Source organism: Glycine soja, chromosome 14 (genome assembly GCF_004193775.1).
Source record: "Glycine soja cultivar W05 chromosome 14, ASM419377v2, whole genome shotgun sequence".
Taxonomy (NCBI): domain Eukaryota; kingdom Viridiplantae; phylum Streptophyta; class Magnoliopsida; order Fabales; family Fabaceae; genus Glycine; species Glycine soja.
In genome coordinates, this window is record NC_041015.1 from 27446688 (window position 1) to 27514405 (window position 67718).

Below are 67718 nucleotides of genomic sequence, written 5' to 3' on the forward strand. Positions count from 1 at the left end.
AAGAAGAGTAGAGGATAAGATATTTCCTAGAAGAAACCAAAAACATTTAAAACGCATAAGTCATATTAGACAAGAAGACAAATTAACTCAAACCTAGACAATCTCTCTGAATATCTACAATTGAGAGCCATATAAAATAGCCGTTAACCAAGAAGAGCACTATATTCCTTCAAAGAACAAACTATTCAAACAACAAAGCATGGGCATTGATCTGCTCCAACCATATGCACTAAATTGCAGCATGCATATGTCAAATGTTAGCTTATCTTTAACTTTGAAGTGAAATTGTTGATATTTTAAGGTGGTGTCTATTGAACGGTAGTCAAACTTGTAATAAGTTTCAACCATTTATTATATTATGCTCGTTGAGCATTAGAGCTCTAAACCTAGAGGACCAACTTAAGAATGAGTTGTACTTAAGAAATATTAGGTGATTGTTCTATTAACTTTCATGATGATTTTGGCAACTTAAGAAATAATGTTTTTTTTTCTTTGCTAGTTTCCTGATACAGTATTTGTGAAAAAAAAAAGTGATTATTTTCTACCAAAATAATCTGAGACAAACACTATAGTCAGAATAGTATGAAAAAGTCTAGAATCTAGATAGGGAGGCTTGCAACAAAAAGTTCAAATGTGAAATGTTCTGTTATGACCTATGAATAATATGTTATAATTGGCCTTGATAATTGATGTAAACAGATAAAACTGAAACTTTTCTGTGGGTCAGCATTTTTCCTTTTTAAAATTCAATGTATCTTTTTTGCGTAGAATGGCCTTCTAAAGGATATATTACTTGATTCGCGCTTTTGAGTGTTCAACTAAAGGAAATATTACTGGCTTTTACTCAAGTGCTTTTTCTTTTTTGATTTTTGCGTTTCCTTTATTATTTATTCTGTGATTTATAATTTATGGTCATATAGTGCTCCAATCGGTCAAGGATATGGTCTCACAGAGACTTGTGCTGGTGGGACATTCTCTGATGTTGATGATACATCTGTTGGCCGTGTTGGACCACCTCTTCCGTGCTCATTTATTAAGGTAATTATAGATCTGATCAATTTTACCTTCATACAACTTGAATGACTCGTTTTTTATGTTGGCTTGGGGGGAGGGAAGTTATGTGGTAGCATGGTAGTTTTATCCTATGAATTCTTGCAAACTACTCAAACCTCACCACTAGCCCACTCCTAATGGCTTAATTTCAAGGGCTCTCACACAATACTAATTTTTGTTCTCTATTGTGAAATTATATAGGCTTCCTATCATACTGCTGTTTAATGGAATCATACTTCTAAATTAGATTTGGAGAATTTACTCTTTGCAACTTGTATCATGAAAGATACAATTAATCAACATTTCTGACATGAGATATTCCGTTTTCAACAATATATAAGATGGACGATTGTCTAGGACATACAGGAAAATATATAAGATTGGGAGGAATGAATAAATACCAATTGAAGCTCTAGGGAGAAGAATGCTAATTAGATGAAGAATATCCCAATAGTTAGAGGTAGAGGAATACCATGAAAATTTGTAAACGAAACTATTAAAATGGTCTGTAGATTTAAATGGCTTTTCTGAAGACTTTTTGACAGAACATAATTCGTTGTTTTATCCATGTAACATTTCCTCACCTATTAGGAAAAGGCTTTTGTTGTTATAGTTGTAGAACCATAATAACAAAAAATATAGCATGTATAATCTTCCTTGTATAATGGTGCAATGTAAAGGAGGCTTCAAGATTGTCTCATGTATTTTTCTACCATGGTTATCTAATCATGGGAGTTTACTATTCTGTGGTATCCTTAACATACGAACATTTGATTTTCTTACCTCAGCTAATAGACTGGCCTGAAGGTGGATATTTAACAAATGACTCACCAATGTCCCGTGGTGAAATTGTAATTGGTGGTCCAAATGTCACTCGGGTATTTCAAAAATGAAGAAAAACAAAAGAATCATACATGGTAAGTTTCAACAGTCTTTTCTCTATTTTTCAGGGGTAAAAAGACAAACTAGGATAATGTATCACTTCTGATTTTCCACTTTTATCGTAAAAATTTTGCTTAGTCGATTTGAAAGTTATATCTGCTAATGTCAGTTTTTGTTTGTTTTATTTTATTTATTTTATTTTATGTGGAGGGAGGAGAGAAGGTAAAAAGGTACAAATTACATGTTTTTACTTTTTACTTTTTTCCGTGAAGGTTGATGAAAGGGGAATGAGGTGGTTTTACACCGGTGACATTGGGAGAGTGCATCCAGATGGATGCCTTGAAATCATTGATAGTAAAAAGGACATTGTTAAACTGCAGCATGGAGAATATGTCTCCTTGGGAAAGTTATGGATATTACTTTTGTTTTTCTTTAGAATTTAAAAGAAGATATGTGTTACTTAGAGGACTACTTAAACTTTTATTTTTGGGCTCTTAATAGAGTTAAAATGTAAAGGAAAATTCAAATATTGATAGACTTGAAACATAATTAAATTTTTAAAAATTAAATTATTCAATTATGTAGAGTTTCAAGTCAAAAGATAAGGTGTATTTAATGGATAGTGAGAATTAAATTTTTATCATTAAGGTTTTGATAGTTTAAATGTAAAATGGAAGATTGCATTTTACTAGATAAAAACTTATTTAAATATATGCATTGAAAGTTGTTTTTGTTTCAACTTCCAAGAAAACTTATTTATTATAGTTGGTGACAATCTTCACTATAGATAGAGAAGAGAATTAGTAGAGAAGTTACACATGAAGAGAGAATGTGTGAGAAGAGAGATTGTGAAACAAATTATTTTATTGAGAGAAAATTATCTTTTTGTGAGAGTGTTATCATTTATTGTAAACATTGAGTAGGATACTCAAGTTTGTAAAGTGATACACAATTTAGTGTAGGTTACAGTTTTGTAATCATTTTGGTGATAGTGAAATACTTTTGAGATGATTCCATGCACATAGACAAGAGGTGTTGAATGACGCTAAATTCTTGTGTTCATCATTATTTTTCGTATAATGTAATCTTTGTTGTGTTCTCACGATCCTTTGATTGTGAGTAATTTTATTTGTGAGAGCGTTGATTTCCCAACAGTGGTATCAGAGCTATGGCTGGGAGCACACAAAGGTTCAAGATACCACTGTTTGATGGAAAAATAAATTTTATGATTTGGCAGAATACTATTCAAGACTTTTTGGTATTGCAAGGTCTTGATCAGGCGTTAGAAGATGAAAGGTCGACTTCTGTAAATGGAACCGAGTGGACTAAGATTCAAATGAAGATTGTGAACACGATTCGGTTAGTCCTTTCTTTTGAAATAAAACACGTGTAGCAGAAGACAGTACCAAAAGCCTTGTGTTGTAGGAGAAGGTCAAGAATATCTATGTGTCGAAGTCACTAACCAATCACCTTTGTTTGAAGATGCAGTTGTATGAATTCAAAATGGAGATCGGAGAAGATCTCCATGACCACATCAACAAGTTCAATCAGCTAGTAAGTCAATTGTTGAATGCAGATGATAAACTCTCTCATGAGGAGTAAGCGTTGTTGTTGTTGGTCTCTCTACCAAGGTCCTTTAAAACTTTGGTTCAAACGTTGGTTGTGGGAAGATCAACTTTAAAGTTGGATGAGGTGACCACCTATCTTAGAAAATGTGACACCCTCTATCTCAACATACATATTTATATAATATCATACATGAAAATACGAAATTAATTAAAGAGATTTTATTCAATGAACACAAATAAGTTCATGTGGGTAAAAGGTTCACATTCATGTTAATCATCAAGTTAAAAACTTATCAAATAAGAGTATGAAAACATTTCTGAACAAAAACATGATCGTCCAATTTTTACAAAGGAATAACATAAAGTAACATGTTCAGAACATTATGCAAATAATATAAAAACCCATGTTTCAATGTCACATCCTATCAGAGCATTGTGTCCTAGCGTTCTCTAGCACGAGATTCTTTAAATTCATCAACTTAGCCATCTGCTCCCACGAACACAAGGTTCGAAATCATCACAGGATCCAAACACAAACAACACACAAAGAGTGAGTTATTACATTCATAAACAAGTAGAAATAAACGAAAGCATATATATATATATATATATATATATATATATATATATATATATAAGTATAACAAACTCAACTTAGCACAATTCGCTTCATGTTACCACTCATTGCGTAACATCACTTGTCCCAATGATTTAATCACAAAATCACATTCTACGCCTTCACATTAATCACGTGTTTAGAACAACACAACTCAAGTACAATACAACATCTCACACTATAGGAGTACATGACAAGACAAACCACACACTAGTAAGTCAGGTCACTTTTACTAGGTAAAATCATAAGGAGGCTAGTCAGGGCCACGTTGTTTTACGAGAATGCTCCAACCATATGGGATCAATACATGCTTAAAGGAGTACTCAAACCAGGTGTATTTACCCCCAAGGCCTAGACTCTGAAAAGTTTGTCAGGGTCTCTCCCTCCTTATTCAGGTCCAACCCAAAAAACATTTTAGCACACAAACTCTATCTTTGAACTATACAAAAAATACAACTTCTCAATTGTTCTTAAAATAATTTTAACTAAACATGCCTCAAAGTGATTAAACTCGTTGGGTTCCCATAATAGATACCATCACTATACTCATCATGCATTAACTCGTCACTCAATGCATATAACATCTTAATACACATGTATCTTACAATTCAACACATACTCAACTTATCGCATACACTCAATCTCAATCACAATGTTATAATCCCAAAGCAACATGTTATCACATCTCATGAATCATATACACATGACACAAACACAGACTTTACCCATGAATTATGTAATACACACAACTACTCAATTGTTTTCAAAATCATTTTAACTCGTCACACCTCAAAGTGATTTAACTCATTGGGTTCCCACAGTAGATCCCATCACAATACTCGTCGTGATTAACTCATTGCCCTTAAAGGGTCTTATTGTTGTGTGATTCCATAGTTCATAGCTCACAACTCAATACATACAATATCTCAATACACATCTATTTCACAATTCATCACATATTCAATTTATCACTTACACATAATTTCAATCAAAATTTTATGGTCCCAATATAACAATTTATCACGCTAATCTAATAAATCTTGTCAAAAACACAAACAAATTATACAAAAATGCTTCTCACAACATGGGGAATAAAACCCCTCATACAATTTCACATAATCATATCAAAATCAAAGGAATAAAAAACATAAGTTCAAAAACACAAAAAAACAAACATCAAGAGTACTCAATTTTATTAACCAATTTGCATTAGGACATTGATTGACACATCAAACATAACAATCTCGTGATTATAATCATAAAGGAAAAATTATAATCATAAACATCCCAAAATAAATCACAATTTGATCATCTAAGAATCCCTACACATGTTCATTCTAACTCTAATTGCGATAAACTCATTCCTTACCTTTAAGTGGGCTCACACGTATAATCTGAAAGTGATAACCGCGTGCGTCTCTAGTGGTTCCCTAAGATTTCTCAAACTTTTCTTCTGGTTCCTCTGCTAGGGTTTCTAAGCATTAGAGAGAAGGAGAAGAGATTTGAGCCTTAATTTCACTGTCTCGGTGAGGGGCATTTCTCTCTCAACAACCATAATTTTGCAAATCCCAACGGTGAGAATATGAGAAAATGAGTTTTGAAGGTGGTGTCCAAATTTTACGATGATCCAATGGTTAACAAGTCCAGGATCATAATTTTACTGGAATAGGTTTGAATGTATGTAAGAAAAAAAAGGGTTTTGGGAGAAGAAAAGTGAAAAAATGAATTTAAGAGGAAGAAAGTGTAGAAACGTATCATAAATGCAAAATTTGACCTAATATGTCTTTATTTATAGTTAGGATACTCTTAGTCTATTATTTACTCTATTTTATTTTATTATTTTATAAAAAAGAACTTTATTTTACTCTTTCATTGAATAAATAACCAATTAAAATATATCTTTATTTTCTAAAACATCATTTTACTCTATTTATTTTTTAATATTATGAAACCCTTATTTTAATTAACAAAAATCATTTTCTATTATTTATTTAACTTCTAAAAACTCTATTAATTTTTAAATAAAACTTTTTCTATTTATTTGACGAAAAACTGGGTGTTACAGAGAAAATGAGAGAATAATGAGAACTGCAAATGTTGATGGTGTACACCAAGAACTAGTTGTGGTGGAGTTTGAGTGAGGGAGAAATCGTTCAAGGAGACATGATGGTCTAAGAGGAAGATTAAAATCGCAATCGCGTTTGCAAACGAGATATGAGTAACATGCAATGTTACTATTGCGGTGAGAATGATCATGTGCAAGCGAGGTGTAAACAAATGAAGGAGAACTTGAATAAATTAAGAGATATGAACAAAGATGACGTCAACTCCCAAACTAATGTAGTAAAAAGTGTTGAAGGTAAAGATAACTTGTTTTTTGCAACAAACAATGAGGTTGATAAAACAAAATGGGTGATGGATTCTACTGCCTCAAAGCACATTTGTAGAGATCGAGAGATGTTTGACACTTTGAAAATCGATGAAGAATTTGTCCATTTCAAGTTAGGTAATGGTGGAAAAATGAAGGTTGAAGGCATAGGGAGCGTGAGGATGAAGTTACATGATGGTGCTATTTAAACTTTCTCAAATGTGAGGTTTGTACCTTCACTTGGTGTTGCAAGAACAGAAAAATAAAGGTAACATTTACTATTTGGATGGACAAGCCTTGAAGAGGAACCATGATAGCAAAGTGAAGAAGAAAGTGAAGTTTTCTAATATCGTAGAAGTGTTGGGAGATACTTTCGTTGGAGGGAGAGTTTGTTCACTTTCAAATTGATCGAAGAATATTTCTTTTTTTGCTTGAGAGGGAGAATTGTAGAGTTCCAAACCAAAAGATAAGGTGCATTTAATACATAGTAGGAATTGAATTTTTACCACTAAGGTTTAGGTGCTTTAAATACAAAGTAGAAAATTTCATTTTACTAGATGAAGCCTATTTGAATGGATGCATTGAAAGTTGTTTTTGTTTCAACTTCGAAGAGAATTTATTTATTATAGTTGGTGACAATTTTCACTATAAATAGAGAAAATAATTAGTGGAGAAGATACACATGAAGAGAGAATGTGTGAGAAGAAAGATTATGAAACAAAATCATTTTGTTGAGAGACAAGTATCTTTGTATGAGAGTGTTATCATTTCTTGTAATCATTGAGTGGAGTATTCGGGTTTGTAGAGTGATATATACACAATTCATGGTAGGTTACAATCTTGTAATCATTTTTGTGATAATGAAATACTTTTGAGACGATTCTGTGAACGTAGGCAAGATGTATCAAACCACGTTAAATTCTTGTGTTCATTATTATTTTTCCTACGATGTAATCTTTGTTGTGTACTCACAATCTTTTATGAGTGTGAATAACTTTGTTAGTGGGATTGTTGGTTTTCCAACAATTTTTAGTAGCAAGCATACACCATTCTAAAACATTTCCTATATGATTGATTTATTAAATGCAGGTTGAGGCAGCTCTTGTTAGCCCCTTCGTGGACAATATTATGGTTCATGCTGATCCTTTCCCTAGTTGTTGTGTGGCACTTGTGGTGGGCTCTCAGTCCACATTGGAAGAATGGGCTTCAGAAAAAGGAATTTCTTCTTCCAATTTTTCTGAACTTTGCACGAAAGAAGAATCTGTGAAGGAGGTGCATGGATCACTTGTAAAGGTACGCCTTATTGTCAAAGTCCTCTTAAAAACTGACTACTAATTATTATGAATTAATTTCTGTTTTTAGAAGGTACACATATCTTAAGAGGACATGATAGAGTTAAAATTTTACTAAGGCAACTTTTGAGATTAACTGATTAACTTTAGAGTTACATCCAAAATTATCCTATGGTTGTGTGAATAAGAGGCAAATTTAGAATAAAATTCACTTCACACTTGTTTTGTACAACGAAAAATGTGAAATGATTAAAAGCTGCAACTTGGAACTCATTTACACTCCACCCCACAAATTTTGGCCACTTCTGTTGCATGAAACCATGTTTAAAGTTATTTTTTACTCTCTACCAAGCATGAAATAAATTAAAATCAGAAACTTTTCATCCCACGTAATTTTTGCTTCCCTCCTTTTTTTTTTCTTCCTATCTTCCTTCTACTACTCAAACAAGCATAACCTTGATGGATACAAAAGTGATGTTAGTGAGGCAAGAGAGGAAGTAATTCAACTTTTTTTGGATATGAATATGATATATCATACATCTCGTTCAATGTCTTGCATAGCTTTAATCATCGGGAAAATAGTGATCCTTTTCATAGAAGGGTTAAAATTGTGTTATTGTGACGATGAGATTGATATATTTCATTTCGTTATCCTCTATCCTGTATTTAGATTTAAACCTAGGCATTGCATTTAATCATGACAATGAAAAGGATCAACTGAGTGGGCACTTTCTAAATTATGCATAATTAAAGAAAACAATCAACAATTATGATAAATAATGAAATGAATTTCTAATAAATTGTTGGTGTGAGTGATATTAAGTTCAATCCCTTTAAGTAAGGTTTTAAATTTGAACCTTATAAATGAAAAAAAAATATGATTGAAAAGAAAGATTTATCAAAGATAGTCATTCATGATTTTCAATGAAAATTAGTCTTTAGTAAAATCGATGGACAATACTCAGTAATAACATATTAATAAAAAAAATTAGATTTTGTTAACCAGTATCTTTGGGACATTGGTTAAGAAACTAAAAGAATTATTTATTGTGAAGATCATACAATAATAGCATAAAAAAAAGTTATGGACCACAAATTTTGGGCATTCCAATGAAAAACTTTCTCCTTTTAATGAAATGAATTGGAGTGTTGCCATAATGAAATATAAATGATTACATTATTAAAGAAGCATGGAAAAAAATTAAGATAGTTGATAAATGACTTGAAGAGAGGAAGTGATTATCGTCATAAATTGCTAATAACATTGGCATGTCATGAGGTAAAAGTGAGAGTAATTAAAAAGGCAAGGAAGGAGAAGTTACGAAGATTTTGCTTGTGGTCTAAAAGTGGGAGATGAAGAAATTGGCATGACTACTCCATAGCTGTCGTCTCATCTTTTTATACATTTATGTAGATTTAGTAATGTTTACTTGTATGATTTTTTTTTTCACTCCACATGACATGTTAGTAAGGTTATAGAGATAAGCATGTTAGCAAAAGCCCCTAAAAGACAAAGGGACCTATATTAGGTTGTAAAGCTCATTTCTAACTTGACATCGGTACTTCATTTAATGTCTTGTAACGCACGTTACACGAAATATGTCCCACTTAGTTCCCTATTATTAGTTACTTCTGTTCGGCGTAAGTCCCAAATTTCACAATTAAAAGAATAGGGTCTACATGTTTTCTAATATGCATATATTCTTTGAATCAACATGCCATGTGTCGCCTCTATTGTTGCAAATGATGCACCATTGTTGCTCTTTTATTATCATGTTTTATGAAAATTCTTAAAACTCAATTCTTCTCTCTTTCTATTATCATACTCATCTTATTTCACACTTCTCTCTTACTTTTATATCTCTCACTTAATTGTATAATATGTTGTAAAAAATAATAATTAGGAATAAAACTTTTCTTTATGAAATCTTTTGCAGGAAGGAAAGAAGTCTCGTTTGGAAAAATTTGAGATTCCTGCAAAAATTAAATTGCTTTCTGATCCATGGACTCCTGAATCTGGCCTAGTTACTGCTGCTCTCAAACTCAAGAGAGAGGCCATAAAAAAGACTTTTGATGAAGAACTACTTTCTGAGTTGTATGCTTCATAGGCTTAGGACACTTGATATTTTTACACCTTTTTCCTATTTGCGTATGGCAGGGGTTTGAGGTGAGGAGAGGTTTTGTATTTCTTTTGTTGCTAATTAATGAGCCAGGATATGTAAAATATGAAAACGGAACCTATTAAACATGTAATGCATTTTTGTTAGAGAAATGAACCATCACACCACACTAAAAATAAGAATCTCATCCATTTAAAAAAAAATTAAAAATGAAAATCCCATTCATTTGAAGTTTATCATGCATAGTGAGACTTATTTCGTGCGAAGGCCAATTAATATGTTGAATTTACTTTAGTAGTAACAATATAAAATGAACTTTATTAGACATTATTGTCGTATCAATATTCCAATTATAGAGTTTCTTCCTGACTAATGAGAATTCAAAAGTAAGCATATTTGCCACTTTTCCCTTTTACAAAAGTTTCGTATCAAAACCATCGTTGCACCCTGATTCCCCTAAATCAGATGGAAGAAAACCAAAAAAGAAATGTTAACTTGGTTATCATTGGTTCCTTCATAAAATTAAGACTTTGCTTGAGACATTGAATTACTTTTAATTTGGTTATCATTGGTTCCTTCATAAAAGAATGTTGACGATTCAATCCTTAATGTTTGCCCTAATTAGAAGATCGTTACTCTGTCAAATGTTTGCTGTTTTAAAAATAACTTTGTCAAAGTTTTGAACCGTCCAGGTCTTATGACTCAAAATTCGTGTGGGAAAGATGTTTGGCAAGTAAAAAATATAAACAATATTCTAACAATAAGTACTGATTCGTTAACAACTTTTTATTGATGAATATATTTGGTGTAAGAATCCAATTAAAAAAAATTATACCACAATAAGAACTAAATTTTAATCTAATTTAGTTTTTCCGACATGCGTATAAAATTTAAGTTAGGATGGTTTGAATTGTATTTATACCTTGTGTTTCAAACTAGATAATGCAAATCCAGCCTACAACATATATATTGATGACTTAATTACCATAATGCCCCTACATTAAATATATTAAAACAGAAAAGGTGACTGATTTTTTTTCCAAAAATTTTTAAGCACCTTACTAATGCACACCAATTGAAAAAGTGGTGTGTGGGTATTAGTAAATCTCATTTTTATAAAAAAGCAATAGAAAAGGTGAGATGTGTACAAAGATAAAATCACTCAACCAGATCTGTACAAAATATGATGAACTCATATTGACAATAATATCTAAAACATAGTGACTCATCAAATTACCATGTGAGATGTGCTGGGATTTTATGATTTCAAAATCCTCCTGCAACATTGTACAAATTGACATTTGTAAGAAAATGACTTAAATAGTAGTAGTCTATACATAGAGTTCTCTATATAACAAACGTTTCAATTATATGAAAAGTTTTTATATTTTCTGTTTATGAGTATAAGTTAAAAGTTAAAAAATTATTGATGAAAAATGTATTTATTATATAAAAAACATAAAACTCCTTCAACGTTTGCTTCTTAAAATAATTTAGCCTATCATTGTATATTTAATAATGTTTTTACATAATTATTGAGAGTGTGAATAAACTCGTGAGAGATTATCCAACTTAACTCATGATCAAGTTCTAAATATGCAACTAATGAATATTAAAGGAAGAACTTTATTGGCTTTTTCATAATTTGTGCAATAATTATTAGTAATTTTTGGTGGAATTTTGAAGATAAATAATAATTAGTAATGTTAATTAATTTAATCATTGTAAAAAAGTATTTAATAATTGAATTGTTTCTTAATTTTTGTTTATAAAAAATTATTGGTGCACGTGATTCAACACTTGCATTCCTTAACTCAAGGTTTAAAGTTCGATATCCAACTTGGACATAAAATTGTAATGAAAGGTAATATTTTATTTCAAAATAGACTGAGGGATTAGTTGATTGTTAAATAAGAAATCCTAAATATTTTTTTGGTTACATAAATTTTTTTCGTAACTTGTCCTAAAATTTAAAATTTAATTCAAATAAATATTATTTTTTAAATTAAATAGTTAAGATCTTTTGGGAGTAGCTATCTACGTACAGTATCACGGTTGTGGTTATTAACTAATTTTCCTATGAATACTTTATCAAATTAAATTATTATTTTGATATGTTGAATGGAAATAATTTTATGATTAACTTCAAACATTCTACTCCCTCCGATCCTTATCCTTATTATAAGACCTAATTTAGAAGGAAATGATGATTCTTTTTATTTTTACAAGACACATTTTATGTAAAATTCTTATGAAGTATTTAATCTTTTTTCCCATTAATTATCTTTATTAAATACTCTAAATATTTATGTTTTTAATAGAGGTGCATAATATTTTTGGATTTTAATGTTTTCACATCACCCATGACAACCCAATGGTTATTAATAAGGACAACATTAATATATTAGTAATATTTTTTAGAATTTTTTAACAAAATCAACTTAATTAATTACTTTTATTGGTCTACTTGATTTATGTCCAAGTATCTTATAATAAGGACCAAATCGAGTATAAAATATAAAAAATTTATAAAAACCATGAAAGGTATTATTTGTTAGACATGAATACTATAGTTTTTATTGTTTTATCTAAAAAATATATTCATTTATTAGCTAGATCCAAAAATGTAGCTAATTAAAAAATAATTACAGTTTTATAATTTGTTGGTCTGCTAACAAGTATTATAAGATAATTGTTAAAAATAATTAACATAGATTTTATTAAAACTCATGATAGGATGCATTAGAAATCAAGCTAGCTAGATGGAATTGCATTAATAACACTTTCTGTTTTATTTTTTATTTCTTAGTAATAACATTAATTAAACTACTTTGCCTCAGACTAAATATATGAAGGTAGAAGTAATCGGCCTTGATTAAATAAAAGAAAAGGAAGAAGAAGAATTATTTAGGTGGATCTCATAATAGTCTCGATATGTTATTGAGATGTCTTAATTTGTAATATTATTTTTTCTTCCTGTTATATATATATATATATATATATATATATATATATATATATATATATATATATATATATATATATATATATTCTCTTTTGAATGAAAATGTTTCAAATATTATCAGATATTAAACATGAATGGTAAATACCTCTTCATACTACTACTTTTTCAAAAAAAAAAAAGAAAAAAAAGTAGAGGATGAAAGAGTGTAGTATAAACGAAGGAGACCTTAATCCAACTTTGGACCATTGAGTGTGACCTGTAGCCAACCAGATCTGAAACAGTCCCTACATCTTCTTAGCCATGTGATCTGTTTCATGTACCTTTGAGATTTTTCTTATGTTTGTTTCATGGACACTCCATTCTTCTATCCCTATGCTACATCTGTTTATTTTTTACTATCCTTTTTCCATTCCCTCTCTCTCCATAGGCCCAATTAATGCACTGATACAAAATGTATGATGTAGAGGATGTGAGTACATGTACTGGTCAATGGTCAAAACCTTCTGTCTGGGACATGTTGGCAAAAGGAGCAAGAGATGAAAATTCATACCAATTCTTAATAACTACTGTCAATGACACGTGTTTGACACGCCATGCACACAATTTAATCTTGCCGTAGGATTTAGATTTGTTAGAATTAAAAATTAATAAATAAATTGAAACTTGTTGACAAAGATCAAACAGTTTAGATTTCAACAAAATTGGATTAAAAATACTAATTATGTGTTTGAATTGCGGTTAAAAACATCTTAAACAGAAAAACACACATTCTAACGTACCAAACTATCATAACTTTTATTTAAACACATCCTAACAATTTGATTCATGGATCCATACTCTCTCTGTCTCAAATTCATTGATGTTTAATGTTTTTTACACATATTAAAAAAACAAATATTTAAGATAATAACATTTATTAGGAGTAATTTTACTAAATTATTTTTATTCTTTTTGTTAATTTCAATAGATGTATTACTCCATCCCAAAATAAGTGTGATTTTAACATTTTAAAAATTCAAATTGATCGATGTTCTCTCGTTTAAGTGAGATATTTAAATATTTATTTCAATTTCACTCTTTGATAAATATTATTCTCTTGAAAAACTTAATAATACCTTGGTTTCCTAAGGACACTGTTAAAAAATTAAAAGGAGTAAGAGTTTATTGTAGAAATTATAAGAAAACACAAAACAATTCATAGGCAAGATAATTTTGCATATCTCAATAAAAATATTTATTCTTTTAATTTTTTAATCAATGTCCTAAGGACATTTGTTAAGGTTTGTCATAATATGTATATTTATTGAAATTATGAAAGAGAACAATAATATTTTAGTAAAATTATTCCCCAATAAATACTAAGTTTTTTAGAACATTTGTTTTCTTAATATGTGCAAAAAAAAACCCTTAAAATATTAGTCAATTTGGATGGAGAGAATATCATGTACTCCCTCTAATTCTCTTTTATGAGAATTAAAATTGATTTCACATTTATTTAGAATATTCATGTGGTATTTTTTTTTTCCTGATTTTACATGTGTGATACATGTTCCCTCTATTTCTTCAAGTAAAACTCTTCGCATTGCAATGCCTATTATATCGACTTGACCTTTTATAAGTGGAGACAGAATAAAGCGTCCATAATAAAGACGTTTACTGTCTATTCTTGATTCAACACATTTCCATTGTAGTGTTCGAGTAGATACTCTTATTTTCTCTCGAATAGTAATATATTATTTTGATCAAACCCTTGACTTGTTTATTTCTCTTGAAATCTTTTCAATATTTCTTTTTAATTTTACACACATTTTTTTTTAAGAGATCTACATCTATTATGTGGCATAGGAGTTACAACTCGTATAAAATTTAATAGTATACCACTTCTACGAATAGCTCTTAATGTCGCATCTCTTTTGAGACTAGGACCTTTTATCATGACTTTTGCTCGTTGCATGCCTTGATCTGATATTGTTCGAATAGCATTTTTTGCTGCAGTTTGAACGACAAAAAAGGTGTACCCCTTCGTGTACCTTTGAATCCGCAAGTATCGGCGGAGGATCAAGAAATCACCTAACCTCGTACATTCTCAATTAAAAACACAAACCTTTATCCTAAATTATTCTTCGTTGAAATTTGATATTAAACAAAAACTTCCTATTAAATGAGGGAGCATTTTAAAGATAATATCATTAAATAAGATAAAAATAGTTAAATTTTACTTGCATTTAAGAAAAACAAATTAGTTGACTTTTTGCTTATAAAGAGAAAGGAGGGAGTACTACTATGTTCCTATTTATAAAATCCAACTTTAAAGTGGTTTTTGTTCCTTTTATTTATAAGACCCAATCCATTAATTATGTCCCTTGCATTAATTTATATTGAGATACATGTAGAAGAGAGAGGGAAACATTGATGATAATCATCTTTATGGAAAATTAAAGCATACAAATTTAGGATGAACTTATTGTTATTATTTAAATTAATCACTATTTTTTTTTATCTTAATGAATTAAGTAATTCAATCTGAAAATAGAAACCAAGATATTATTTTGAGACAACAATATTTGTTAAAAAGAAAATGTTTTAATATTTGAGTTTTGCTAAGCAATGCTTAAAAATCATTGGTTGTAGAACTAAAAAAAAAATATTTATGATATAAATTATAGGAGAGTGTAAAAATGATTATGGATAACACGGTTTTCAATCTCCCAAAAAAAATATTTTTACTTTAAATTTCTTAATTAATATTCTTACAACATTAATTAACCTTTGTCTTAATATTTTATTAAAAATCGATAATATCACTTAATATGAAATATTTTTTCTTGTTAAAATTTCAATCAATTTGGACAGATAAAAGAGTACAAAGATTCAGATTTAATGACCTCACTGATTGTTTTACCACCATACTTAGTGTCCACAATTGTACCTGGGTAAGACTTTGTTCCTAGAGATATGACTACGGGCAAGTATTTATTCTCTGTTTGAAAGTCTGTGCGGTGGTCAAACTTGTGAGTTAGTGTTTGAAAAGGAAAAGATAGTAAAGGTCAAAGAACACCATTTAATTTTCCTCCCCAAAAGCTTTGCTCATTGTGTTCCTAGATTCAAGTTATTAGTTTAATTATCATGTCATAATTTAGCTTATACCAAAGACGACGTTATGATGTGCTGCAGATAAGGATCTTAATTTTCTTATAAAAATAAATAAGGATTTTAATTTGGAAAGTATCATGATTCGAGAATGATTTGTTATTATGAATTTTATAGTATATCGATTTTTTTAGATACTACATCTATTCTGTATTAAAGACAATTTATTAAAGATAAATGGGTAATATATCTTATTTATCATTGTTTATTACAAATGGACGATAAAGTTTTTCCAATGAGTATATTAGTAATTGTATGTTCTAAGATTTAAATTTAAGATCATTGATTAAATAAGTTAGAACAACCTCAACCTAGTTAATCTTAAGTCAGCAGTGAATTCTATTTTACATAAATTACAATAATTATAACTAAGAATATAATTAAAATAAGAAATAGAGTAATTTATAACAGTGAGCTATTGACTTAATTTTTTTCTTAAATTCTGAGCATCCGAAATTTTTTACTAATTCGAGTTGGGCTGGGTCAGCCAGATGTACTAATTAAATTAACAAAGTTCTCCTAAGGATTATTTTTCAACTTATGAAGTCAATGTTTTTCTTACAAAAATTAAATTTCTTAGTTAATTAGACCAATAAATATTGGTAAATAAGATATTACTCATTTGATGGTTAAACTTTCACTTATTCATTTCTACGTTATAATTACACTGGTATGTATTTCTTTCTTTCTATTTTTTAGAGTTTAAATACAATTATTAATTTTAATTCATCATCATATGGTGCAAACAATCTTGAAAAAGAAAAGGACACCGGTCCATTGAATTAAGAAACCCAAGCAAATAAAAGAAAAAAACTACTAATAATTTAACGTAGAATTTTCATGCATAGATTAATAAATACTCTACCAGTATTAATCGGTTAGAATATCCTTTTCATGTTGCTTGTTTGGTATGGTTAATAAATGGGGAAGCCGGGCCAATCTTGCTGCATGACTTGTTCAAAATTTGTAAGTTTCTTTGTAGTTTCTATATCATTTGGTGCATAAAGACAACGGCGTTGCGGATTGTGGAGACTAATGGTAGTATTTTATTAGTGAAAAACTGAAAATCTTCGATCTTATTATAACCAACGACATTGCCGGATCCGTTTTGCCAGAATCATTGTCGTGCTCCAACGGCGGAAACATAGGAGAACGTAGAGAAAAATAAGAAAGATAGAGCCATATAAATGAAAGAGAAAAATATCCTTTATGATATGTCAAAAAGAGAAGATAAAAAAGAGAGAGAAAGGATGTAAACACTTGAGAACACTAGAAAAAGGAAAATTATCAATGCTAGGTAGGTCCCATAAATGACAAGCTTAGTCTTAGCATCAAAGTAAATCTTTGTTCCTTTCTTTTGACATTTCTGCAGAAGAGGGATTACATTTCCTCAAATTATAGACAACTCAAAATTTTCTAAGAAACATTTTTTATTTAGAAAGTCAGAGAAAAGTATTGCATGCGATGATATTGATAAGAGTAAACAATATATGTCTTGCTAATATAAATATATTTATTAGGATTTATAATTGATTGCCATTATAAACTTGTTTAGATTGACAATATATACATATTAAAATTTATTGATTTCCATAAAAAATAATAAAATTGGCATTGACCATTTACAACAAACCAAGAAATTTCAAACTATTAATATAGAAAACTAAAGGATCGTTTGATGTTCAATATATATGATCATAAAATATAAGAGTAAGATAACAAAATGATAAAGTAGGAGTTGAATAAACTTTAATTTTATTTCATGTTTAGTACATATTAGATAACACTATTGTGTTATCATTCTTCTATTTGACACCAACTATATAGTGATAAGTGGTGTTGATAAATAATAGTGATAGTGGTAGTGGTAATAATAAGTGACAATGATAATAAAAGTGGTGACAGTAACGACAACGACAATGACATTGACAAGAGTAATAATGTTAGTAGCAACAATAATGGATGACAATCATGATATTTATAATAATGATGACGAGGACAATGAGGATAGGGGTAATACGGGTGAGAGGGAGGAAAGAAAAGAGTTTATCTTATTATGTTGCTTTGTAACCTAATTTTTTTCTCATATTAAAAAATAACAGTCCATTATATTAATAAGATAGAATAAAGGGAAAATATATGTTTGGGTCCTTGTAAAATTTAAAAAGTATTAATTTGGTCCTCATAAAATTTTTCATATTAATTTGGTCCATATAAAAATAAAATATATTTTTTTATGGTTCTCAATGGTAACTCCATTAGACGGTTCTTTTATGTCACTAAAGACTTAAGTGCTTTCTTTCTTTACATTCTCAAGCATACTCAAAAGACCAAAACTCATTATTGATTCATATTCTCCTCTAATCTCATAAAAAAGTGGGAGATAATCGCAAAAGAAGTGAGGAAAAATTACAATTTTTTGATGATTTTTATAACAAAAAATTGTTTAATTCATTTTGAAGGATTTTAACAATCACAAATTATTTAATTAATTTATAATCAAATTACACGTATAAGTTCATTAGTCACATATCATATTACAATTTAATGAAGTCATCACTGAAGACCATATAAAATATGTTTTATTTTTACATAACCAAATTAATAAAAAAAATTTACAAGTATCAAATTAATACTTTTTAAATTTTTTAAAAAAATCTAAACATATTTTATCCTAGAATAAATGATAAGATAAACAATAAATAACTAAATACAATATAGTAAATAGGATAGATTCTATGGAATCTAATAAACAAATTCTTATAGAATTATAGTACTAGATTTTCAAGACACTATTATTATATGATTGATATATATATATATATATATATATATATATATATACACGGTTTTACTAATAATAATTTTTCTTTTCTTTTTTTATTCCAATTTAGTCATGATTTACATTGTTAAAGGGATTTAACTTAATTAGTTATTGAATTAAATATGTATGAGTTATTGTAAATTTCTTAATATTATTTTCAATTCCTATAAATAAATAAAAAAGTTATAATTTACGTTTTTTTATTAAAAGAAATTAATTGTAATCTAAATAATGTCTCGACAAACTCTGTTGTTAGCAAGTCAAATCTTAATCGGCAATAAGCCAAATCTAAATGTACAGAAGCCTTGTAATATTGATGTAATCAATAGAAGCATGCAAAAATATTAATGAGAAATACGCGTAGAAAGAATTCAAAGGTAACGTGTGCCAATTGCCAAACAGCAAAATGACAAGAAATGATTCGATAAACAATAGCATGAGATACATCTATAGTAGGCCAGCAAACATCTAGAGTAACTGTTTGGATTCACGTTTAATGATATAGAACCATGTTAAAATATTAGTTAATGTAATTTAAGATAAATATTTTTTTTATTCTCTAAAAATGATAATTAATAATGTTTGATTCTATGTTTAAAGAATAGACTATAAATTTATAGTTGATTTTGAGTTAATGTTTGAAGTAACTTTTGTGTTAAATACACATTTTTATAGATTTTTATTAACTGAATTTTGAAATAAAAATATTTAAACATATATTTCTTTAAAATTAATTTCATTCATGATCGATTTTACAAATACACATCCAAATACACATTTAAATGTCTAAAAGTATTCGAAATAAGGTAAATGACAAGAAACAAAAACAAAAATCCCAACATTCACCTTGAACCATCAACTATATTCAATAGTACAAAAATAACATTTTATATTATCGCTGGATCTGTAACAGTTGTTAATAAATTGATTTAGAATATGATGCTGTGATATTTTTGTAATTTATATGAATATCAATTTTTTCATCGGTTAAATTTGGGTAAAAGATTTAACCAATGAAAAAAGCTTTTAAAAACCCTTTCAAATTAAATAAAATGTGTGCTTTCTCAATTACTTCTTAAACCCTCTAGTCTTTGTAGCTTGCTCTCTCTTTCGTTGAAACCACCTTTGCAGACATTTTTTTTCTTCTCAAATCCACCCTTTTTCTTAAGAGAAGCGTTCCCAATTCACATCCAGCCATGAACTTGAGATGAAGATGTATTAGAATATATCAAATCCACCCTTTTCTTTAAAATCGTTAAATCCTTTTGCCATGAAGTACTTCTCCACCATAAAGCTGAAGTTCCCAAACAACTTATTGATAAAGGCCCAGTATACTTATTTATCTTACATTTTTCTAACTTAAAACTTTGTTTGGTTTAATTTATACTAATTTCACTAATAATTAGACATATGTTTAGTCTTTTAATCCACTAGGAATTTATTATCTTTTTAATGTTTAATTGTAAGAAAAGAAGAAGAATTGAAGATTTTGGAAAAACAACATTTGAAAGATCTAGCCTCACCTTTGAAAGCAAGTTTTCAAGGTCAATTTTCACCTATTTTGCATCTTCCATCTTGAGGCTAAGCCTAAAAAGTCGAGGCTTTGCCTAGAAGCATTAGAAAACTCCTTTGTTGCTATCAGTTTGAGGCTAAGCGCATGGATTGTTGAGGTGGCATTGGTGAGCTAAAATGAAAGGATAAAATGAAGGAGATTCAATCAGATTTGGTTGGGGGAGCTATCTAGGGTTTGGGTGAAGGTTGGAAAGTTCTCCCTTACTCTTCATGATTGCCTACCATCTCTGTTCATCTTTTGCATCATTTCTCTTCTTCTTATAGTTATGTAGTTAAGTTCATCCTTGGTGGGGGTTGATGTAATTGAACCCATCCTCATGTTTACATTTTAGTTATTAATCTATATATATATTGTTCATTATTAAGTGTTCTCTTCTATTCTTAATGTTTTCCTTGGCTTGATTATTGATTGCTTGATTTTGTGATTTCAATATAATTGAAAAATATATTTGAATCTATAAATGGAGAAGAACACTTAATGGATTTTGTTGTTAGGAATAGAGCAAAACTTGTTAGTCATCTTTTAACATTGTACCTATCGCAAGTCACTTAGTTAGGCTATGCAAAGGATTGATAGTTTAGTTGAGAGGCTTAGGGTCTTTCCATCCAAGGAATCGAGGTTTGAGGAATTTTATGAGTTGATAGTTAACCTTAAGCTAAATAGTGACCTTTGTATGCATGAGAGAATGGTTTGGTGAAGTCAACCCCAACACTTTTGTTCATTGTTGTTTTACTTATTTTTACCACATTCCAAGTGTTTGTAAAAATTATCGAAAAAGAGTTTCTTCTTCTTATGCTCTTTAATTTTCTGTTTATTCATGTTCTTGCTTTTTACATTATTGTATTCCAATTAAAATTATTGTTTCGATATTCATAGCTAGTGAATGTTGCTATTTTGACAAGTATTATGCAAATATTTGTAAATACGATACTTGAACTTTTATTTTATACTACTTGTATGATTCGGTACGTCTGTCAAGGAGTTAACATTTATCCACATGTTCAGTTACAAAAATGTATCATTACAAAGACACTTAGTGGTGTAGTTCAAAGCAGGGGACATATGTGGCCTGTGATGAACACAATAGAGGTGACAAAGGAGACAGAAGAGGTTGTCGTCGTCAATTTTGTCGACACGAGTGGAGATGATAGCCTCTATCGCATGGAGGAGAAGTGAAAGAACATTTGTGAAGTGAAATAGCCTCCATCTTTGTTGACAATTATGTCACATATGTTTGGTATAGCATTCTTTGAGCTATTTAGTGACCTTTAGACATATGGTAGGTGTTAGTTATAGAAAAAAATACAAGGGGGTTGAACTGTATTTTAAAACTTTTTGAATCGTCTTACTCGTAGGACTATACTTAAAGCTTTTATAAAAACGTCTTACGCAAATATCTGTTTACCAACTTTTAATGCTAAGAAAATAACTCTCTTCCTATTAATCAATCACTTTATACAAACTTTAAATAAAGCTATAAAACATATAAGGAAAGAGAAAATCACACCAAGTTTTGGTACTGATTTGTTTTACCCACTAGTACTCGCTAAACTATCCAAATTAAATTTGTAACGACTTTTACCCGTTGATATAATGTTGGTATCGATTTATTTTTTCTGTTATCTCAGTTCTACTAAGAGAAAAAACTACTGTGAAAAACAAATTAGAACTCAACCAAAGTCAAAGTTAAACATTTCAGATTAGGTCAACATTACATTTTAAATTAAATCAAAGCTAAATATAATATTAATTGTTCGATGCCTAAAAAAAAATACAATACTAATTGTTTATAAAAAATAATTAATTGCAAGGAATTTTTTGAAGAGTGAAATGATAATTTTACTTGAAAATTATGATTAAAATCTTATAAAGCAATAAAACTTTTGATGCAAAAAGCCTATGAAGTAAGGTGGGGCAGTTTTATCGCATTTATCTCAGTTATAATCTCTCTTCAGCTTCCGACTATATCATATTTTTTTTATATAATTATATATCATTTTCCATACGACCGTACCATAGAGCGGTAATCTACTACATTAAATTTCTGAATCACCCCTGCAGCCCAGCAAAATAGTACAAGCAATATTTTATTAATTACAAAAGACTTTGCAATACTATTTTTTTTTTATATTTTTAATAACATAAATCATTTCATCTCATACGTGCTACAGTTATACTTTTTTTTCTTTTGTACAAATGCAATTCATCAAACAGTATTACATATAGTCTCACATCACTGGGTCCATGCTTATGATTTTTCATTCGGTTTCCCACTTATATATATTCTCAACAATACCTCACAATACATTTCTTTCTTTTTTAATTAATTAGTATTTCACATCACATTGGTATTAGCTTTTCATTTTTCCTCCATTCTTCTTCTACTGCCCTGTCTCCTTTCTCCTCTCCTTATTGTGAACCAAAAACATGAATAGAAATGCATACAACAAGGAGGAAAAAGGATGTTGCTATTTCCACCCAAAACAAGTGGTTGTTGGAGTGTGCCCCTTGTGCTTGAATGAGAGGCTCCTCATACTGGCTGCAAATCAAGACCATCATCACCATCACAGGCTTCAAAGTTCCACTCAGAGGAAGGCTTCAGCTTCCATTCACAAGATCTTTGCTCTTGGTTCTCTTTTCACTCGCCACCAATTAAAATCTCACAACTACTACTATGATCAAGATGATGCCTCTCCCAGCCCAGAAGGAAAGACCTTATTTTACACATTGCTTGCTATTTCTATTGTCAAATTTTCTTATTCTTATTTCTTTTTATCTCTATATATGCTTAATTATAATTTTTAGGTAAATACTAACCAGTAAGGCTACTTGTTAATGAACTTAAGTAAAAATATTTTTATTGGGATGTGTAAAATTATTTTGTTTATTTTTTTTTTACATTCTCTTATGATTTTCACAATAAATATTTTTCATCGGAAAGATTTTCTTGGGTGGGATTAAAATCTATAAGTGTTAGCATCGGTGGGTAGTTTTTCTCTATTTCATTTTTCCTTGTTTAATGTTCATGGTGGTTGAAAATTTGCTAATAATTGATGGAGAATTAGCATAGAAGTGCATGTGCGTGTATCTTCATGTGCAAGATTAGATTATGGTGATGATGGAATTAAGGTCAAAAGCGTAGCTGCTAAGAGTTCCAAGGGTGAAGGTTTTCAAGTATTTCATTCTTGTTCTTTTTCTTTTTTCCCTTTTTTATCAACCATTCTTTAATTCTTCTTCAATTCTTCTTCTTGGCGTGGCGTGTGGGAGTCATACGCAAACGACAAGTAGAGCATTATGTCACTGAAAATATATTTTATGTAAGATTATAGATTTGTTGGGGAATTGAGTTACAAAACAAATTATTGGGCGAGATGTCATTCATGTTTCTGACATATAGGATGCTATTATTGAAGATATATTTGTCAGCGTCTAATACAGTTTCAAGAAAAATTGCGCCAACTAAATTTGATTACGAACCCGCTTTTAACTTCGATAAAATTGATCATATAGATGCAGAAGTTGGTTAGTTTGTGTATTATATTAATTTAGAGAAAATCTATCTAATTATCTATTACATTTGGCTGGTTTTGTTTCTTATTCTGTTGTGTAATCTTACATCAAAACAGCTTTGTATTATGTGTAATAGTACTACATAATTTAACATTTAACCAATTCTTAACCTACTTTATAGCTTTGTTAATTCTTTTGAAGAACTCGTCAAGAATATTCTTTTTAGAGTTTAATGGCCATCACATATTTTTTGTAATAGTACTAAATACTTTTTAGAGTTTGGATTCTCTACAATCCCTCTACAGCCATCCCATCTCTCTGTATCATTTAATTTCAACATTTTATTTTCTCCCCCCATCCATACACTTTTGTCGGTGTGAACCAATAAAAAACAATACTTGATGTTTTTTTTATAAAAATCAATAAATTTATTATATTACTTGTGATGAGATGATAATGTAAAATGTGAGTATGTGTTTAATCTTTAATTTTTTCTTTTTTTGTGGGCATGTTTCTTGATATATCTACAAATTATAATGACAATGTGGAATTGCTTGAACTTTTTTCAGATTCATTCATCTCAATCAAGTTTGAAGAAAATGGAGTGGCCTCATGGGAGAAGAGCAACACCACCGCCATCTCAAATATGTCCAAGAAGGTGCGTGTAGAGAGCCAGGTCCTAGACAAGGACGCCAAGGAGAGCAAGAGCGTGGTAGAGCATGGCAAGTCAAATAACGCGTTTAGATGGCGAAAGCGTATGGGCCGTTTGGTCCACTTCATCCCATGGAAGAGGTCCAATAAGGGTGGTGGTGTGGGCCACGTTGAAGGAGTGAAGGTTAATAGAAAGGGTTGGATGAGAACCCTGACAAAGAGGAAGACCGTGGAATAAAGGGGTTAAAAAACGAAAGTGACACCAACACTTGCTTTTTCTCTCTCTCACCCTTTTGTGGGATTGGGGTTACCACTTACTACTTACTACTCCTCAGCGTGGATGTGAAGTTATAACAAACATGGTATAATACTATTTCGAAGAAGGTAGAGTCAAAAATAGCTTTGTTGATTTGATCTCTTGAAAATGTGCTTTAGATAGATGAAAGTTAAAAAAAATAGGGAGTGCTTTGCATGCTTTGAGGACTTGAGAATAAGGTTCTTGTAATTCTTTTTTGCTATGTATTTTTTTTTCGGTATTTTTTTTTTATTTTTTTTTTTCTAGTTGTTATGGTATGGACAGTACAGGCTAGCTGTAAATAAGATAACATTTGGGTCTTCCTTTCCATACGGCACTGCAAAAAATACCCCATGTTAGGTACCCATATTGGGAAACAAATTAAGCACAAGGGCCCTATAAACATTGTGCTATAGGGCTAGTCTTGATAGTTGGAAAATGTCTTGTGAACTCAATTTTTAAAATAAAATTCAAATTTGATTTTATTCGATTGGGTCGTGTTTAATTTTTTTTAGTAAGGTTTTAGGTTTTATGTTTGCATATAGAGAAAATTTTCATTAAAAAAAACTAGTTTTATTATGTGAATATTTCTTATTGAAAGAGGGATGAATATTTAAATTGGTCCTCAAAACTTTAAGGCATTTTTACTATGAATCTAAAAGTAATAAAATTCAAAAAATATTTATGAGAGTGCAATATGTCATTAGCTTTAGTGCTAATATTAAAATATTTTAAAAAACAACCGTGATAATAAATAGTTAAGTTTAAAAACTAAAATGATAACATATGAATTTATTTGAATTTTTTTATTTTACTTTTAAGAACAAATTTAATGATATTTTACACTTTCAAATACTAAAATAGTAATTTATCCTTCAAAGAGAATTGACTTCAATAATATAGAAAATATCTATTGTCCAGATAAAAAAAATAAAAAATATAAATTGCAAATTAATTTCATTCATAATCCTCAAACCCAACTATGTTTATCCCATCCAATTAGGTCATTGCAATTAGTTTGATGTTGCCATAGTTATGGAAGGTCATTTTCGTAGGACCATTAAAGTTGCTACATTAGGATCAACAGTGGAAGGGATCAATAGAGAAAAGCTTCACCGACTACACGAGATTGACTATACAGACACGAAGTAAACTTCAACAGACTACGTGCAATAGATTAGGGAGGACACACGGAAACTGAGGCACCATTATATCGTTGGAAACGGGAAAATATATGGATTTTCTTGCCCAATTTTTTTTTTCTACAATCAACACTTTTTCAATGATTCACATGGATTTGTTAATTCATATCAACTAAATTTTTTTTATGAAAATTTTAAAAAAATAATGTTTTTTAAATAAATTTAATTTTAGTTTTTCAATAATTATTACATTAAGTAGATTTCTATTTTGCCCTTATTATTACATATAAAATAATTAATGTCATTATATATAAAACTAAAATTTATAATATATATTTAATGCACATTATTTAAATAATAAATTTTATGACAATTAATTTTAATCTAATAATTAAATTTTTTACGTATATAAATTTTTATTAAACTTATGATTTTTATTTAAAATTTATATATGTTAAAAAATACAGATTAAAATTAATTATAATAAAGCTAAAAACAACAATCTACTTAAAGTAATAATTATAAAAAAATAATTAAATTTATTAAAAAAGAATTAAAAATATATTTTTTAATTTTTTTTTAAAATTTAGGTGATACAAATTTACAATCCGCATAAATCATAGAGTAATTTTAAATTTTTTTAAAAAAGTATTGGATGTAGAAATTTTCTTCCATGTAAGAAGAAAATTCCAAAAATATATGATTGATAATAGTCCGAAGTAAATAGCCCAATAAGTTTAGAAAAGATCTTGAAACCGGCTTTTTTATAACATTGATTAAGAAATTAAAATAAATAAATAATTTAGACATCACAAAAGTGCATAAATAATTTGAGTAAGTTTTTCTTTTAATTTTTTAACTAATATTCTAAAGGTACTATTAATATTTTCCTTATAAAAATTATAAAAATATATATTTTTGCTTTCATTTAAGATGTGTTTAGTATAGTGAATGTAAAAAGGAAAGAAAGAAATAAAATAAAAATAAAAGTGTTTAGTTTAAGAGAAATAATATATATATATATATATATATATATATATATATATATATATATATATATATATATATATTTTGTTAGATGTAACAAGCACACAGCCAATGAGCATTTTCCTTCCATTTCTCACCATTTTATTGTGGAATTATTTTCAGGACGTTCAACTTTTTAATTTCTATCCCTTTTTTCATTTTAACCCAAAAAAACTATTTTTTTAATCTCCTATCTATATTTCTCACCAACTTTATCTCTATCAATCAAAGTGTTAATTTTTACTCTATTTTATTTCTATTTTTTCTTTTATTTTTTTAAAACATTTCTTATAGCATTTATTGTTTTTTTTTTTTCATATCTCTTCCCATTCTACCGGAATTCAGCTCAAGTTTATCATGACACAATTTGTCCCTATTTCTCTAGAGTTTTAGACTGGACCTAAAACCTGCTTTCATCCTTTGGTGGTAGGTGAGCACCTCATTTATTCCCTTGCATGTGGATTTTAGTACAATTGAAAGATAAAGCGGAAAAACTACAAACGAAGGTGAGGTGTCTCCGTCATGTCAGAGAGCAAAGTGTCATTCAATGCATTGGGCTGTTTTCACTTATCTTCATTGGATATGATCCACATGCTTTGCAATTGCAAGCCCAGTTAGTTTATCTCAGCTTTGCTTTCAAAGTCTCTATTCAGTTAGAATGAGAACCTTCCCCATGTTGACGTTGTGCCCATGCATATTTAATAATGTGGAATGAGAGATTTCTATTTATGTTGCAAGTTAGGGCTCACATGCTTGCTATATATATTGAAGAACTTATGAGTGGCCTTAGTAAACATAAATTTAGTTTTTTGGGTATTTATTAATGAAATAATACTACAAAAGACAAGCTTAGACGAAGATTGGGACGCGCAGGCACAACTCAAAGAGCATGTGTATATAATATTTGATTCATTTAATATAGGGTAGATAGTCATTTTTTTTTCCTTAATATATAATTCGTTGATAAATTCGTCCATGAAAGATTAAAATTTAAAATTTTAGTTTTTAAAAGTGTAAAAAATGTAATAAATTTATTCGACCATTAACTTCTGTTTATTACCGTTAATAAAATAGCCTACTTGGTATATAGAAATAAATTTGTCACAGAAATGATTGTCAACGTGATCATGATGAATAAATTAGACAAAAATATCAGTAAGTTATCATTATTGGATGTAAATGTCAGTAATTTTTTGTTGGATGAAAATGTGAGTTATTTTTTTTGGAGGAAAATGTGAGTAATTTTTTTTGGATAAAAATGTCATTACGTTTCCATTGGACCAAAATATTAGTAATTTTTCATTGTATCAAAATGTTAGTAATTTTTTATTGGACATAAATGTCAGTAATTTTTTGTTGGACCTAAATATCAGTATATTTCCATTGGACTAATTTGTTAGATCCTAAATTTTATTTCATTTAAGGGTAAAATATAATTTTAAGGTAAATTTTTGCCTTTTTTAAAGTAATCAAATTAATGATAATATTTATCTTTTTAAAATTAATATTTAATTAATTAAAATATAATTTACCATTTTTAATAATAGTCGAATTAAGTATCATATAAATTACTTTTTACAAGATGTGTAGAAATAAAACTGTTAAATAGCCATTCACTTTTTCTTGTATTTCCTTTTTTTTTCATTTTCTTTTTATATCTTTCTTTTTTGTTCCAGATGATATCTATTATCACTTTCTTTTTCTTTACACTACTCGAAATAAGGGATTCTACATCGATTATTTCTAGCATACTACATCGATTTACGATCGCCATCGTTAGGGATGTCGTAAAAAGTGAAAGATTATTTTACGACGGCTGCCCAAGACCGATGTAGAAATGCTAGATACTCTACGACGGTCGCGTCTAAATGACCGATGTAGAATGCTCAGCATTCTAAGACGGTCTTTGACACGTGACCGTCTTAGAACAGTCATTATTCTACATCGATCTTTTCAGAACCGATGAAAAATGCTTCTTTGTTTTTTAATTGGAGCTATTTTAGTATTCTAAGATGGTCTTTGACACGAGACCATCTTAGAATGATTATCATTCTACATCGGTCTTTTCAGAACTGTTGTAAAATGCCTTTTTTTTTATTTTTTTAATTGGAGCTACTTTTTTTTTTATTTACACAATAGAAAAGTTCTTCAAATACTTGTAATAAACACGTGAGAATATGAAATTAATTAAATTTTATGTAATGAATTTAAAATTTTCTTACCTTTTGTACTTTCTAACATACAAGTTTGTTTACATTAATTATTTAAAGTTCTTTTCAAGCCGAACTGAACCGATTCGATGCATTCACAATTAAATCTACTGATATAACACCATAGAAATCATCTTTGTAACTATTTCATATACTAGCTTGTGGCCATTATGAACAAAACAAGTAGAAAAGATCGATGTTAAAAAGACAAAGTTAATAAAACTTGTGATGATTCTAATAGTTGTTATGACTTTAAGTTTATGCATGGCTAAAGAAAAGAGAATAGAATTTCAATATAGAGTGAAACCTCTGATGCTTCTAACCAGGACATCTAAAAGCATGATGTCATTCAAAGAAATAACAAATTAATGATAATTTTTCAGCTCATTCTCATATTGGATATAAAGATCACAAGCAGGGGATATAACAAGACAATGGCAATTAAGAAATGCAACATACCACACGACCATTGGTAGACATTTTCCACAGTATTCCGATTAGATTAAACACTTAGGTACCAATCTTTCCATTCACTATTTCCCTGTCAAGTTAAGAAGTTTGAAAATAAGCTTTAAGAATATGTAGTTAAACATTTAACATTCATTTTCTACAGGAACATGTTAAAACATTCGACAATTCCCTACTAGAAAAGAAAGACAATTGATCAACAGATACTAGCAATATAACTTGAAACAGTAAAAAATCCTACCAAAACTTGTTGGAGACAAAGTAATAGACCTGCAAATGTTCCTGAATCACACTGTAAATGAGAGATCATGCACCTTGTTTGTATGATCTTCCAACGTCATTTGGTTTTCTGCTTTTATAAATACTCACTTTTTTCTTCACAATTTTCACAAGAATAGGAATAAATACTCACTTTGCTAAAGAACAATAGTCAGTGTGGATAAATACTCACTTTTTTCTTCACAATTTTCACAAGAATAGGAATAATTCTTGTATCAATCACCAGCTGGTGAACAAGATCTCCAATATTGTGCATCAACATTTCCAGCAACAAGAAAATCAACAGATAATACACAAGTTAGTACCACACCATAGTACATGAAACCAATTATTATAAATACTCAAAAGAAAATCACATAACCAATCTTCTCCATTTTAGGTATGGTGCAGGTAAAAACTATTTAGAAAATTCTCATGCAAAATTCAAAGATTTCAATATTTTTCATCCAATCAGTTTCAGTCAGTTTCTCACTTGTCACAGCGTTGACCCGAGCTGCCATCTTTTTCTACATAAAAAAATATAGGAATTCAATAAAATATAAAATTTATAAGATAGTTCAGAATGGAAAGCAAATATTAAACAAAAAGTAAATATCAATTTAAATTAAATTAGGTCCACTTTCATTAACTAGAAACACACGAGATCTATCTATATAGAGACAAAATACAAACTTAAATAATAATTAAGTCAAACTGAAAACCAAAGAGAAAATAAGCATTTGTATCCTTGAATGAACAACACTACACAATATAGTACTATAAACTAAAATTTGGATTCCATATTACATTAGACTGTTAACCATATATATAATTTCGCAAGGGAAGTGCAAGTTAATTGATCCACAACACACAAAAAGTTGTTACGCAAGACTCAGAATTTGTCCTATATAAAACATCTTCCACCATAAGACAATTAAAGTGACCTCAGAAAGAGATGAAACTCACATGTTGTGGCAGAAGCAGAAGGGTAGTGCTAAACTAAATGCTTAGCAAGTAGCGACAAATTCTGAATTTCCTGTATGTCATGAATGACCTGCAACACCGAAAAATTCAAGGCGAGCTAATTCAACACTTAAACTCGATTTCAATGTCAGTTCAAAGAAATGAAATTCAAAAAAATGGTCAAAAATTATAATCTTCATGCCCACAACCCAAATGATCAGATCTTAATACTTGACACATCAAACAAGTAAGTGGAATAAAAGAAAAAATGAAACATCAAAAATCAAACTTGCAGTGCTTATGATGTATGACCAATATAGAGCACACTCAATAAACAAAATAACTACAACAATAATAAAAAAAAAATATGTTTTTACCTTTTACAAGGACAAAGATTATGAGAAAGATACCAAGGATTCACTTATAAGCCTCGTAGAGCTTCAGCATTTCAATTGCAACCCAGACCGAAGATCAATTTGGTGTTAAGGTAATTGTTGAACAAACAAACTTCTTCAGCACCGCCATTAGACCTGTCCCTATCCCTACTCTTCCAAAGGAGAAGCTGCATTTTGATAACCACACCTTCCCCTTGTCTACTCGCCTATGCTTCATGACACGTATGATTCAAGTTTTTAATTTAGCAAAAATCTTGAATTCTTCGATACTTTCTTTTTGGGCTGATTTAGTTTCTAGTTATTGGCATTGTCAGTAACAAAAATTTACATTAAAAAAGTAAGAGAAAATAATTAATATATATATATATATATACATATATATATATATATATATATATATATATACTGGAAGTATATTTTATTATTATTATTAAATCATAAATTATGATAAATATTAATTTTTTAATTTTGATAATAAATATTTTTTATAGGAAATAATAAATATTTTAAAAGCTATATAAAAAGGGATTTTTAATTAATTGAGAACTTAAAAAGGTAATAATTATCACATTTCTTACTTTTTTTTCACCTATTCCCCTTTCTCTCCTTTTCATCCATTTCACACTCCATTTCTTCTGCATGAGAAAGAAACATTGCTCAATAATTAAACAGTTTATGCATATATAAAATCACTTAAAAACAATAGGAACTAAAAATGAAATTTAATTTTAGGTAATAATTAAATGTGTGTTGTGTCTCTTGAAACATAAAAGCTGAACGTTGTAGGAGACACAAAACAAAACCCAATTTTCCTTTTAAATTTCAGTTTTAGGTAATAATTAAATGAAATTAAATACTCCTCCTCTGTTCTTGTTCTGCGACCTTCATTAACGTGTACGAGAAAACAAATGTTTTTTTTTAAGCAAATGGAAGATTAAAAAGGTTAGTGGTGATTTGACGTAAAAGTAAGTGGGGTTATGTGCAGTATTTAGTTAATGTTATTTATGAAGAATCTTTTGTTAATATTATTTCTTTTGAGTGTTGAGTTTATTTGTATGATAGATTAATTTTTTTACGTGGATTGGGTGTAAATTTTAACTCAAGAATTAAGTTAAGGTTAATTTTTTTTTTGTCAAAATCATGCTAAAAAAAGTTTCCTCAAATCTGCATCAAATGCCAAGGGTATTGTTTATTAGAGTCTACCAACTATTAAAAAAAATACATAAATTCATGCATATAACATAAATTTCAAATGAGATTCATTCTTCTAGTGTATTTTGTAGCAACTATTTGGGAGAAGACAAGAGACTACAGAGAATTCATAAAGGGATAGAGCAACCAAATTAATTAATTTCATAGATATTCTATCAAGTACTCTGTACACGACAACCACGTTATTAGACCATCAACATATTAATTGTGAACAGATACAAAGGATACAACACAAAGGAATCAAGAAAGAAAAAGTTATCATTGACTGGTGTCATGAACAAAGAAGATCACAACATATCTTATTGGACAATTAAGTGAAATCTGTGAAGCCCCCTCGATAATATCTGAATCTATATATAGGCAAAAAGATAATGAATTACCAATGGTGGATTAATAAATATAAATAACAATAAGATGTAGTATTAAAAACATTAACATCTTGGGATCAATGATTTAATGAAGATGCCAACTGAATAAACTAAATGAGTCATAAATTGGACAAAAACATAATAACCTTTGCATTTTCCTTGCCAGATGCAATTTTAAACCTAGACTTTTTGGCAGCAAATATTTCATCAACCGTGTGTCTGTGTATCTAGGGGGCTTCCACAACTTTGATTTTTTAAATCCATTGTCCACTTCAGTGATCCTGCAAACATAAATCAAGCAAGTTCTAAGCAAATTAAGAAGCAGTAGATTGAAAGGGAAGCATAAGCTTACTTTGTAGGATCAGCCAAGGGGGGTTGAGATTCATCAGTAAAGTCCACAACACTTGGCCGCTTCAACAGCTCTCCTTGTCAAGAATGTACAGATTGAAAATTAAATGTTTACCTTCACCACATTTAAATACTAGTTGTTCATATGGAAAGAAAGAAATTACTATTTGATTCTAAAATTGAAACTGTGCTATTCCTACATGTGGATTGGGAGGCATCAAAATACAAACTCCATTTCAATTGAAATGAGAAATGAGCATATGCAATACTACATGACAAATAATAAAGATGCGACTCATCACAAACAATAAGTCTGCATAGTTTACTCCCAAATCATAATCCTGGGGAATATTTTACTTCAAGGCAACCATTTATACATTATCTTCAAGGCAAAAACACCTTGAGAGCATGCACCTAGTCAAGCAAAAAGCACATATAGCAACCAATCCTCGGACTAGTGAAAATGAAATTAAATGTCACAACTCACAAATGTATAATAATAAAATCAATAATGAACTATGATAACCGAAGCATCTTCAATATAATCACACAGATTGAATGCTAAATTGAGGTCAAGAGTTTGGTAACTTACCCTAAGTTCTGGCGGTGTCTTCTTTATAGCCATAGATCCAGTTTTCAAAGGTCCAGAGCCAAGTTGGTGAGAACTCGAGGGCACAAAAATTGGTTTAGCCACTTTTGCCATGCCTCGTTTCGCCGCACATACTTTACCAATCAAAACACGTCATCGAGAATAATCTGCAAGTGCAGATTCCATAAGCGAGAAAGGATTTAGAGTAGAATTCACAAATTGCACAATTATAGAACACGATAAGTGTGCTACTAATTATGAGCTCAAGGGAATGTAGATTAACGGCTTAGGTTTTGAAAATTAGAATAGAATAAATGTGAATCGGAAGCAAGAGGGAAAGAGAAGAGATCGAATCGTGTCGTGGAAGATGCAATGGCGAGCGGTGTCGTATCGGTTTTCGGCATAACAGAGGGAGAGGGAAGAGAGCGAAAATGGGAGCGGGCAAGCGAAACGGGACCTAGTGAAAATGCTTCGTTTCATTTTTATGTTTGCGTTTACATTTTAAAACAAAAATTTTGATTTCCCTCCTGTTTGTGACGCCATTACAGCAGCGTTCGTGACCGTTTGTACTTTCAAAATTTATGTTGGGCTCACCCGCAAACGTGCCACCACCTACCCCCCTTCTCCGACCACCACCTCCCCACCGCACTGCCTCTCCTTCTCCGTCCTCCGACGTGCCACCAACTCCTTTTACACGCGCCTCGGTCACGGAGGCTTCGCCCCCGTCTTCGCCGGCACCCTCATCAAGCTCATGGACTCTGCCACCAACCACCAGGGTCAGCGCGAGTTCCACAACAAACTCTTCTTGGCCTCGAAGCTCCTCTCTCGACACGACATCACCATGTTGCACTTCTCCTCCAGTCAGAAAAGCCTTAAGCTTCAGAACATAATGGCAACCATTCCTCTCTCAAACAAGAAGTGGAAACACCCCTCAAACAAGAAGTGGAAACGCCCCTCAAGGGTTTCAGAGATCGCCAAAGTTTTGCTGGCTGCGGGTGGATGACCACTCATTTAGGGCTTTTAATTTAATTCAATTGAGATAACGGCGGGTTTTTAATAAAAACCGTCATAGTTTTTATGACCAACACACATTCTAAGGAGGTTTTCAATAACCGTCTTAGAATGTGCATCGTAAAATACTTTTATCATAAAATAATTACAAAAATGTCACCGCCTTGTTTTCTAAGGCGGTTCCAAAAGACCCGTCGTAGAATGTCTGTCGTAAAAACACAAGTTTCTAGTAGTGTTACATCCCTCTATCTCTTCCTCCCATCTTATAAATTTATTGCATTGGTCACTTTTCCAGTCCTTTTTTACCATTCTCTCTACACCCAAAATACAAAATGCAGTGTAGTTTTATCGGGTTCAATTCTTTTCCATATACTGCTGACTAATATTTAATTAATAATATATCCCTCGCTTCCAAAGGATGGAGGAAATTTAGGAAGATATACAATTTTCATATGTCCCAATCTAGATTTTCTTAGTCCAACACACGACACACACACATTTTGAAGTTCAAATAACAGCAACATACACTACTAAAAAAAATTATCTTTTACGACGCACATTCTAAGACGATTATTTGGAACCGTCTTAGAATGTTACGCGGTGATAATTTTATAAATATAACATTGTTAAACGAAGACGGTTGTACAAAAATTGTATTAGAAGTTACCGTTCTACGATGGTTTTATAAAAACTGTCTTAGAAAGTTGTTATTCTAAGACGATTTTTACAAAACTGTCTTAGAATTGAATGGTTGTCATTTGCGGGCTTTAAAGCCATTTTTCCTTTTGCTCTCGTGAAACCTAGTGCTCAAACTCACACACTCACAAACCCTAATCACATTCTCTCGCTTCCCCCTCCCTTCAGCCTTGCCTGAATCACACAGTGCCATTTTTTGAAACTACTCGAGGAGATTTGGGTCGTGCTCGACGATAGCAGCCCCGGTCTATCCTCCAACGAGGATGCGGCTGCGGCTGTGGCTGTGGCTGCAAGGCCCAAGACCAAGCCAAAGTCTCGAGGTTATCTTCGATGTGACTAAGGTTTTCGTTCTCCCTAACACCGATGCTGATGAACCCACCAATAACTTTGCTTTAGTGTCTCATCCTCAGGTAGCTAATTTCTTTCTCCTTCTAAAACCCTATTCACTATTCTATTATGCTTTCTCATTTTTATCAAATTGTTCCAAAAATGAGATCATGATATAGTTTTTGTTCTTATCTTGTGCATCATAATCAACATATTCTGAATTTAAGCCATTCTGAGACTGAGAGTTCCAAAGATGATCAACATGCTCCACCACAAATGAACATGTCATGGTCAAGAATACAAACCCAACTAGAAGTGGATCTGGTGGTGGCACCTGGGCTGGACTTATTAGAATACCCATTTTGCTCTTGTGTGCTGAGTGCCACCTCAGCTCACAATTTACCTAGACCGACTTTAGTAGTATGCAATTTGATGGAGCAGGTAAGCTGATGGTCTTTGTTTATGGCAAAACTTTGAATTACTTGTTGTATTTTCAACTGTAAAACTGAATCTAGTGCAAGGATCATTGTATATCATTGTTCTTTTGTTTTTCCTTTTACTATTCTATAGAATAGCAAGGATCATCCTCTATTTACATCTTTGGGATATGACTACTAATGGAATTCTGCTTCCTTCTAGGTAATTGGTGAATGCCATTATGGACAAATTGGTGATGAAGTTGATGCAAAGTATAAAAAGTGAAGAATTCTCAAGATAGGGAGCTTTGTATTGAGTTTTGTCTTCATACAATATTGTACTAGCAGGTCTCTCAAAAGTAGGGAATTGGATTTATGCTAAAAGGAGCTTATGAAATTTTAATTTGTTTTAACACTAGTTAGTTTGTTTCATTCATATTTCAATCAAATGGCAATTTGATAGAGTATATAGTATGGACCTCTGTTTATAGCTAGTTTCTCTTCATTGTAAATTGCAATCTAGAATGTTCCTAAGTCAGTTAATTTGTTAGTGTTCTGGCAGAATGCTAGTTGGTAGTTGCTATAACTGTTAGTGAGTTAGAAGTTTGTTGAACAAAGTTAAATATTTGTATACACAAGAGTTAGAATAGTTTGAATCCAAATCCAAGAATAGAAAAGTGAAAACTAAGTTTTATTTTCCCTAAGATTTTATCTCAGATTCTCTCTCTCTTTCCAGAACTTTAAGATTTTTTTGTGTTGCAGTGGTGGATTCCCTCCTGGGCTTTTAGTAGCTCAAGTCAATCATGTTATGGGGAAACAACAATTACAAAGTAATGGAATTTTACTAAGAAAGGTAAGTTAATCACATAATGGTTTTAATATTGTCTGGTTGGTTCTAAAAACCGATAACTCCCTCTACTACTGCTATATATCTTCCTTCGCATTTCTTCTCTTGTCGGAAGAAACACCGTCTAATTCAAGCATGTCCAATCTTGCATTTACTCAGAAAGCTACTTAATTTCTCTTATTTTGCTTTTTGTTGGTGCAGTTAGGTATTTTGAATGTCATTCAAGCTATGGAACTTGCCCCTGAGCTTGCTTATCCTTTATATATTGCTGCCTCTGTAGATTAGTATGTTGTAGTTCCTGTGTTACTCAAATCATTTTTTAACACTTACTTATTAACTTAGTGATTATATATCCTCTAGGTGTTTCATTTGTGGATGATCTCATGTGTGGCTTCATCAATTAACTCAAGTGAAGAGCCTCTTATTAAGAAAGGCCAAGAGCTTCTAAAGAAGAAGGCCAATGGTACTAATTTAGATTATTTAAATCTGATCAACATATTGTTTTTTCTATTTAATGGTATGTTATTAATGGTTTTGTTAGCATATACACAGATATTTTTTTGTCAATTGATTTTTTCTTCAATTTGTTCACAAACATATGCAAATATATGAAAGTTTCACCTGAATCTTAGATGTGAGCCTGCATGATTTTTTCTTCAATGCTTTATTACTTGCTGCTCCCATTTTTCATAATTAAGGCAATTTCAACACAAATGCTTAAGGGTCTATGCATTGTTTCTGCTCTTGCGTGAAGGTGTAATAAATATAAGACCATTCTTAGTTGTCCACCTAATAACTTAACCTATTAAGAGAGTTGGTCTTTAACATCCACTATATGAGGAGTCACATCACTTTTAGTTCTCTTTTTATGTGCTAACAAGTCTTTCTGAAAAAGTGGAGAGATAAAGTGGGACACAAGCTAACTCCTTTGGTTCATGGTTATTATTTTTTAAAATTATCTAGAGATTGTACTCCATTACATTCCTATTTTTTTTAATGTTTCAAACGGGAATATAATTTTAATTTGTTTTGCGAGTTTCACGTTTATATCTTTCAATTTTCTTGATAAAATTTTTGTTATAAATAATTTAAATACAATACATAAATTCTCATAATAGTATTAAAATAATCCTTTAGAATATAAAAATATAATGTCCTTCTCTGATGTTGAAAATAGAGGCATATCCATCATATCACATGCTTAAAAAAGAGTTCTTTATTTAAACCCCAAAAACCTATGTTCTCATGTACCATTGTGAAGTTTGTTTTGGAGCAGGATAAAGCTTCCTTTATTTGGTTAATTGGTTTAAGTGTTCTTCAAAGTGCTGCATCTTCTTTCATTGGTCGTTCTATAAGGTAATTAGTACAAATCCATCCAAGACCTTATTTTCTTCGATCTTTCACCACTGACTCGTGTTCACGCTGTTGCATGTGAATTTTTTTATTATGTCACTGCTAAAATAAAAGTTTACAATGACAGCTGATCTACGACGGCCATATAACAACTGTCTTAAAAAAATGGACGGTGGCATTTTTGTAATTAAGTGTAATTTTTCAAAGACGGGTGTCTAGTCACACCCATCTTAGATTAATAAACATTCTACATCGGTTATTAACTTTGAACCGTCGTAGAATGTCCATCATTCTACATCGGGTTTTGTTCGAACCGTAGTTGAATCGTTCAAACGCAAACCATTTTTCATCGGTTGTTGTGATAACTGATGTAGAATGTACGGTATTTTACATCGGATGAGCAGTGAATAGTCATAGAATGCAGCCCCTTGCTACATTAGGTGGGCAGCAAACCGTCATAGAATTCAGAATATTCTACATCGGTTATGAGGATAACCGATGTAAAATTATTATTTTTTTGTGCTTTTTCCTGCATTGGCAGCAGAATCTATGAATCAATGCCAATTAATCAATCCATATTGGATGGCATAGAATAGTATAGTTGTATGACTGGGTAGGTAATGCAATATATTTCATTTCATATTGGAAGATCCATACACACGCAAACATGCATGTACATACATTGAAAGTGGAAAGTATCTATGAATCAATGCCAATTAATCATTTAAAATGATGAATATGAAAAAGAAAAGAATGAACTTACAGTGGCACCTTCAAATGCTCCTTGTTCAGACCCAGCCTGTTTGGCATTAAGAATGAGCAGATTCCTCTGTCTTACCTTCCTAAGAAGTTGAGAAAGTACTTGGAAAGGAAGAAAACAAGTAATTACTGCTACAAATTCAATGATCAATCATTTTATACATTTTTATTTTCTAATGATTGATAAGAAAAAGGAACTTCAATGCTTACTTTAATGCTTTGGCCTCTGGAAAGTAGAAAAGAAATTGGGACACCTGTTACTTGAGCCATCTCCATATAATTGTAAATGAACATCAATTTATCCAAAACTTAATAAGGGAGATATACATGCAGCATTAACACAAGCAAAGTATGAAAGGTAGCAACAAAGAGCATCCCTAGATAAAAGAACCAGAATACAAACCTTCAAACAATACACAACAAGGCACCACCTAATTTCTGCGTTTCCATTCTAAAGATCGAATATAATTGAATGATGAACATCCTCTTTCTGCAACATACAAACATGCAACGACTAAGCCAATAAATTGACTGTGAATATAACTTTGAAGAACAAAGACGAGATTCCAGCAAAAGAAGCTGTTTAGAAAATGGTAGGCATATAAATAGGTCACAAATGGAGAAGTGCATAGACAAACATAGGAACATACAGACAATAAATAAAATGACCAATTGAAATGTATATCTATCAAATTACAACTCCATTGCAATCTATTTGAATTTGGATTTGGGCTTAACTCAACCCCAAGCAGAGAAGCTTTACAGGATTTGAACACATTACGTCCAGGTCACAAGGCAATATCCTTAGCATTGTGCCAAGGCACACAAAATAAAGTGGGAAAAAAGTTGCTTGAAATGATGCCAAAAGAATGACTTTACCTGCTAAAAAAGGAAGTGTGATGACACATAACTCAGTGAATAAGAACTTAATTTGTGGTCTCTTTGCATAACTTGTAACTTAGAACATAACAAAGGAACCTATTGAGCAATAAACTCAGTGTGCCGAAGCACAAGGTAGTTAAAGCAAAACAATATGGATAGAAGCTGGAGTAAATCAAACTGAAGTCTCCCTTCTATTGTAACTTCTTTACTTTCCCTGGTCCCATACTACCTACCAAACCATCAATTAAGTATTGATAAGGTAGATAGTCGAATGATTGAAAAGTCAGAAAATAAAAGCATACACAAAGTAATTCACTCAAAAATTGCTAAGAATATACAGTGCAGGAATTACTCTAGAAACCAACTCTCTATTTTCATTTAAGTTGATGAAGCTATACACAACCTACCTACCGACTAGAATACAACTACTAAAAAAATAATGAGAGAAAACATGTATACACTAGAACACTATATCTCTTTACCTTGATGAGAAAGTTGTATCCTTCACTCGAACTCTACTGTTCCTAATACGACCCAAAATTGGAAATTCTGCTATCTTCAGGTTCGCAACTCTCTGAAAAGAAGACAACAACAAATTAAAATATATTAGAACAGTAACCACAATAACTTGCACACAACCTTCTTTTAATAACAAAACCTTACAACTATCAACTCTAACTATTTTAATCTCAAAGTCAAGTCAACACCTTAATAACATATGGCAAGTGAAATTTGCAGATGTTGTATCCAATAATAATATCTGGGTCCACTTCATGAATTAAATCCTACAATAAAAAAAAATCACATCCCATCAAACTATAACCGTAGTAGAGAAAGGATTATAATTCATTCATTAGTTACATTATCAAATTGACTCATGATATTCAAGTTTAAGAAACAAATGCTATAATAACATTAACCAAGTTGTAAGAACTACAAAAACATCATACTATGTGACAAAGCATACAAGATGTCACATACTTACCAAGCATATAATACCTATAGTTTATTTAGGGGGACTGGCGAATCAAATTTGGGGGTTTTCTTCAAATTATTATGCTTAATAAGTCGCAACATGGTTAAACACACAATTGAAATACCCTTCAAGCTAGCAGGACTTCAAATGACATGACATCAACACCAACAATAGGAGAACATGATTTAAGGGTCATCACATAACGAATAAATGACTGTTGTTCTCCTTGTAAAGTAACCAAATTAACAATATGTAAGAAATGAGAATTTTCAGTTAAAAAAATAACAAACTTGTGCTTGAATTTGCAGATGTGAAAATAGAGAACAACGAACTTGGATTACAGGATCATGGGTAGGCTCAGGAAAATGACCTTTACGACCAGCGAACTCAATGTAAAAACTCAACATGCGAAATGGAGACATCTCTGAATATTCCCCTTCTGGAGCATGACTAACCAATTGGGAATACCTATAACACTGTTAAGGGGAGAACAGGAAAATCTAAAGATTTTGGTATTCCTATAACCCATTTATACAGATATTATCACATGAAAGAGGATACAAGCAATCAAACTCTAACTGGCAGTAAGGCAAGGTTTTAACTGTTTTCTTATATTTTCCAACTGGAATTTCAATCCAATTTCTACCAACTATGTTGCAATCAATCATGAAGCGAAGGGCAAAAAGTACATTGCTTTCATAAGTCAAGAAGCTCTTCAATCCCAGACCATACTAGTGTCAACATGCATGACACTAAAATTTAACACTTAACGAACCTAAACTGTATGCCATGGCCATACTATGACAATATCAAGAGTACAACCAATGAGAACCAAGAACGTAGCTTAAACATCACTCAAGTAATTATGGACTTGTCTCACTTTTGATAAGATTATTAATATACTGGAAAATAGAATGTCTACTGAAAATATCTAAGTTTACCACGACAGCTGGCAACCATTGTTGGGATTGCAAGTACAACTTTGAGAAAGGGTTATGAATTGGATTGCTAATAGTACATAATACTCCTTCTCTACAACATTTCAATACGGCGAATGAATTTTCCCACATTACTGTTTCTACTGGCTTCTCTCATCCTTCCCTGAAGCATCACAGGACAGAAAAGATACTAAATTAAAGTAGTTCATAAGTTAAAAAAAAAAATGAAGCTTGTTTCCTTTTCTAAATTAAAAATTGGAAAAAGGAAAGTATTTTTAGATACTAAACTACACACCTCCCATACTTAAAAATACAGTGGCTAGCTAGACGAGTTTCTAAGCAAGAGTGACACAAACCAAAAGGCCAAGACCAAACAACATTTTTTGACACCACCTAGATGACACAAAATAATGTTGACTCGAGTTTAAGCAGTATGGTCTACTCTAATGTCCAAAACAGCATGATAAGGGATTCATGGAAGCTTACCAGCAATTTCCCGCAAAATAATGTTGACTCGACTTTCCAGCAATTTCCTCTACTTAATGAAATACTAAATGTTACTAAATGGAAGCTTACCATAGATTCCACCACACAACTCCATTCTTATTCCCAGACCATTTCAAACTCCATCCTTATTAAATACTTACACATAATCATAATCCAAGTCTTCCACCAAAACAAGCAGATTGATTAGACAGAAAAAGAAAAAAAACAAAAAACAAATAAATAAACCAGTAGTACAACAAAGTATATTAAAGATAAGAACATCATCTACTTGACTCGAGTCTCTAAGAAGCACAAATGAACAAAACCATCCTAATAACTAACCTTGTTAGCTAGCTAGCTAGCTATGCTTGCAAGAAAGAGTTTGATGAAAATGGGAGATATCATGTGGACCCATTCCAGGAGGGCAACAAATGTAGAAATATGGTTCAAACCCATGAACATTGCAACCAACACTGTGTCCTGACAAACAAACAAAATATGTTTATTATGTAATTCCTATAAGGCATTGCAACAATGTGATTGCTCCTGCATGTTCACCTTTATTTCCAAGTATTGGTAGCAAGATTATGCTGACGAAGGTCATAGTCAAATTAAACCCCAAGATTCTAATGCATGTTACGTAGTCACAATCAAATGATCGCAGTATACGACATACCTTCAATAGCTCAAACTGGTTCAAGAGCAAGGAAAAATATCAAAAGGAGGACGTTGGCTTGGCCCATGATACCTTCAATAGACTCGACAAATAAGGCCCCGATTCACACTCTCTTTTTCCTCTTCACACCATCTTGTTTTTTGTTGGTTTTAGTTCTTCATGGGTTAGAGACCACATGTGTCCCCCAACCCATTGAGTCAAAGACTATTCTTGCTTGCAATGCATGGTTGCCGTTAGCACAAAAGAATTTTACAATAAAAAAAATCGAATACGAATTTTCCTATTAAATAGATCATTCTTTCACATGTGAATGCAATGAAATCTTACTCCATTACGTCAATTGTATGGGTTGAATAAATAATACTATAATTATTATTTTATAATACAATTGAATAAATTTCATTTAGATGGACAAGAGTTTAAAAACACAAAAAAAAAACACACACATGGCATGATTTTTTTTAATAAGATGCAAAATAAAAGTAGGTTGCCATGTGAGCGACTCATAATCCATTAGCCATGCAAGCAAAATCTCTAATGGTAGAGTTTGGATTGAGGGACTAAAACAAACTTTTTTTTTTAATTTATAGGGATTAAAAGGATTAATTTTAATTTGAAGGACTAAAAATAAATTTACCCTAAATTTATTTAGTCCATCTAAATGAAATATAGAAAAGAAAGAAATGAGAAGGAAAGAAAGAAAAAGAATGGAAAATAAAATGATTTTATAAAATTTTCCTCTCTTCCTATCTAGTTGTATACAAGGCAAAAGAATATATATATATATATATATATATATATATATATATATATATATATATATATATATATATATATATATATATATATATGTTGGATCAAGTGGTCTCGGAATAATTAAGAAGGGGGGGGGGAGTTGAATTAATTATTAATGAATATTTACTAATTAAAAACTTATCATTCTCAATGTTACTAGATTTAATTAGGCTTTTACTACTAAGTTAAGAAAACAAAGAACAGGAATTGAAACTTAACAAAAGTAAAAGCGAAAATTAAAGTGCACAGTGGAAATTAAAGAGTGTAGGGAAGAAGAAGACAAACACAAGAATTTATACTGGTTCGGCAACAAGCCGTGCCTACATCCAGTCCCTAAGCGACCTGCGGTCCTTGAGATTTCTTTTCAACCTTGTAAAAGCCTTTACAAGCAAAGATCCACAAGGGATGCACCCTTGTTTGTTCTCTTTGAACAACCAAGTGGATGTACCCTCCACTTGAACTGATCCATAAGAGATGTACCCTGTCTTGTTCTCAGTTACAACAACCCAAGTAGATGTACCCTCTACTTGTACCACAAAGGATGTACCCTCTAATGTGTTAAGACAAAGTTCTCTGGCGGTTAGTCCTTTTAAACTTTGTGAAGGGGAAACAAAAGATATCTCAGGCGGTTAGTCCTTTGAAATCTTTTGTTTAAGGGAAAGGGAAGAATCAAAAGAATTCTCAGACTGTGTCATTTTGAATTCTTTGAAAAGGGAGAAGGGAGACACAAAAGAATTCAGGCGGTTAGTCCTTTGTTCTTTTGGAAAAGGGAGAAGAGAGACACAAAAAGAATCTAGGCAGTTAGTCCTTGTCGAATTCTTTTTGGCAAAAGGGAGAAGAGAATAAAAAAGATGAATAACACACTTTTCTTTTCTGTGAAAGAACAAGGTTTGGAAACCAGAAAACTTAGAAAGCTTTTGGCAAAAGAAGAAGAAGAAGAAGTTCAAGAAGATGTTTCAAAAAATTGTGTAAAAAGTTATATCAAGTACCTAAAATGCAAGTCAAGGTCTTGCTTTTATAGACTCTTCATATCTAGTCAAGAAAACCATTGGAAGAGTTATAACCTTGAGAAAATCTTGAGAAAAACCATTGGAAGAGTTACATCTCTTGATTTTTATTCAAAACTTGTCACTGGTAATCGATTACCAAAACCATGTAATCCATTACACAAAGTATTTTATGAAAAGATGTGACTCTTCATAATTGAATTTGAATTTTAACATTTAGATACACTGGTAATCGATTATCAATATATTGTAATCGATTACACCATTTAAAAAACAATTGGAATGTTGCAAATTCAGTTAAAAGCTTTTGAAATCAAACTTTGCCACTGATAATCGATTACAGGAAACTGGTAATCGATTACCAGAGAGTAAAAACTCTGGTAACTTAGAAAATTTTGATAAAAACTCTTTTAAAAAACAAAATTATGCTATGTTTGTTTTTTTTAAAATCTTTTCAATACTTCCCTTGTGAAGTCTTCTTGATTTCTTCTCTTGAATCTTGAAATCAAACTTCTCTTGATTCTTGAATCTTCTTGATTTCTTCTCATGAAACTTGAAATTAATCTTGATTTGGAACTTGTTGACTCAATGTTGAAATCATTCTTTGGGCTTTTTGTCATCATCAAAACTACTTGAATCAACTTGATTCATCATCATGAAGCTTGCTTCTACAATATATATATTACCTGAGGGAATAAGTCTTGAAAACTATATTATTTGATAAAACTATATATTTTATTAAATAACACTATCAATTAAAGATGCTATATAAATACAATTAGTTGGGAATGCTTTTAGATCATAGTGTCATATATAAAAAAATATCATTTGGTGCTATTAATGGTGCATGTGATGTAAGCTCCATTTGAGCTTGTAGGCCTAGGATCTTCTTCATCAATGGATTACTTTGCTTCTTGGAAGATGAATGGCAGCGGAATGGAGAAGGAAGAGAGAGAGGAGACGCCACTTCAAGGAGAAGATGAGTCTAGAAGAAGCTGACCACCATAGGAGGCCATGGATAAGAGCTTGGAGGAAGAAGGAGATGAATGAAAGGAGAGGAAGAGAGGAGCACCAAATTTTGTACTCTAAAAGAACTCTGAAATCTAAAGTTTAATATTCAAATGATCAAAGTTGAAAAAAATGCACACACAAGGCCTCTATTTATAGACTAAGTGTCACACAAAATTGGAGGGAAATTTGAATTTCTATTCAAATTTCACTTGAATTTGAAATTGAATTTGTGGAGCCAAACTTTGGAGCCAAAATTTCACTAATTATGATTAGTGAATTTTAGCTATGGTTCAGCCCACTAATTCAAGATCAAGTCCAAGATTCTCCACTAAGTATGCGTAGGTGAAATGAGGCATGTAAAACATGAAGCACATGCACAAAGTGTGACTATATGATGTGGCAATGGGGTGTAGCAAGCAAATGCTCACCTCCCCCTCTAAAATTTAATTGGATTGGGCTTCTCCCAATTCAATTAAATTTATTTTCCAACACACACAACAAATATTCACTTATTACATGTGAAATTACAAAACTACCCCTAATACAAAAACTAGTCTAGGTGCCCTAAAATACAAGGGCTGAAAAATCCTACATTTCTAGGGTACCTTACCTACATTATGGAGCCCTAAATGCAAGACCCAAAAATAATGAAACCTTAATCTAATATGCACTAAGATAAGTGGGCTCATACTTAGCCCATGGGCCCGAAATTTACCCTAAGGCTCATGAGAACCCTAGGGCCTTCTCTTGCATCTCTGGCCCTATCTTCTTGGAGTCTTCTATCCAATGCCCTTGCGGGGTAGGATTGCATCAGCGTGTTTGGACACTCATTCAACATGCACATAAAGGAATAAAAATAACCTCAAATGTATCTAATATGAAAAGAAACTATACCTGTATTGATTGTGCGTGTGTGGACACTCATTCAATATTTATCAAGTATGCAAGAAATCATGCACCAACTTTGCTAGTGTGATCCCATCACGCACCAACCAAAGCTTAAGAAAAAGATAAAATAGTATAATCCCTTCATAGAGTGCAAAAGCATTAAGTATGCAAGAAATAAAAAATTGGAGCAACAAAGTTTGTCTAATACATATATATTATTTACAATACATTTACTTCAAAAATTGCATTAATTCATTTAACATTATCAGTGTTTGAAAGACTCTTAAAGAGAATTTATAATGTATAAAATGTTTCCTACCTCTCCTTTATGTCTGTAACAACAAGGATATTTTGCAGATAGAAAAGAAGCATGTAAAATTATTGAAAGTAAATGGATTTAAAAAACAAAGATAAAAGTCCATCTCAAACATGTTTTCAACATCTGAAAAGTGGAGAAGAAATTAAAGAGACAAATCCACACAAGTATTTTAAAAATCAAGAGTCTTCTTAATTTAAGGAAGTAGCATGTGAATAAAATAGTCACTCTTGTGAGATATTGATGTCCCAAGTACCTTTCAGATGAACTAAACATTCATCTGTGATCCTTTTAAACGCCAGGCTCAACCTCTTGAAGTTTTTAAGACCTACAGGAAGCTTCTAAGTTCAAAGAACTAATTAGGAAAATTTTAGGCATTGGAATAATAAGCAAATAGGAGTTTCTAAGTTCAAACATAGTCTTTGCCACTTTAGAACCATTTGATTGTGTATTGGACTATTCAAATTTTTAATTTTCCAAATAAAAATGACAGAAAGCTTATGTATTATAGAATGAATTCCAGAACAAACAAAATTGCTGTCTAAATTAAGAATAATTAAAATGAATTGACACTCCAAACGTGCATTTTGATTTCTATCAACTATTCTTCACGGCGAAACACGCAAGTAACAACCAATTTATCGAACGAAACACACAATAAGAAATTTACGAATTATGAACCTCAAGCCTAATTAGTAACCCTAACGCAAAAACACAAAATTTAGGATTCACAGCAAAATCCTAAAACAATACACTCTTACAAAAATCAACAGAATATAGGCATTAATTTGACTCAACTATTCACTCTTAAAAAATATTTCGTTTACCCTAACACAAAAGACAAAACTAACATAAACCCTACCTCGCACGAATTGCACGCATGCTGGTTGGTTCATAACCGGTGTAAGATTGGGTATTGTACTCGAACGCGGAGTCAAGTCAGGTTCCCCGGGGCAGTAGACGCAGATGTTCCTGGTGGTGGCGAAGTGTGGGCACTGGTGTGGCTTCGACCTGAAGGTGACGACGACGATTCCAGAGGCGGTGCGGACGGGCTTGGAAAGGAGCTTGGGGAAGAGCGTCTCGCGCTCGGCGTCGGGGAGCGCCATGATCATCTCCACGAGCTTGGGCACGCGTGAGAGCCGGTACTTGCAGCATGCCATGGACTTGAGCGCGTTTAGGTCCATGTTCTGGCCTTTGTGAGAGAGGTCCACCATGGAGCTCATGATCTCTGCGATGGCGCATACATGACCCTCCTCTTTGCTCAGGCAATGTGCTTCGTAATCGCCCTTGCCCGACACAGTGGATGTCAACTTCGAGGTCCTTCGAGGTTTTGAGCTTCGCGCACGGCGTCGTGGAGAATGCGAGAAATTAAAAAACCAACGTTTTATGCCCAAAACAAATTGAAACCCTAGCTTTTTTTCTATTTTTTAAAAATCAACAAAGATGATTAGGAGTGACACCCGTAGTAGAATTACATCTTCAAATGACCAAAATGCTCGTGTGACATGGCTACAAAGACGGGTGTCGAAGACCGCCGTTGTTATGTTGCCGTTATTTACAAAAATGCCACTGACGTACATTCTACATCAATTCTCTAGAACCGCCTTAGAATGTGCTTCGTAAAAAAAGCTTTTTTTAGTAGTGAGAGAACCATATTTGAAAACACATTATTACATCGCTTCATAAAGAACCGTCTTTGAAAACACTGACTTATTTAAAAGGTACATGCGACTCTCTAACTCGCGCATCTTCTTTGTCACAGGGAGGAAACCTTAAGCCCCAATCCCGCGAAGGTGGAGGAGAAGATGGTACCATTTGAAGAATCACCATCTCTCAAACGGTACCAAGAAGCGGAAACAGAAATAGAAAGGACGTCGCAAAGAAGAATCACCATCATCCTCGGCCGGAGAATGTCATGCTCCTCCGCCGCGTTGCCGCCTCCTCCGCCAGAGCTCTGTTGTTTGTGCCGCCGATTCTGAATCCCACGCAGTATGAGAGTGAGAGTGAGACCATTTTTGGTGCTCTTAATCTGAACTCGTAACTCTTCTGTAATGAAGTTCTCAACATTGTCGACGATGTGCTTGACTAAGCTTTCAATTTCTTTTACCAGTAACACTCCACTCCCTTTCTTCTTTTTCTTTTCTTTTTCCAATTTTTCTAAACATGGTTTTGGAAATTATACGACTCTGTGCTCGCGTGTGCTTTTGTTCAGGGACGCATCCATGAAGCTCAACATCAAAGGCACCCAAATGTCCCACGATCTGAAAAAGGTTAGTTGTAAAGTTCAGTTGTTGTCTATTGACTAAGTTGAAGTAGTGCTGACTGGTTATAATATTATCCTCTTGTCTTAGTTGTTATGGATACTTGTACTAGTTGGATTATGTCTAGATAAATAGAAGCTGAACAATGGGAATGATGTGCAATATCGAGTTATCTTTTTAAATACTAGCCATGTTTTATTTAGATGGATAATATAGGGTTACTGATCTAATCACAACATTTCTTGCATGTTGTATAGTTTATTAGTGTTATGGTTCAAAATCTGAAACTAATTTACAAAAGTAGCAAACAGAGCTACACAACAACAGGTTTGTGTTCCTCTTCCTCATTGAATAGCGCAGACAGAGTCCAGTCCTATGAGCTTTTCACATTCATGAATTTTAAATTTTTTTATTTTATTTGTTGCTTATAATGGGTGTAGATGATGCGTTCCATCAATATATAACTAATTAGATTTACAATAAATAGCCAACCAATATTAACAGTATCATTGCAGTTTGAAAGCTATTGCATTTCTTCAATGAGAGTAAGGCTTGCTTTTAGGAGAGTTGTTCTTTAATAATATTGTTATAAATACAGTCTTTGTACACCGATTATTTATAAGTCCTAACATACTAGTTTTAAACCATGTATTGAAACTCTCTTAGTTGAAAAATTCTGATGATTAGCTAGTATAAGCCTATTGTTGTAAATCGTGTTTGATGATTTACTATGTATAAGCCAAGGCTGGCTTGTATAAAGCATTTTGTCTTATAGGACAGAGATGAGGAAAGACCTTCTCACTTCTAGAATGATGCATTTTGTATAAAGCAATTTGGTTGCTTCTGGGAAGTCTTTTTTTCCCCGTAAGATCATGTAAATTTTGAGCTTGTGCTTCATTGCCTATAATATGGACCTCCTGCAAAAAAAGAAAGTTATTTACATTTTTTGCATCTTTTTTCCATTTATATTTTTTTCAGTTGCTACACTCATTCATTGAGGTTTAGCTGAAGTGCCAATGCACTTTGTATAAATTGTGTTGCTTCCATGTGGTTTACAGGTTCACAAGCATTGGTCAGCTTTATACTTGAGAGAGAACTTCCTTCTGAACCATTTTCATTAGTAGCTGAGGAGGTGAAATTATAAACTCTTACAAATTTCTTGGACATGCAAAGACTCTTCTTTCTTTTCCATGCTTGAGTATAAAATAGCTCAAAAAATTCAATATGGTATGAATTTTGTCTTCTGTGTGTCAAAGTTTCATAAGTTTCTCTTCCTAAAAAATTGGAATGATGTTACAGCATGAAGTTGTTTGTAATATCTCGTGTCATAAATGCATGGAATTTGTCTAGTATTATTAATCTTGATTATTTTCGAAGATTGCAGTTGTCATTCAATATCTTATTTTGATTAGGAAGGACAAAAATAGTGGTTGAAATGCATTTACTATCATTTCAATCAAACATATAACTATAAAGATGATTTTAATTTTGAAAGACATTGTCTAATATCTATTAACTGGCATGGTGAAATTGACTATCTAAAGGACTGCTTGATTGGAGAAACATTTTCTATTTTCATTTTTTTCACTTTTAATTTAAATAATGTCACCTTGTTTTAATTTTATTTCTTATTTTCAAAAGTTTGTACAATAAATAGGAAAAAAAACTTTTTATTATTTGGTGATTTCATTTTCTACAAGGAAACCAAGTGAAAACGTAAAATGAAAATAGAAAACATTTTCTCAAAGCAAATGCCCTTAATTTGTCTAGAACACTTCTGGCTTATGAAAATTGGAATATCTGTTCATGCTAAATGAATATTGTTAATCTATATTTTTGAAGTCATAAAAATTTGATAACATAAAATACTAGTATAGTAATATTTACTTTTATTTCCTTTGCTCATTAAAATAATTAAACATTTGATTGAATAATTCTTTTTCTTCATTAATTTCCTAAATTTACATTCTATATTATTCTTTTTGTTTCACTTGCATGGTTACTGTGCTATCATTGTGTATGTGTCATTGAGTAGCTCATGGTTGTGAGATGACATTATTGGTTATTGTGCTATTATTTCCTTTTTCATATTCTTGTTAGTTTTTCTTTTAGCTCTTTTAGATTTATTCTGCAGACTTACCTTAATGTAACATCACCCTCTGACCTTCGCAATAAAAGTGTGGTGGGGTAAGGGTTCAGTCACCACTGTGAGGCCTTGTCTAACATAAAACCCTTCTTTTTCTATTCTTCTCTGTGTTTATCTTTTCTTCTCCACGAAGCCTATCATTTTTTATTAACCACTGACTTTGTTATTATTATTATTATTGTTGTGGGCCTTTAGGTGAGTTTCTGTAAAAATAAAATAATAAGGAGTTTCTATAAAACTATTTTTAAATGAAATTAATTTTATTGTAATTTATTTTTTATCATAAAAATAAGTTAAAGGTGAATATAATTGTAGCTCATATACTTCAAATTAGTGGCCATCTTTGTGCAGTATCCATTTTTGGCTCATATCCTCATCAAACATTTCACAGACAAATCAAATACTTCTCCTATCTATTTTACAATTTCTTTTACTTTTAATTTTTAAATAGATACAATTTTGGGATGAATTGTTTTGGGGGAAGTAATCTTTTTTCCAAAGATCACTTAAGAAACTCGGAATTCGGAATCCAAAACTAAACTAAACCAATCACACATTAATAATAACATTTAATTATGTCTACATTCTACACACTTATAAAACAATGATGCTCTCTCTCTCTCATTTGATTTACAATGTTCTTTGTTTTAATTTTTTATATTATATTTATAGCTGTATCAGGAGGATATCCATCATCTCTCAATTACCATTTCTTCCTTAAATCTTGCTACACGTAGGTATGCAACAATTTAGTAGCCAATAACTTGACAATAAAGAGTTCAAATAGCAGGTGATTTTTACTTATTTTTAACAATGATTATTTTAATAGTTCATGGATAATATTGTGTGCATTTTTTTTTTGAAATGATGTGATATTTGATCAACATTTAATCATTTGGTCCAAGTTCTTGGTCAAGAATTTAAGAGTGATTGGTTGGTTGCACATCTTAATTAGGATATTTCAGCTATACAACTAAGATTGGTCTAAAATATTGTTCTTCCAAATTAATGTAATTAATATTTTTTTTAATTCTGCACGTAAAGTTATCGTTTTTATTTACTACCATTGAAATGCATGGCTATCTGTTGAAGAAAATGTTGTGAAATCAACACCTTTTCTTTATTTATTGAGCTTCTATATTTATGCTAGTGTATGTGTTCTATGCATGTAGGTTGATTAATTTATGCTGCCTATTTCAGTATGCAAATGTATGTGAAATCAAACACATCTTTCAGCAAAACAAGTGTGAATTGATATATCCTGCTTGATTATGTTGTTATGCTTATACATGTTCTTTTAGGTTATAAAATTGACTCTAAATTTTAGATATGTAATTCCTTGTTTTGTTTTAGATAGTGGAGTTAAGACCCATTTTTAGCAGTAAGCCACTAGAAACTAGTACTTTAGGTTTCTAGTTAATGTAGCTGGCATGGAGATGACTACAAAAAATGAAATTAATTTTAAAAAAATACATTCTAAGACGGTTGTCTTTAAGACTGTCTTATAATGTGGTTTATTGGCAGGAACCCATCTTAGAATGTTATACATTCTACGACAGTTCAATACAACTGTTGTCGTAGACGTCTACAGTTTCTACGACGCCTGATACAACGACGGTCAATAACCAATGTTGTAAGCTACAAATAACCGATGTAGTACGCTTTTATTATAGTAGTGTGTATTTATATCTCATAGATGTTTATATCATTGTCTATATTACTTTGAAGTTGGTGATTGATGACATTGGTGATTGATGGTTCTTATCTAGGAAACATGCATTTGACTTTTATTGATATTTATCTGTTTGTTTTATTTAAGACACATGTCTTTTTATTGTTGATTGTGAATATCATGAATTTTGAGTAATTTTTATCATGTTTGAGAATTTTTATGTGTATAGTATTTGATTATATAAATTATGTAGAAAATTGTAGAAAATTTCACAATTTTAGAAAATTATATACATGTTTGAAATCCTCTTTTGGATTATGTTATTTTAGTGTATGCGTGGTTCAATTGTGATTCAATTTTTTAATTTTTTTAAAAAGACATTCTAAGACGGTTCTTTGAAAAATTATCTTAGAATGTAGAAACCTTCTTAAAATCCTCAAAATATTTTATTTTATTTTTTAAAAAATACATTCTAAATGTAGATTCTAAGATGATTCTTTGAAAAACCGTCTTAGAATGTCTATATTCTAAGATGGTTTTCAACTAAGATCCATCTTACAAAAGTATCCTTATAAGACGATTTTTAGTTAAGATCCATCTTAGAAGGGTACCTTTCTAAAACGATTTTTATAGAACCGTTGCAGAAAGTGAAGACTTTCTATGACGTTACCTACGAAGACGGTTACTAATAATCGTCGAATTTGCCTTTTAACCGACGTAAAAAGTGCTTTGTCCAGTAGTGGTATAAGAATACACTCAGTCAAGCGCAAAGCAAGAACTTCGAGTTGAAGACACTCCATATATCTATATTGTTATTATTGCTTTTTATTAGTTTCCCTAAAAAGCAATATTTTTCTGTGTATGTTTCACTTTTGAAGATGGTCTCAAATAGTGGCGTGTTTGCTTGGGCGAACCGGCAATGAAATAAAAAACTTTTGGAATTTGACGATAAATAAAAGACTATAGAACATGCCTTCCACGACCACCACAACCTCAACCTCACCAAATGCAATTGAGACCTTAATATCCGAGCCTAGAAATTGAATTTTAAACCTGGTGGTGCAATAGATATGCAAACCTGGAGGTGCAATATAGAAAATGAAAATGAGAACTTCCTACACTATGACTATGGTGATCGTCGTCGGAAAAAGTAATAGAGACAACACGTTGGTGGTCATAAAAAAGGAAGCACCTTCATCTTCAATGGAGAGAGTGCATTCTACGAGAAGAAGAAAAGGTAATGAAGAGAGCGTCCCGAGAACTCGAGAAGGATAAAATCAACGAAGATTTATTTATTCCCAAAGTGCGAGAAGACAAAAAGGAAAGAAAATTTTATATGACAAATTCGTCCTTATGTTGGCAATTAAAGATAGCCATGTTGGCAATCCTTTCTACGACAAATTCATTCCTTTGTGCCACGTAGGCTATTTTATTAATGATGATGGATAGAAGTTAACCATCGGATAAATTTTTCTCACTTTTTACACTTTCAAGGACTAAATTTTGAATTTTAATCTTTTAGGGATGAATTTGTTAGTGAATTACACATTAAGGGACAAAAATAACTATTTATCCTTTAATGTAAGTTGAAAAATCAAAATTTTGAGTAATGTGTCTCAATCTAAAGTAGTTATGTGCTTACATCCTCTATACTGGTACAACCTCATATTTCTTGCTTAACCTTTCATTCTTTGTTGTTTTTTTTAAACACATATACTATCTCCTTCTCATATATTTTAATGTTTTAACTTTCTATTTTTTCCAAAATATTTGATATTTTAGAATTTCAAAGTCTAATTAATACATTTTTCTCAAATATACACTTATTTAATATCCATTACTGGTGGTGTAAGTATCAAAGATCGAGATATTAAATAACTACCTCCTTCCCATATACTTTAATGTTTTAGCTTTCTATTTTATTTTTTGAAAACATAAACATCTTTGGAAAATTTGTTGGCACTCATAGGTATATTGTCTCCTTCCAACAATGATTTTTTCATAGGCACTAGTCAAGAATCAAATCCTTAACAACATATTTAACAAGTCCAAGCCCCAACTACTTAAACTAACCATTGTTGGTACCATGCAATGAATTATTGCAAAAAATATTATAGCTTCCGTTTAGTAAGAAAGAAATATATGAGAAATTGAGTGATGGAAATAAGAAAGGTGATAGGAAATAAGTAAAAAAATAATGTAAAAATAAAAAGTCTTGGGCTTAAGAGAAATAGAAAAACATAAATAAGTGAATGAAAATATGAAAAAAAAACAAATGAACATAATTAATGGATCTCACGTGTTTTTTTTTCTTTGCTCTCTCATTTTCCCTCTACTAAACACACTATTTTTTTTTAATTTCTCACTTAAGTAGAATCAATTTTAATATATTTGTTTTTAATTCATTGAATATTATTGAAATATATATTTAAATCAATCATAATCGTATAAAGAATTAATTAATTTTAGAAGTAAAACGAACCCTTAAGAGCAACTCCAACATAGAATCTCACATCACATAAGTTTCCTTACTATATTTGTTGATAATATTTCACATTTTCGTATAATTTCAGCTCATATACTAGGTAACATTCATATATAAAATTTAGGCTTAAATATATTTTTGAAACTTGAAGAATTTTATATTTGTTTCCTAATAATTTTTTTTTTTTTACATTTGGTTTCTTGTGTTACACTGACTCTATATTTAACTTGAGATGTAGCCATCTAATGAAAAACATACCCATGGTTGCGATAAAATAAAATTAGGGATGAAAAGAAAATTCAAAAATATTTCTAGGACCACTTAATAGAACCAACATAATTGTAGAGCTAGAACTTCTCTTCTCTTCCTACACCAACTTCTTCCTGCTACACTAAACACTCCAAAGTAGCATACACACCTTTGTCTCCTCTTTTTCCAAATGGTCTTTAAGAATGGCAAGCACTAACTACATGATGCCTTCACAACTCAACACTAACCTTCAATCCTTCTCCACTGATTGGCTTCCCTCCACACTTCTTCCACCCTTTGACACCTAACTAGAATATGCCAATTGTTTTCAAAATTCAACTAACAGAAAAGACAAACATTTTTTTAAGTCAAAAGACATTTATATCTTAAGACAAATCAAAACTTTTAATTATTTTTATTAGATGCAAATAAATACAAAGGTTAAAAGTTACGTCTTATGCAATATTAGACCATGCTTCATGCTCTACGTCTAAAATTCCAAACGAAAGTAGATGTATTTCATGATCTGATACAACATTAAAGAATACATTTAAGACTTCATTTAATGTTCTGCATCTGAGATTCATTTCACAGGAAATGTCTTATAAGATATTCTCCTAGGATCTGTCAAATCCTATGAAGAATAAATGAAGTGGAATCTCTTTGAGGTTACCATACAACATCAAAACACATGCTCTATAGTAACAAACCTAGTTTGACACAAAGAAAGTGATTTTCTACTGAAGTGTTCAACACAAAAGCTAAAGAGAGTGGTTTTCTAGCATGAATGAGGCGTACATTTAATGCAAGCATTAAATGCTTCAATGATCAAAAGCTTTAGACAAAATCTCAAGTGATAAATCTATTTGTTTATAGAGACAACAGACACATGAAGTCAACGACCTATAAATACTAAAAGTTTTGAAGAAATAGATACGACCTTAAGCACCAACATTCAATTTTTTTTTTTGTAAAAAGCTCTTTGTAAATTCTTGTAAAGTTCAAAAGCTCTCAAAACACTTTGAGTATCTTGAGAGAAAAAACTAAGTACTTAGTTTGTAAATCCGTTTGTAAGACAATTAAAAACTAGTCAATGTGCCAATCAACAACAAATATTTTGATTTGTGTTAGAGACAACAATGGCTTGGTAGGACAAATAATATTGGATTTTTTTGCAAGCTTGGCGTAAAGCTTGTTTGTGTGTAATAGTTACAAGTGAAAATAATTAATACTTATAATCTTTTAGAAGTTAGTGAAACTTGGTGGTTTGCCAAGAACTGGATGTAGTCTCTATGGTTGAGATGACCTAGTATAACTCTTTATGTTTTACAATTCTTCTATTCTTTTTATGCTTTAGACTGATCTAGGGTTCAAATTTGATTTTGTTTTAGAACACGATGTGTTTGCAAAATATGTTTCTATTGTCAAAGGTTGTCGTCACAAAACTCTATTATTTGTTTTTTCAAAGTTATTTCAAATGATAACTTTGTATTTGTGAAAAGGTTTTTAATTTTTTTTTTAAAATCACAATTCAACCTCCTTTCTTGTAATATTTGCCTTTACAGTTTGGTATCAAAGCTCAGCCTCTAAGGGTTGAGCACTTGACAATGTTGAGAGGAAAAGATGCTGATGGTAGCTAACAACAACAATGGTCAATTCATTACTGAAGGAGCATCCTGCACAAGGTCGCCAGACTTCACATAAGAGGATTATCCTTACTGGAAAGACAAAATGGAGATGTACATCAAATCCACTCAATATAGACTTTGGCTAATTATTACAAATGGACACAAACCCATTCCCAGACCAGAAGTAGAATGGGCATATACTAACCTTGTTATAATGGAACTGAATACAAAAGCTCGTTATACTTTGACATGCACATTTTCCATAAACAAGAATAACAAGGTCTGTAGATAGAAAATAACCAAAGAGATTTGGGACTCTTTTAGCATCAACTATGAATTTACAAATGCAATGTTTGGAAGACTTCAAGTGCTTCTAGACAGACTTGAATCCTAATGACATACCTTCACCAAAGCTCATATAAACTTGAAAACTAAAAACAACAACCATTCAAGAAGCCAAAAACCTCAAGACTCTGTCATGGGATGAACTATTGGGCATCCATCTAGTTTATGAAGTTCATCTTCAGAACAAAGATCATATGCCAAAGAGAGATTTCACTGCTCTAAAATCTAGAGAAACCATCTCCAAAAAAGAAGAAAAAAGAGATCCTCTAAAGCTCTTAAAGTTCATATGGTTGAGTTTGATGAGTCCGAAAATAGTTGTAAAGAATCCCAAGCAATGAAGTGGCTCTCATGTCCACAAAGTTCAAACAAATGCTGAAAAAGAAAGAAAAGTTATAACATTCCTCTAGATGAAAAGACACCAAATTCAAGAAGAAGTAAACAACCATTATAATATTTGATTATGCATTATCCTTTGTTTAATGAAACATCATATTCAATATCACATAATTGACTTATGATCAGCAAATTATACTTTAACCTTTCAACAAAGAAAGCATTATCAATAGACGGATAAGGAGATTTAACCACCTTACTTATTCCCTTTTAGTTCCCTCTTAAGGTTATTGTTCCACCATGCATAGGTGATGAAATCCTACCCCCCAAGGGCATTGGATAGAAGACTCCAAGAAGATTGAGCCAAAGATGCAAGAGAAGGCCCTAGGGTTCTCATGAGCCTTAGGGTAGATTTTCGGCCCATGGGCTAAGTATGAGTCTACTTATCTTTGTACATATTAGATTAAGGTTTCATTAATTTTGGGCCTTGTATTTAGGGCTCCATAATGTAGATAGGGTACCCTAGAAATGTAGGATTTTCCAGCCCTTGTATTTTAGGGCACCTAGACTAGTTTTTGTTTAAGGGGTAATTTTGTAATTTCACATGCATTAAGTGAATATTTGATGTGTGTGTTGAGATTATGGAACCTAAGTTGTGGTTCTTTCTTGTTGGGGGTTTGAAAACAAAAGGTAAAAGAAACTATGGTTGAAACTAGCCAAAATAAACACTAAAAGAGGTGTGAAAGATAAGGTAAAAACTAATTGGTAAAAGGTAAGCTATCTAGGCGGTTTGACAATGGAGGGTAAAGGAAATAAGCTATGAAAGTAAGCAAGAAATTAAAGTGCAAGAAATGCAAACTAGGCAGATCCTAAGAGTGTTTGGATGACCTCATTTAAGGTTCCCAACAAAACACTCACCATCCTAAGGGAAAATTGCCTAAAATTATTACACACAAATGGAAGTAGGGTGACCTATTGGAGGCTCCCAACTTACTTTCAATGAAAGACCTTTTTGTTACAAAATTTGAAGGCAAAGCAAATTGCCAATTACAAAATTACAAAAAAAAAATCCTCAATTATGGTGGCTATTATCTCTTTGGTGTTTAACTCAATTTGGAGTGCTTCTTAGTCCAATAGTTCTTAAGGTGGTTGGCCCCTTGCTTCTTGACTCAAATTCTTCAAGGTAAGGCACCAATCCTCTTTTCCAATTCCCTATATGGCAACTCACAAGCAAGGAAACAAAGAGACAAGCAACAACCAAAGACAAAAAAAATGAAATGAAAGCTAAACCAATAGAGTTTTAATAATACAAATTTTCAAGGATTATTCAACAATTAAAGCAATGAAAAGCACACAAAAGCAAGCTAGGACTCAAAGAGAAACCTAGAATGGCTCTAGAGTAGAGTAGAAAAACTAAAAAAGAAGACTCAAGAAACCTCTAGTTTTGGCACTTGTTTTCAGAATAATTTTCAATTGAAATTTCAGAACTAGGATTGGTATAAAATAGGCACCAATTATAGAACAAATTTTGAACTAGGATTGCAGATCCCTTTCACCTTTTTTTTCCTGGACACTGATTTTTCTGTCAACTTGTGTGTTTTTTCTTATTTTTTCATTTGGCTCTTTTTTTTATAATTTTTCTCCAGATGTATAGAAAATTCAGTAAAAAAATTCAGCTCAAAACACGTAGTGACCAATTACCAGTAATTTATACAAGTTCGTATGTTCAAGCTGCCAGCATCAGCGATTTCGACCTAGAAATCAAGAGTAGTGTTTATGTTGCTTAAGGCTTGGATAGTTACAATTTGTGTTTGCTTATGCTCAGTTATCTTGAATAACATAATTCAAGAGAGCTTAAGACTTATTTGATTCACAAATCCAGCCACAACTCAACTTCATCATAGGCATCATGTAGGAAACTTAGAAAACAAAAAAAGAGTTCAACAACAAGACTACTTCTAGGAATTGATTTAGAACATGTTATGAACTAAATAACATGCATGAATTAGACTCAAAATTCAAAAGATAGGCTAAGAATGACAAGAATACATGAACAAATGTATCTAGAATTCAATCAAAAAAATAAAAATTCAACACAAACTTAGAACATAATGTGACAATACTAAACATGACTCTAAGACAACATGGATTAAGTGATTTACACTTAGATTTTTGTTTTTTTTTCTAATCAATATTTTGGAATAAAATTTAGATCTAAAGTTCAGCACAAGAATATTATGAATGAAAAATGATAAAACCTAAAATCAACACAAAAACATGATTCAAGAGTAGATCTACAAAATTGGAACCATAGAAATGCAAGAATAAGTGTAGATCTAAGATTTAATCGGTTTATTTTTTTGAATCTACTCTAAACAACACCAAACCAAAAGACAATGAAGGATATACATGGAGAATAAAATGAAGAACAAGGAATTAAAGAGAATTCACCGAACAATAAGATAGAGGAAGCAAAAGAACATCACCTAGATGAAGATGCTCTTGATACCACATGATGTAAGCTCCATTAGAGCTTGTAGGCCTAGGATCTTCTTCATCAATGGATTCCTTTGCTTCTTGGATGATGAATGGCAATGGAATGGAGAAGGAAGAGAGAGAGGAGATGCCACTTCAAGGAGAAGATGAGTCTAGAAAAAGCTCACCACCATAGGAGGCCATGGATAAGAACTTGGAGGAAGAAGGAGATGAATGAAGGGAGAGGACGAGAAGAGCACGAAATTTTGTGCTCTAAAAGAGCTTTGAAATCTGAAGTTTAATTTTCAAATGATCAAAGTTGGAAAAATGCATACACATAGCCTCTATTTATAGCCTAAGTGTCACACAAAATTGGAGGAAAATTTGAATTTCTATTCAAATTTCACTTGAATTTGAAATTGAATTTGTGGAGCCAAATTTTGGAGCCAAAATTTCACTAATTATGATTCGTGAATTTCAGATATGGTTCAGCCAACTAATCCAAGGTCAAGTCCAAGATTCTCCACTAAGTGTGCTTAGGTGTCATGAGGCATGTAAAGCATGAAGCACATGCACAAAGTATGACTATATGATGTGACAATGGGGTGTAGCAAGCAAATGCTCACCTCCCCCTCTAAAATTTAATTGGATTGGGCTTCTCCCAATTCAATTAAATTTATTTGTCAACACCCACATCAAATATTCACTTAATGCATGTGAAATTACAAAACTACCCCTAAAACAAAAACTAGTCTAGGTGCTCTAAAATACAAGGGCAGGAAAATCTTAGATTTCTAGGGTACCCTACCTACATTATGGAGCCCTAAATACAAGGCCCAAAATTAATGAAACCTTAATCTAATATGTACAAAGATAAGTGGGCTCATACTTAGCCCATGGGTCCAAAATCTACCCTAAGGCTCATGAGAATCCTAGAGCCTTCTCTTGCATCTTTGGCCCAATCTTCTTGGAGTCTTCTATCCAATGCCCTTGGGGGGTAGGATTGCATCAATAGGGGTTAGGCTTTGGAACATAGACCTTTCTCATGTCATGTGTCATGAGCAACCATTGTCCAGGTACCATGATTAGGGTTTCTTTCCTACTGTCAAGCATATTTACAACATAAATAATCTTTTGTTTAGGTACCCAAATCTTTTTGGGTCTTTTGTTGCTAGTTTTATGGGCTTTGAACATGATTTTCTTTGGTAAGATTTTGCACTGGGATGATAAATGTCCAATTTTCCCAATGAAGCAACATGTAGTTAGGGACTTATCATGAACAGACTCGTTGTCTTTGCAACGATGGCCAAATTTGTTCATCGGATTTTCGTTATACCTTAATAGTTTGTGAAGATACTCAATTCCTCCAACACATTTGGCAAAGGTTTTCCTTAAGGTGTCAATCTTCCCATGACGTTTTAAACATAGACTTCTCCTTTTATTAGACCATTGAGGAAATCACTTTTTACGTTCATTTTATATAGTCTCATATTACTATGAGCAACAAATGACAACAAAATGCGAAATGCCTCAAGGCGAGCTAGAGGTGCATAAGTTTCAGTGTAATCAATACATTCCTGTTGTAAGTACCTGTTAGTCGTCTTATACGACTAACTTTTGTATAGAAAACATTTTCCAAAACTTGTATAGTTCCCCAATTTATGGTTATTTTGTAGTGATTTTTGTAAATAAATCTTGTTTTATGTTTAAAGTTGTTTCTAGAATATGTCCATTGGATTTAATGATGATATATGTGCAATTTCAAGTGAAAATAAGGCTAAGTCATGAAGTGCTAAAAATGACAGTTGAGCTTAGCTCATCAGTGGGCTAAGCGTGCATCCACCGCTAAGCGCAGCTTCAGCGCGCTTAGTGCGACATAAGAATTTGGCAGGGCATCATCATCAAGGCTGCGCGCTAAGTGCAGCAGGGTGGCGCTAAGCGCAACGTCGCGAATTCAGAGCCTATTTAAAGTCTATTTTGTGCAGAATTAGGGTAACAATGCCCAGGGCACAAAAATCCATAACACACCACAGTGCCTATTTCCGGAAAAGAGCTCTGGAGGTAGCAAGAGGAGCAACTTTTGTAGAGATACCTAGGTTTTGTAAGCTTATTATTGTTAGGGTTTCCTCTGTAATGGCTGGCTAAACACCCTTGTTGGGGATTTCTAATGAACAACTGATGTAATTATTTTCATATCTTATTGATTGTGTTTCTTGTGTCCAATGCTTCTTTCAGTGCTTAAATTTTGTATGCTCTTGGTCTGATCAACCCTTTGTGTGCCTAGTTAGGTGATTTTAACATTGGAAAATGTATTGTTGCCTTAGAACTTGAATGAAGCAGAATTCGAACTTAGTCTTACAAGAGGGATCTGCGGATTAAGTTTTGGTTTTAAGTATGATGTTACAATAATGCTGTTTGGTATAAGTCTAGTCCAACAAGACGGATCTGAGGACAAAGCTTAGGCTAAACTTTCGTAAGCTATTTAAGCTAAGTCTAGTCCAACAAGAGGGATTTGAGTATCCTCATCAAACTTCACTAAGTGAAAAATCACCTAAGCAGGTGAGGGTGAGAGGTCACTTAGTGAAGTTTGATGAGGATACTCTTAACACATTTCTGAAGACCCCATTAATGTTGGAGGAAGGGGAGAACTTGTGTACATATTCCAGATTTGCACTCCTAAGGCCTGATCCTCAGGAGTTGGCTGCTAAGCTTTGTATCCCGGGGAAGGGATTCGAGCTTAATGCTGATGGGCAACCTTTGAAGATTCTGAGGAAGAACATGACCACTCTAGCTCAGACATGGAGTGTTCTTTCTTTTTCTAACCTCATTCCTACCTCCCACACATCTGATGTGACTTTGGACAGTGCCAAATTGGTTTATGGGATTATTATGAAGATGGACATGAACCTGGGGTACCTCATCTCCCACCAGATCTCTCTAATTGCACAATATGACACATCCAGACTTGGATTCCTTGTCTTGATCATAGCTCTATGCAAGGCCAGAGGAGTCCAGTCAGACTCTAGATCCCTGGAGAGCTTGAGCCCTACCATTAACTTGGCATATATTAAGAAGAACTGTTGGAATCTTGATGATCCAACAGTGACATTTAGAGGGCCAAGGAAGGCCAGGGGTAAGAGATCAGAGGCTCCCACTACTTCAGCACCACCAGAGACATCAACTCCTTCTTCTTCCACAGCTCTAGTACCTTCCTCAAATCTAGTTATTCCTCCTACATCTACTCAGATACCACTTCCAACTCCTATAGCTACAGGACCATCAAATTTTATATTCACACCTTAGATGTTGCACTCCATGCTCCAGAGCATCCAGAGGGGGCAGTCCATTATCATGCAGAGCCTTCAGAGCTTGGGCTTGCCATCCATCAGGAGCATGGAGGAGTTTGATGCGCAAGTGGCCTAGCCAGGAGCCCAGCCTTCTCCTTCTGGAGGGGGTGGGGCCTCCATAGCCCAAGAGCCTGTTTCTGAGGAGCCAGCAGCAACAGCAGTAGAGGGGGAGGATGAGCCCACCCCTCCTGAGCCCTTTTATTTTGATGCAGGTATACACATGGCTTAGGAAGAGGATGCTTCTACAGACCAGATCCCAGAGCCATCCCCAGCACCCATACTTGATGATGCCACACCATATGCACCAGCACCTGAGTTAGAGCAGCCTATCTTTTAGGATTCACCAGCTACTCAGGTGTTGGACCTTAATGAGCATGCACAGGAGCAGGACATTTAAATTTGTGCATCTTGAACATTTTAGTTTATTTTTAGTTATTTTATGATTTTTGTTCAATCATTTTAATTTCAGTTTTTATATTTCAGTTATTTAAATTTCAGCACTTTGAGTTGTTTGCTTGTACCAAAAAGCTTGTTTGAACAGTGAATTGATTGAAAATGATATGCAGTGGATTATTTTGCATGAAATGAGTGTTTGAGAATGATTTGAATGGATTGGAATGATTAGATAATTGTTTTGATCAAGCTATAGCCATTAGAAGAGAATGAGCATGTGATTGGAAGCATGACTGAAAATGTTAGTCAGTTTGTCATATTGATTATGAAGGAATGCATTAACCGTATCCTGGTGAGAGTGTGATCCTTAAATTTTGAGAGAAACAACTATCATTTAGTACTGATTTTAGCGTGAATCTCTGAATTTGACAAATAATTTTGTTAAGCAAAAAATCAAACTTTGTAGGTTCTATTTTGAGTATCCAACAATTTCAAAAGAGTTTCACACTTGTGAATAATAATGAAGTCCCGTACTTATGTTGATTCTTAAGGTAGCTTTTATAGGCTTCACAAAAACTATCTGTTGTGGGATCTGTGCCTTCCTCAAATAATTTTGCTATCAATAACTTGTCATTTTAGCTACGTGGCAACTTGTTGAGGAGAGAGAAGGGGGGAACAAGGGTACAATGCTTTTGTGGCTCTCTACTCGACTACTCTTACTATTGATTCTGTTGTTGACGACTTTCCTTTTGTATTTTTCTTCATACACTTGAAATTCAAATGTTAGTGAAATATCACAACATACATCAATAAAGAAAATTCAAATATTAGAATGTTCTACTAAGCGAATCATCCTCAAGATGCTTTCATGTGAAAGGAAAAAGGTTTGGACATTAAGTAAAAAAATATAAATCATTGTGCAAGTTAGTTATGTCCTTTGGGACACGTGAAGGTACTCAGTAAATAAGTACATGTTTTTCATAAACCATTGGATGCTTGCTTAATGATAATGTGTTGGATGCTGAGTAAGATAGTTAATAGGGTTATTTTTAATTTCATTCTTGGTGAACTGTGAACTACAACAACATCTCCTATGAATAAATTACCTTTAATTTATGATCTTGTTTTATCTTTGTCTATAAAGATTAATTATATTGGATTATTGTTATTGAACGCAACTAGTAAGTCAACCAGGAATCTGTTTAACAATTGTTGTTTGAACTGCAAGTGACGTGATCCATGTGGCTACTAGTGATGTAGCTCCATGTGGAGCTTGTTGGCCTTGTATCTTCTTCATCAATGGAGTCCTTTGCATCTTGAAGATCAATGGCAACGGAATGGAAATGGAAGAAAGATGATTGGAGACGCCACATCAAGGAGAAGATGAGTCAAGAAGAAGCTCAGCATCATTAGAAGCCATGGATAAGAGCTTGAAGCTAGGAGAAGATGAGTGGAAGGAGAGGGAGAAAAGGAGCACGAAATTTTGTGCCTCAAATGAGGTCTGAACTTTGAAGTGTAATTCTCAAATAATCAAAGTTGAAAAAATGCACACACATGGCCTCTATTTATAGCCTAAGTGTATCACAAAATTGGAGGGAAATTTGAATATCTATTCAAATTTCACTTGAATTTGAAATTGAATTTGTGGAGCCAAAATTTCACTAATTATGATTAGTGAATTTTATTTATGGTTCAGCCCACTAATTCAAGATCAAGTCCAAGATTCTCCACTAAGTGTGCTTAGGTGTCATGAGGCATGTAAAGCATGAAGGACATGCACAAAGTGTGACTATATGACGTCGCAATGGGGTGTAGCAAGCAAATGCTCACCACCCCCTTAGGATGGTCTAAAATTTAATTGGATTGGGCTTCTCCCAATTCAATTAAATTTATTTCTCAACGCACATCAAATATTCACTTAATGCATGTGAAATTACAAAACTACCCCTAATACAAAAACTAGTATAGGTTCCCTAAAATACAAGGGCTAAAAAAATCCTACATTTCTAGGGTACCCTACCTACATTATGGAGTCCTAAATACAAGGCCCAAAAATAATGAAGCGTTAATCTAATATATATAAAGATAAGTGGGCTCATACTTAGCCCTTGGGCACGAAATCTACCCTAAGGCTTATGAGAACCCTAGAACCTTCTCTTGCATCTTTGGCCCAATCTTATTGGAGTCTTCTATCAAATGCCCTTGGAGGATAGGGTTGCATCAACTAGTATTTGATTATTAAGATACAAATGATTTATGCTACCCCATTGCAATTAACATATTTATCTAAATTCACACATGTGCTCTATCAAAAAAATGTTAAGAGAATAGAATTTGAGCTAAATTATATTCCAAGTACATTACTATTATGTAGCTCATTATTTGAGGTTTCCATGCCAAACATGCATGTTATTAACATAATGTTGCTTTTTTTTCACTTTGATGTTCTATAATATAAAAAATCTTGTTTCTTGTAGCACATTAGAAACTTATTTTGTCCAACCTATGTTGTAGAAAGTTATTTATTAGCACTTTGTGAAAGTGAACGGATGAAGGAGATTTTGAAGCTATTGGAAATTATAGACACAAAAAACCTTTCATCTGTTGAATCTGTAGCTAAGGTATTTCAAGCATTAGGAAGATTACCATTGGAACTTGTCGCAGAGAAATTCCTTTTAGACTTCAAAACAAGTGGTAATTATGATATTTTTCTTTTTTTCAACGTGGAAGATGTATTTGAGTTGTGAGATGTGGCATTGAGTTGCATTTGGAAAAGAAGAAAAAGAATTTGATATGCTATATGTGCCTTTTTTATCTATCAAGTTCTACCAGTCTTGCATTTCATATGTATTAACTTACCTAAATTAGGACTTCACATATCTGTTTGTTTTTGGGGTAACTATATTCAATTAAAGATTTTTTTCCTAACATTCTACCTTAGTGTGTTTGAAATAATATTATAATTGTATAGAGGAATTAGGAATTTAATTTTTAGGAATACCGTCTTGGAATCCTCATTTTTTTTTATTTTTTTAGAAAAGACATTCTAAGACGATTCTCTGAAAAAACATCTTAGAAAGTCTACTTTCTAAGATAGTTATTGGGAAAACCGTCTTAGAATCCTCAACTTTTTTTATTTTTTTTTAAAATAGGC

General features: G+C 31.8%; 2 protein-coding genes, 1 long non-coding RNA gene and 1 pseudogene across 3 annotated transcripts in view; 2 read left to right on the forward strand and 2 right to left on the reverse strand.

Moving 5' to 3' along the window:
- The window catches only part of LOC114385446 (long chain acyl-CoA synthetase 9, chloroplastic-like), a 3289-nt gene extending 736 nt beyond the window's left edge, over positions 1-2553 (forward strand). The window contains exons 3-5 of the mRNA XM_028345527.1: positions 921-1038; positions 1842-1970; positions 2208-2553. Of these exons, the coding sequence (XP_028201328.1) occupies positions 921-1038; positions 1842-1946 (223 nt within the window). The 3' untranslated portion in view covers positions 1947-1970; positions 2208-2553. The remainder of the gene's footprint in view (positions 1-920; positions 1039-1841; positions 1971-2207) is intronic.
- A 20167-nt stretch (positions 2554-22720) lies between these two features.
- LOC114382994 lies at positions 22721-25355 on the forward strand. The gene is made up of 2 exons (XM_028342560.1): positions 22721-23118; positions 24491-25355. The coding sequence occupies exons 1-2, from the start codon at positions 22839-22841 to the stop codon at positions 24808-24810; spliced, it is 600 nt and encodes a 199-aa protein (XP_028198361.1). The 5' UTR covers positions 22721-22838; the 3' UTR covers positions 24811-25355.
- Positions 25356-29610: 4255 nt separating this feature from the next.
- Positions 29611-31607, reverse strand: LOC114383067. The gene is made up of 3 exons (XR_003660393.1): positions 31312-31607; positions 30938-31025; positions 29611-30498 (listed from the first exon to the last, which is right to left on the reverse strand). It is a non-coding gene; the product is annotated as an uncharacterized LOC114383067 (long non-coding RNA).
- A 7176-nt stretch (positions 31608-38783) lies between these two features.
- LOC114383970 lies at positions 38784-48444 on the reverse strand (annotated as a pseudogene).
- Positions 48445-67718: the final 19274 nt, after the last annotated feature.

Excerpts from the sequence above, each read along its gene's own strand:
- LOC114382994 (XM_028342560.1), top strand. The coding sequence starts at position 22,839 with ATGAATAGAAATGCATACAACAAGGAGGAAAAAGGATGTTGCTATTTC. Across the intron at positions 23,119-24,490 it reads TGCCTCTCCCAGCCCAGAAG|ATTCATTCATCTCAATCAAG; the intron begins GAAAGACCTTAT and ends AACTTTTTTCAG.